Consider the following 72,089-nt stretch of genomic DNA (forward strand, 5'->3'; position numbering starts at 1 on the left):
GTCTGCAATAGCAGTCTGTAATAGCTATCAGTAGTAGCTGTCTATAATAGATGTTTGTAATAGCTGTCTGTAATAGCTGTCTATAATAGCCATCTGTAATAACTGTCTAGCCGATTTGATGACATTCATTGTCTTATGTCTAATTGCTATCATTACCTACTGTCAATAATCTGCATCTGTACGTCTCTGTCTCTCTTTCGCTCTCTATCTTGTCTCTATCTCAATCTCTCTCCCTCTCTCCCTCTCTCTCTCCCTCTCTGTCTCTCTCTCTGTCTCTCTGTCTCTCTCTCTATCTAAAGGGCGTGCCAGTGCTCATCTTTGCCAATAAGCAGGACCTGGTCACTGCTTCGCCCACTGAAGGACTCAACCTGCACACGTATCGGGACCGCCAGTGGCAGATCCAGGCCTGCTCAGCAGTGTCCGGGGAAGGAATACGGGTCAGTGTTAATCACACAGTATAAATGGAATTAGACCGAGTTATTGACTGGTTGATTACAGTGCATTAAGGTGCGCTTAAGCCAGAATCAGGAAATCAATGCATTCTTCAGGAAGGATTGTGTAACACAAATTAGTTTTACATTAGGATGAGGATACATATGTAAGGTAGAACACCTAAAATGCAATATCATTGTGAAGAACTTCCTGGTTGATAATATTTGAATTTGAACCTATTTCCTTTTACTCTCTCTCTTTCTCTCTCTCTCTCTCCCGTCTCTCTCTGTATCTCTCCCTCTCCCATCTCTCACTCTCCCTATGTCTCTCTCTCTCCTCCTCTCCCTGTTCATCACAATAGCATGACATGAACTGGATTTGCAATAACATTGTAAAGAATAAATAAACCAGCCCTACTGTACCAATCCTCTTTTTCACCAGAAAGAAACACACCCACCTCTTTTTACATTGGTTGTTTTATTACTGCACTGTGTGTGAGATACCTTATTTTAAAGAGTGCTCCAATGAAAGATTTTGGCCTTAAAATTTGAACGAATGGTTTGTTTTTATATTTACAAATAGGCCCTATATTTGATTATACTGTAATGAAATTATCTACTTGCCTTAAGTTGGCTTTGTTCTCCATTTACAGTATGTGCATATAATTTCTGTTTTATCCTATATCTGGAAGCTTCCAATGGGGTGTCTGTTTTTTTATTTGTAATGTAACACAAGGAGAGAACTGACATAAAGTCATATTGTTTGAGTCAGTCAGTTTGGTAAACACCAGAGTAGTGTATATGTATAAAGTCTGTATGAAGAGATTTTTTACATTTAAAGCACTAGTTATATTTTCTTCTCAGTCTGTTTGGTTTTAAATCCTCTGCCACGTGGTAAAAGTGTCAATCTTTTTCACTCCTGCTCATGGAACACCTCAGAGTTTTTAATGAAGAATAGCCCGTCTCTCCGATACACTGGTACACAATATCGTGGACGGAGGTCTTCACACCCCACTCTCACGGAGGAATGTGGCTATGTCACACACCTTCTTGTTGACTATACTATACGACTATACACCCCTCGTTTGCCCATCACAGACACCAGGGCCTTGGTCGCCAGGGCAACCATGAGAGATAAACTCTCGCTACGTTTGGTTCTGAGGTCAACGAATATGATCTCTTTCTTAGTGCCTGTCACATGGTCTGGTACCATTGCCACCTTCCGGCCTCCAACGGTGACCCCCTCCTGCAGGAGACTTCCTCTGTCTTTACCCACCACAGCTTTCACTTCATATGGACAGATGGCTGCCAGGATACCCCCAGGCTTGGAGGCCCAAAAGGCCTTGTTGTCATACAGGCCCATGATGGCTATGTCCTGCACAAACTAGACCCACCACTCCCTCCACTCTCTTAATGGATTGTTTAATGATAGTTATTTTGACTGTTCAGCTGTATGTGGCAGTGTTGTGTTGACCAGCTACGCTAAATACAAGGCAAATCTTAATTGCTAGCAAAATGGCTAATTATGTGTTACCATAGCAATATAATATTTGATCAAGGAATTTCCATAGCAACCTGTATGCCGATTTGATAAGCCTACAGCTTATAAAAGATACCCTTCTGTGTCTGACTAATAATATCTATTCTTGCAACATCCTGCTTGGTCACATGATATTGAAGTGAACCTGTGTTACCTACAGATGGCAGTATTGTAGTGGCTGAAAATAAAGTCATGCCATCACAACCTGTGATGTGACCAATTGAAATGCAGAGAGAATGTGGTTATGACACATCACAAACAGAAACATCACAAGATTGGCCTGTTGAATCACACATGAATCTTGGCAAGCCTTCGTGGTGATGACTCAGAGAAAAGCTACATTTCACTTCCTACACAGTCTTCTTAAACCTAATCCCATATCTCACATATAATGACCCCGGAGGAGATGGCTGTCGTTTTACAGGCTCCTAACCAATTGTGCTATTGTGTGTTTTTTTGCATCCTTTGTAACTTTTTTGTACGTAATGTTTCTACCACCGAGACGGTGGCCGATATGAGATGACTCAACTCGTACTGGACGAAAATATTTTCTTTAACGATTCATACGCTAGGATGAACTTCAGATAATGGGCAAGGCCAAAATCCCCGTCATTCGCATGAAGAAGAGACAGAGATTTCGGGGATGTAGACCGGGGTGGGTAATCCACCTCTACCATCAGTCCTATTAGCCAACGTGCAATCATTGTTAAATAAACTGGATGATCTCCGATCAAGACTATCCTACCAACGGGACATTAAAAACTGTAATATCTTATCTTTCACAGTATCGTAGCTGAACAATGCCATGGATAACATATAGGTAGTTGGGTTTTCCATGCATCGGCAAGATAGAACAGCCGCCTCTTGTAAGACAAGAGGTGGCGGTCTGTGTCTATTTGTCAATAACAGCTGGTGCACAAAATTAAATATTAAGGAAGTCGCTAAATTTTGCTTGCCTGAGGTAGAGAATCTCACGATAAGCTGTAGACCACACCGAAGTGGTTATCTATATTTTTCGCAGCTGTCTATTTACCACCAAAAACTGATGCTGGCACTAAGCTGTATAAGGCCATAAGCAAACAAGACAATACTCATCCAGAGGCGGCGCTCATAGTTGCCACAGACTTTAATGCAGGGAAACTTAAATTTGTTTTACCTAATTTCTACCAGAATGTTACATGTGCAACCAGAGGGGGAAAAAACTCTAGACCACCGGTAGGCCACACGTACAAAGCTCTCCCTCGCCCTCCATTTGGCAAATCTGACCATAACTCTATCCTCCTGATTCCAGCTTACAATCAAAAACTAAAGCAGGAAGTACCAGTGACTTGCTCAAAAGGGAAGTGGTCAGATGACGCAGATGCTAAGCTACAGGACTGTTTTTCTAGCACAGACTGGAATAGGATCCAGGATCCTTCCGATGACATTGAGGAGTATACCACATCAGTCACTGGCTTCATCAATAAGTGCATCGAGGACATTGTCCCCACAGTGACCATAAAAACATACCCAAACCAGAAGCCATGGTTTACAGGCAGCATTTGCACTGAGCTAAAGGGTAGAGCTGCCACTTTCAAGGAACGGGACACTAACCCGGACGCTCATAAGAAATCCTCCTATGCTATAGACAGCCTATAGGGAGGAGGTCAGAGGCCTGGCTGTGTGGTGCCAGGGTAACAACCTCTTCCTCAACGTGATCAAAACAAAGGAGATGATCGTTGACTACAGGAAAAGGAGGGCCGAGCACACCACATTCTAATCGACAGGGCTGTGGTGGAGCGGGTTGAGAGCTTCAAGTTCCTTGGTGTCCACATCACCAACAAACTGTCATGGCCCAAACACACCAAGACAGTTGTGAAGAGGGCACGACAACGCATATTCCCCATCTGTAGTTTGAAAAGATTTGGCATGGGTCCTCAGATCCTCAAAAAGTTCTACAGCTCCATCAAGAGCATCCTGACTGGTTGCATCACTGCCTGGTATGGCAACTGCTCGGACTGCAAGAAACTACAGAGGGTGGTGCGTACGACCCAGTTCATCACTGAGGCCAAGCTTCCTGCCATCAAGGACTTCTATACCAGGCGGTGTCAGAGGAAGGCCCTAAAAATTGCCGAAGACTCCAGCCACCCTAGTCATAGTCTGTTCTCTCTGCTACCGCACGACAAGCAGTACCGGAGCGCCAAGTCTAGATCCAAGAGGCGTCTTAACAGCTTCTACCCCCAAGCCATTAGACTCCTGAACAGCTAATCAAATGGCAACCTGGACTATTTGCATTTCACTGTGACACATGTGACAAATACATTTGATTTGATTGAACAGTCCAATCTACATGAATGTAGGTTTGATCAAATTGGAAGGGAAATGAGTTGAACTTTATTTACAATCTGTCTTCTGCAAATGAAGGAGATTTTGTTGTGTGCAGAAGAGAGACTGCTACCTGTAGGTTTTGATTTGAAAGCTTCAGCATAATGTCTCTTGGCTTGATCATTTTCCACAACGTGATTAAGTTGTGATGTCGCGCCTCTCATCGAGAAGGGGGTATCTGCATCCCAATATGGCAAGCGGAGTATTGGCGACAGGTTAGACGGTGTTTGTTTTCTTCCATTCCGTACAGCGAGAGTTTGGACTTCTGTTTTAAAGCGACAGGATAAGTCAGTCATACTTCATTGTTAGTTTTACACAAATAATTATACATTTTCAGTTATAAAACTGACGATTGTTTATTTTTTATTACAGTACTGATGAAGGGGTGTACTGGTGCTTCATGCGTTGCATGCGTGTGCTTACTGTCACCCTTATATTGACTGTTATGTAGTAGTGGGAGGCACTGTAAAGGCACTGTAGCACAGCCCAATCAGCCTTGAGGGGCAACAAATCTGCCCAATTAGTTGATTCACTTTCCATACAGCCACTCCTTTCGATACAACCACTCGCCCATACTCCAGTCACCATATTGGGCTGCAGCTACCCATACTTGGAGAGAGGAAGGGTTGTCATGGTAACCTTCCCATTGGCCCTTCACTTCTACCGCCTCCTTCTTTTTATCCCACCATCCCCACATCTTCTATTTCTCTTTCGCTCCACACAGGAAAACAAAACAGTATTAGCCTCCCACACAAAGAGGCTGGACACCTCTGCAGATGAACATTGAAGTGAAGTGGACATTGCTGGTAAGAACAGAGACAGAGGATGAAAGTGAAAGTGAGGGTGTTTGTGCTTTTTCTCTGTCCACCGACAAAAGTGAACCCCCTGCTAGAGGAGGGGGATGGCAGGGTGCTTCACCTACTGCAGAGATTCTTATCTGCTTCTAGACTTATGGCTCTACTCAGTCTGTAAAATTGAAGCGTTACAGAATCCGCATTGAAATGTAAAGGTAATTTCATATGCAGTGTTTACCTTGAATGCGGTCTCTGCTAAAGCGGGAACGTTGCTTTAAAATTTCCATCACACTGTAGAGCTGAATTTCCGCGACACAGATTGAGTAGAGCCCCTAGTCTACATTAAGTGAGCAGTACAGTAGCATTATTTGCGAGAGTGCTCCTGTTGCTGATTGTGAATTGCATTAGAGATCTTCCTGAAACGGATGGCATTGATATTTGCTCATTGTCATTGTTTGTTGTAACCAATAAAGAGGTAGTCGGGAAGAGTGTAGTTCATCTGAAGTGCAGACTGTCTCACTGTTGAGATGTGTGAAGCCACAAATGCATGTAGAATTACAAACACTCTCTCCTTCAGGGACAGTGGCTGCATTATCATTGACACTGCAACTCTGACAGCCAAGACAGCAAACCAACCAGTCAGCCATGACAGCGGCCCCCTACCTTACCTCCAGCGACCCTCTGTCAGCTGCCATGACTTCTAATCCCGTCTTGACCCTGGTCATCCCCATGACCCCGACCCCTTACCCCTGGATGGAGGAGGAGCACATGCAGGTACACACCATCCTGATTGTCATCATCTTCTGCGTGGTCTGCTTCCTGCTCCTGGTAGCCTTCTTCTACGCTTTCTGCATCCGCTGCACACTGAAGCCATCCCCCAAAGACTCCCGGCCTGCCCACAGCTGCAGTCTGGAGCGTGAGGATGCCACCTTCTGCCGCAGCTCCTCCGACTGCCAGTCGGTTGGGAACGTGGTCTGAATGGAGGCGAGTACGTGAGAGAACTAGAGAGGAAGGCTGAGAAGAGAGGAAGGCTGAGAGGAGAGGAAGGCTGAGAAGAGAGGAAGGCTGAGAGGAGAGGAAGGCTGAGAAGAGAGGAAGGCTGAGAGGAGAGGAAGGCTGAGAAGAGAGGAAGGCTGAGAGGAGAGGAAGGCTGAGAAGAGAGGACGTCTGAGAAGAGAGGAAGGCTGAGAAGAGAGGACGTCTGAGAAGAGACGAAGGCTGAGAAGAGAGGAAGGCTGAGAAGAGAGGAAGGATGAGAAGAGAGGAAGGCTGAGAAGAGAGGAAGGCTGAGTGGAGAGGACGTCTGAGAAGAGAGGAAGGCTGAGAAGAGAGGAAGGCTGAGAAGAGAGGAAGGCTGAGAAGAGAGGAAGGCTGAGAGGAGAGGAAGGCTGAGAGGAGGAAGGCTGAAGGAGAGGAAGGCTGAGAAGAGAGGAAGGCTGAGAGGAGAGGAAGGCTGAGAAGAGAGGAAGGCTGAGAGAGAGGAGGAAGGAGAGGAAGGCTGAGAAGAGAGGAAGGCTGAGAGGAGAGGACGTCTGAGAAGAGAGGAAGGCTGAGAAGAGAGGAAGGCTGAGAAGAGAGGAAGGCTGAGAAGAGAGGAAGGCTGAGAGGAGAGGAAGGCTGAGAAGAGAGGAAGGCTGAGAGGAGTTTGATAGCTTCTATATTCATTAATTAATTAATACACACACACACATACAGATACACAAACACAGATACATAAACACACAAAGATACATAAACACACACAGATACACAAACACACAAACATTAACACACACACAGATACACACGCAGATACAAACACATACTCAGTGTACTGTATGCTCGGCCTTATTGACTTGTCTGTATGCAGTCTCTTCTTGTGTGTGACTGTATTTTAACCCAATTCAGTATGTGTGTATGTCAATGAAAACAAGCTCCATTAGACTCTCTCCAGTTATGCCGTCACCTTGTTTTATTTCCACACAGTGTTGACATGTTGTTCTGTTCAGTTAGTGCAGTAGGCGATGTCGTTCTGTTCAGTAGGCGATGTTGTTCTATGTTGTCTGTCAGTGTTGTGCTGTTCAGTTAGTGCAGTAGACTTGTTGTTTTATAGTTTTCTGTTCAGTTAGTGCAGTAGACGTGTTGTTTTATAGTTTCCTGTTCAGTTAGTGCAGTAGACGTATTGTTTTATAGTTTTCTGTTCAGTTAGTGCAGTAGACGTATTGTTTTACAGTTTTCTGTTCAGTTAGTGCAGTAGCCTATGTTGTTTTATAGTTTTCTGTTCAGTTAGTGCAGTAGACGTATTGTTTTATAGTTTTCTGTTCAGTTAGTGCAGTAGCCTATCTGTTCAGTTAGTGCAGTAGACGTTTGTTTTATAGTTTTCTGTTCAGTTAGTGCAGTAGACGTGTTGTTTTATAGTTTTCTGTTCAGTTAGTGCAGTAGACGTGTTGTTTTATAGTTTTCTGTTCAGTTAGTGCAGTAGACGTATTGTTTTATAGTTTTCTGTTCAGTTAGTGCAGTAGACGTGTTGTTTTATAGTTTTCTGATCAGTTAGTGCAGTAGACTTGTTGTTTTATAGTTCTGTTCAGTTAGTGCAGTAGACGTGTTGTTTTATAGTTTTCTGTTCAGTTAGTGCAGTAGACGTGTTGTTTTATAGTTTTCTGTTCAGTTAGTGCAGTAGACTTGTTGTTTTATAGTTCTGTTCAGTTAGTGCAGTAGACTTGTTGTTTTATAGTTCTGTTCAGTTAGTGCAGTAGACGTGTTGTTTTATAGTTTTCTGTTCAGTTAGTGCAGTAGACGTGTTGTTTTATAGTTTTCTGTTCAGTTAGTGCAGTAGACGTGTTGTTTTATAGTTTTCTGTTCAGTTAGTGCAGTAGACGTGTTGTTTTATAGTTTTCTGTTCAGTTAGTGCAGTAGACTTGTTGTTTTATAGTTCTGTTCAGTTAGTGCAGTAGACTTGTTGTTTTATAGTTTTCTGTTCAGTTAGTGCAGTAGACGTGTTGTTTTATAGTTCTGTTCAGTTAGTGCAGTAGACGTGTTGTTTTATAGTTTTCTGTTCAGTTAGTGCAGTAGACGTGTTGTTTTATAGTTTTCTGTTCAGTTAGTGCAGTAGCCTATGTTGTTTTATAGTTTTCTGTTCAGTTAGTGCAGTAGACTTGTTGTTTTATAGTTCTGTTCAGTTAGTGCAGTAGACGTGTTGTTTTATAGTTTTCTGTTCAGTTAGTGTAGTAGACTTGTTGTTTTATAGTTTTCTGTTCAGTTAGTGCAGTAGACGTGTTGTTTTATAGTTTTCTGTTCAGTTAGTGCAGTAGACGTGTTGTTTTATAGTTCTGTTCAGTTAGTGCAGTAGACGTGTTGTTTTATAGTTTTCTGTTCAGTTAGTGCAGTAGACTTGTTGTTTTATAGTTTTGTTCAGTTAGTGCAGTAGACGTGTTGTTTTATAGTTTTATGTTCAGTTAGTGCAGTAGACTTGTTGTTTTATAGTTTTCTGTTCAGTTAGTGCAGTAGACGTGTTGTTTTATAGTTCTGTTCAGTTAGTGCAGTAGACGTGTTGTTTTATAGTTTTCTGTTCAGTTAGTGCAGTAGACGTATTGTTTTATAGTTCTGTTCAGTTAGTGCAGTAGACGTGTTGTTTTATAGTTCTGTTCAGTTAGTGCAGTAGACGTATTGTTTTATAGTTCTGTTCAGTTAGTGCAGTAGACGTGTTGTTTTATAGTTTTCTGTTCAGTTAGTGCAGCAGACGTATTGTTTTATAGTTCTGTTCAGTTAGTGCAGTAGACGTGTTGTTTTATAGTTTTCTGTTCAGTTAGTGCAGTAGACTTGTTGTTTTATAGTTTTCTGTTCAGTTAGTGCAGTAGACGTGTTGTTTTATAGTTTTCTGTTCAGTTAGTGCAGTAGACTTGTTGTTTTATAGTTTTCTGTTCAGTTAGTGCAGTAGACGTGTTGTTTTATAGTTTTCTGTTCAGTTAGTGCAGTAGACTTGTTGTTTTATAGTTTTCTGTTCAGTTAGGGCAGTAGACGTATTGTTTTATAGTTCTGTTCAGTTAGTGCAGTAGACGTGTTGTTTTATAGTTTTCTGTTCAGTTAGTGCAGTAGACTTGTTGTTTTATAGTTCTGTTCAGTTAGTGCAGTAGACGTATTGTTTTATAGTTCTGTTCAGTTAGTGCAGTAGACGTATTGTTTTATAGTTCTGTTCAGTTAGTGCAGTAGACGTGTTGTTTTATAGTTTTCTGTTCAGTTAGTGCAGTAGACGTGTTGTTTTATAGTTCTGTTCAGTTAGTGCAGTAGACGTGTTGTTTTATAGTTTTCTGTTCAGTTAGTGCAGTAGACTTGTTGTTTTATAGTTCTGTTCAGTTAGTGCAGTAGACGTGTTGTTTTATAGTTTTCTGTTCAGTTAGTGCAGTAGACGTGTTGTTTTATAGTTTTCTGTTCAGTTAGTGCAGTAGACTTGTTGTTTTATAGTTTTCTGTTCAGTTAGTGCAGTAGACGTGTTGTTTTATAGTTCTGTTCAGTTAGTGCAGTAGACGTATTGTTTTATAGTTCTGTTCAGTTAGTGCAGTAGACTTGTTGTTTTATAGTTTTCTGTTCAGTTAGTGCAGTAGACGTATTGTTTTATAGTTCTGTTCAGTTAGTGCAGTAGACGTGTTGTTTTATAGTTTTCTGTTCAGTTAGTGCAGTAGACTTGTTGTTTTATAGTTTTCTGTTCAGTTAGTGCAGTAGACGTGTTGTTTTATAGTTTTCTGTTCAGTTAGTGCAGTAGACGTGTTGTTTTATAGTTCTGTTCAGTTAGTGCAGTAGACTTGTTGTTTTATAGTTTTCTGTTCAGTTAGTGCAGTAGACGTGTTGTTTTATAGTTTTATGTTCAGTTAGTTCAGTAGACTTGTTGTTTTATAGTTTTCTGTTCAGTTAGTGCAGTAGACGTGTTGTTTTATAGTTTTCTGTTCAGTTAGTGCAGTAGACTTGTTGTTTTATAGTTTTCTGTTCAGTTAGTGCAGTAGACGTATTGTTTTATAGTTCTGTTCAGTCAGTGCAGTAGACGTGTTGTTTTATAGTTTTCTGTTCAGTTAGTGCAGTAGACTTGTTGTTTTATAGATCTGTTCAGTTAGTGCAGTAGACGTGTTGTTTTATAGTTTTCTGTTCAGTTAGTGCAGTAGACGTGTTGTTTTATAGTTCTGTTCAGTTAGTGCAGTAGACTTGTTGTTTTATAGTTTTCTGTTCAGTTAGTGTAGTAGACTTGTTGTTTTATAGTTTTCTGTTCAGTTAGAGCAGTAGACGTACTGTTTTATAGTTCTGTTCAGTTAGTGCAGTAGACGTGTTGTTTTATAGTTTTCTGTTCAGTTAGTGCAGTAGACGTATTGTTTTATAGTTCTGTTCAGTTAGTGCAGTAGACGTATTGTTTTATAGTTTTCTGTTCAGTTAGTGCAGTAGACGTGTTGTTTTATAGTTTTCTGTTCAGTTAGTGCAGTAGACGTATTGTTTTATAGTTCTGTTCAGTTAGTGCAGTAGACGTGTTGTTTTATAGTTTTCTGTTCAGTTAGTGCAGTAGACGTGTTGTTTTATAGTTTTCTGTTCAGTTAGTGCAGTAGACGTGTTGTTTTATAGTTCTGTTCAGTTAGTGCAGTAGACTTGTTGTTTTATAGTTCTGTTCAGTTAGTGCAGTAGACGTGTTGTTTTATAGTTTTCTGTTCAGTTAGTGCAGTAGACTTGTTGTTTTATAGTTCTGTTCAGTTAGTGCAGTAGACGTGTTGTTTTATAGTTTTCTGTTCAGTTAGTGCAGTAGACGTATTGTTTTATAGTTCTGTTCAGTTAGTGCAGTAGACTTGTTGTTTTATAGTTCTGTTCAGTTAGTGCAGTAGACGTGTTGTTTTATAGTTTTCTGTTCAGTTAGTGCAGTAGACGTGTTGTTTTATAGTTTTCTGTTCAGTTAGTGCAGTAGACGTGTTGTTTTATAGTTCTGTTCAGTTAGTGTAGTAGACTTGTTGTTTTATAGTTTTCTGTTCAGTTAGTGCAGTAGACGTGTTGTTTTATAGTTTTCTGTTCAGTTAGTTCAGTAGACTTGTTGTTTTATAGTTTTCTGTTCAGTTAGTGCAGTAGACGTGTTGTTTTATAGTTTTCTGTTCAGTTAGTGCAGTAGACTTGTTGTTTTATAGTTTTCTGTTCAGTTAGTGCAGTAGACGTATTGTTTATAGTTCTGTTCAGTTAGTGCAGTAGACGTGTTGTTTTATAGTTTTCTGTTCAGTTAGTGCAGTAGACTTGTTGTTTTATAGTTCTGTTCAGTTAGTGCAGTAGACGTGTTGTTTTATAGTTTTCTGTTCAGTTAGTGCAGTAGACGTGTTGTTTTATAGTTCTGTTCAGTTAGTGCAGTAGACGTGTTGTTTTATAGTTTTCTGTTCAGTTAGTGCAGTAGACGTATTGTTTTATAGTTCTGTTCAGTTAGTGCAGTAGACGTGTTGTTTTATAGTTTTCTGTTCAGTTAGTGCAGTAGACGTGTTGTTTTATAGTTTTCTGTTCAGTTAGTGCAGTAGACTTGTTGTTTTATAGTTCTGTTCAGTTAGTGCAGTAGACGTGTTGTTTTATAGTTTTCTGTTCAGTTAGTGCAGTAGACTTGTTGTTTTATAGTTCTGTTCAGTTAGTGCAGTAGACGTGTTGTTTTATAGTTTTCTGTTCAGTTAGTGCAGTAGACGTGTTGTTTTATAGTTTTCTGTTCAGTTAGTGCAGTAGACGTGTTGTTTTATAGTTTTCTGTTCAGTTAGTGCAGTAGACTTGTTGTTTTATAGTTTTCTGTTCAGTTAGTGCAGTAGACGTATTGTTTATAGTTCTGTTCAGTTAGTGCAGTAGACGTGTTGTTTTATAGTTTTCTGTTCAGTTAGTGCAGTAGACTTGTTGTTTTATAGTTCTGTTCAGTTAGTGCAGTAGACGTGTTGTTTTATAGTTTTCTGTTCAGTTAGTGCAGTAGACGTGTTGTTTTATAGTTCTGTTCAGTTAGTGCAGTAGACGTGTTGTTTTATAGTTTTCTGTTCAGTTAGTGCAGTAGACGTATTGTTTTATAGTTCTGTTCAGTTAGTGCAGTAGACGTGTTGTTTTATAGTTTTCTGTTCAGTTAGTGCAGTAGACGTGTTGTTTTATAGTTTTCTGTTCAGTTAGTGCAGTAGACTTGTTGTTTTATAGTTCTGTTCAGTTAGTGCAGTAGACGTGTTGTTTTATAGTTTTCTGTTCAGTTAGTGCAGTAGACTTGTTGTTTTATAGTTCTGTTCAGTTAGTGCAGTAGACGTGTTGTTTTATAGTTTTCTGTTCAGTTAGTGCAGTAGACGTGTTGTTTTATAGTTTTCTGTTCAGTTAGTGCAGTAGACTTGTTGTTTTATAGTTTTCTGTTCAGTTAGTGCAGTAGACGTATTGTTTTATAGTTTTCTGTTCAGTTAGTGCAGTAGTCGTGTTGTTTTATAGTTTTCTGTTCAGTTAGTGCAGTAGACTTGTTGTTTTCTAATTCTCTGTTCAGTTAGTGCAGTCGGCTCTGCGTGAGGAAGAAGACTCAGTCATGTAGCAGAAGCTAACATTGAAAGGCAGAATACGGTTAGAGTTCAAAATGAACTAGCTACTGTGCATTCGGAAATAATTCAGACCCCTTTACTTTTTCCACATTTTGTTACATAACAGCCTTATTCTTAAACGGATTAAATAAAAAATGTTCCTACTCAATCTACACACAATACCACATAAAGACAAAGCAAAAATAGGTTTTTAGAAATAAAAAAAACTGAAATACCTTATTTCCATACTTTTTCAGACACTTTGCTATGAGACTTGAAATTAAGCTCAGGTGCATCCTGTTTCCATTGATCATACTTGAAATGTTTCTAAAACACTCCACAAATGTCTTGTTAACCAACTATAGTTTCTACTTTGTGCATGACACAAGTAATTCTTTCCAACAATTGTTTACAGGCAGATTGACATTTTGAGTTAATTGGAGGTGTACCTGTGGATGTATTTCAAGGCCGACGTTCAAACTCAGTGCCTCTTTGCTTGACATTATGGGAAAATCAAAAGAAATAAACCAAGACCTCAGAAAGTTGCAGGCCTCTACAAGTCTGGTTCATCCTTGGGAGAAATTTCCAAATGCCTGAAGGTACCATGTTCATCTGTACAAACAATAGTACGCAAGTATAAACACCATGGGACCACACAGCCATCATACTGCTCAGGAAGGAGACGTGTTCTGTCTCCAAGAGATGAACGTACTTTGGTGTAAAAAGTGCTAATCAATCCCAGAACAACAGCAAAGGACCTTGTGAAGATGCTGGATTCAACAGGTACTAAAGTATCTATATCCACAGTAAAACAAGTCCTATATCAACATAACCTGAAATGCCACTAAGTAAGGAAGAAGCCACTGCTCCAAAATCGCCATAAAAAGGCCAGACTACGGTTTGCAACTGCACATGGGGACAAAGATTGTACTTTTTGGAGAAACATCCTCTGGTCCAATAAAAAAAATAGAGCTGTTTGGCCATAATGACCATCGTTATGTTTGGAGGAAAAAGGGGTAGGCTTGCAAGCTGAAGAACACCATCAAAACCATGAAGCACGGGGGTGGCAGCATCATGTTGTGGGGGTGCTTTGCTGCAGGAGGGATTGGTGCACTTCACAAAATAGATTGCATCATGAGAAAGGAAAATGATGTGTAGATATTGAAGCAACATCTCAAGACATCAGTCAGGAAGTTAAAGCTTGGTCTCAAAATGGTCTTCCAAATGGACAATGACCACAATCATACTTCCAAAGTTGTGTCAAAATGGTTTAAGGACAACAAAGTCAAGGTATTGGAGTGGCCATCACAAAGCCCTGACCTCAATCCTATAGAAGATGTGTGGGCAGAACTGAAAAAGTGTATGCGAGCAAGGAGGCATACAAACCTGACTCAGTTACACCAGCTCTGTCAGGAGGAATGGGCCAAAATTCACCCAATTTATTGTGGGAAGCTTGTGGAAGGCTACCCGAAACATTTGACCCAAGTTAAACAATTTAAAGGCAATGCTACCAAATACTAATTGAGTGTATGTAAACTTCTGACCCACTGGGAATGTGATGAAAGAAATAAAAGCTGAAATATAAAATTCTCTCTAATATTATTCTGACATTTCACATTCTTAAAATAAAGTGGTGATCCTAACTGACCTAAAAGAGGGAATTTTTACTAGGATTAAATGCCAGGAATGATGAAAAACGGAGTTTAAATGTATTTGGCAACGGTGTATGTAAACTTCTGACTTCAACTGTGTATATATAGACAGCCTTCATTTCTCAGAACAAGAATAGACTGACGAGTTTCAGAAGAAAGTGCTTTGTTTCTTGCCATTTTGAGCCTGTAATCGAACCCACAAATGCTGAAGCGCCAGATAATCAACAAGTCTAAATAAGGCCAGTTTTATTGCTTCTTTAATCAGCAAAACTGTTTTCAGCTGTACTAACATAATTGCCGAAGGGTTTTCTAATGATCAATTAGCCTTTTGAAATGATCAACTTGGATTAGCTAACACAACGTGCCACTGGAACACAGGAGTGATGGTTGCTGATAATGGGCCTCTGTACACCTATGTAGATATTCCATTAAAAATCTGCCGCTTCCAGCTACAATAGTCATTTACAACATTAACAATGTCTACACAGTATTTCTGATGAATTTGAAGTTATTTTAATGGACAAAAAAATATGATTTTCTTTCAATAACAAGGACATTTCTATGTGACCCCAAACTTTTGAACGGTAGTGTATACATTTACACAATAAATATATGGGGGATTGGAAATTATATATTTTCCTTTATTATGTTCCCCTAAGCCTACCACACCTCCCCTAATTGGAGTAAACTTCAGCTCAAATAATGTCCACAATTGATTTAAAGAAATTTTGCGTAATGTGGTTGCATCATATTTCTTTGCATACTTTCAGTCGAAGCTTGCATTGATGCATTGAGTAGTGCCCTCCGTGCTCCATTTCGCAAACTTCAATTTGGACACATACTCCGACCCTCCCGTGCTCGGAGCACAGTAGTATTCATTTTGAGAAACCCCCCCCCCCCCCCCACACACACACACACACACACACACACACACACACACACACACACACACACACACACACACTGTGTGAGTAAGTGATAAGAAGTGTTGGTTTAAATGGACAGCTGGGATGTTGATCATTAAAGTTGCAGAGAGCAGACGGTCAGACAGCCTTTGGTGAGAAGGTGAGTCACTGTTGCCACCTGATGATCGGCTAGCTGACTCACAAACCTTTAGCAGTCATTGACTTTAGCACTTCATTTAATGCACAGACTCATAGACAGACCAGTGATGACAGTTAAAACCCCAACTCCAAGCTAGCGTTTGTGAATGACAGTTTAGGGGGATGTTGATTAAAATGGTTCACACAATAATATATTTGTTCTCTCGTTCTCAGATTCTCTCAGAAACCTTTGCAACAAATTGGTTCAATTGGTACAAAAACATCTGATTACAGAATATAATAATGTTTTGATGGCAGTGATTTGGAAATAATTTCAGTTATGATGGCCTTCGTCCTCCAGCTGTGTTGTAAGTGAGATGGCCATAAACAGAATATCTTTCTCTCTGATGCAGTGTGCACTGTGTCGCCATGGAGACTGTAGCATGGCTTTTTATGACCCAATACCCCAGCCGCCACCATGTCACAGATGTTGTGGGCGTGGTCTTCTCTGGAGCCCCTGCCACCACCATGCATGCATCACCTATGGTCTCAAACTAGGAGGAGAGCAAAGGGTTAACCTATTACACACACACACACACACACACACACACACACACACGTAGTCCTGACCTCACAGGTGTTGACAGCAGGCTCTTCCTTGCGCAGTCTCTTGGCCACGAGTTTGGGGATCATCCCGTATAGCAGATCCTCTGTCTTCTTTGTTTTTCAAGTCCAGCATCTTCATACTGTCCTCCACTTCTTCTGTTCCTCCAATCACCACAGGGGGCAACAGAGAGGAGTAACAGCACTAAGTCAATCTGACCATAGACATACCGTTGGCCCTTTATAGTGCCAGTACCAGGGCTCTACTGGACTCATGCATACTCAGGTCGTTGATATAGAGACCGGTTTTAAACATGGCACTCAGACTCTCCATTCTGTAGAAGTACACACACAGATCCCAGAGCTATTACCTTTAGTTCAGTGAGCTAACACTGTCTAGAGATAAACATGAACATGCCTATGTTATTACCGGTATGCAGAAATGAACACCTGTAAACAGAGAGAGAGAGGAAAAACCATTGTAAAGGATTGTGCATCTGCATTGCTCTGTGGAGTTTTAGGCTGGGAATCTGTAAAACACTTTGTGATGTTAAAAGGGCTTTATAAAATAAATGTGATTGATTGAGTGTGGGTGTATTAAGGTAACTTGATTAAGTAATGTTGTATCTTGTAATGTCACAGGAGGCTGCTGAGGGGAGGACGGCTCATAACAATGTCTGGAAAGGAGTAAATGGAATGGTATCAAACACACTGAAGCCATGTGTTTGATGTGTTCGATACCGTTCTATTGATTCCGTTTCAGACATTACTATGAGCCCATCCACCCCAATTAAGGTGCCACCGGCCACCTGTGAATGTACTCCAGAGAAGCACAATCACTGGCCAATTAGATGTAAAAGAACCAGACTGCCTGAATAAAACCTCATTGGCAGCTAATGATGTGCATAGTAAATGATGTGTGGTCCCTCTCCGGCCTCTAGGTCACCAGGCTGCTCGTTAGGGCGCACACCTGTCATCAGCGGTACACACATAATGACACTCACCTGGAGTCCATCACCTCCTTGATTACCTGCCCTTTATAAGTCACTACCTTTGGTGTCTTCCCCAGTCATCATTGTTCCTGTTTCATGTCGGTGCGCTGTTTGTGTGTCTTGTTTTGGTCATATATTTATTAAGTATTCACTCCCTGAACTTTCTTCCCGACTCTCAGTGTACATCATTACAGTGTGCTATGTTGAGGTACTAATTTTGAAGCGCTGCCAAGTTTGAAGAGCATCAGAAACAGAGATAATTGGTGTTGTATAAAAATGATGATTATGATTAACTAACGCTATTCAAGAGAAAAGGGGTAACCAACAAGATATTGGAATAAATGCATGGAAGTAACTCAATATGATTAGATTTTTGATGTGTGTAATAATACTAATAATTAGGTGGGTGATTATACAGTATGTGTCCTATAGTGTGTATTTATACATGAGTGAACTGGAATTGTGTTTTTTTTTCATATCACAACTCCTCCTGAGACACCCTCAGAGAGTGGGGTCACGGCCAGGGTCTGCCATTAACAAAGGCTCAATGGCACATTGACAGAATTTTCACCCTGTCGGCTCGGGGATTCGAACTAGCTACCTTTTTGGTTACTACCCCAGCGCTCTAACTGCTAGGCTACCCGCCGCCCGGTGTGTGTGTCTCTTATACAGGGGTTCCCAGGAAGATGATGGACTCCGACTCAGTCATGTATCTCATCTGACCCTTTAGTTTCAGACAGCGGCTGCTATCACTGTGTCAAAAACACACACACGAACACACATTAAGGCAGCCCCCACTCACCTCTCTTATTCAGAGGGGCTGGGTTAAATGTGGAAGACACATTTCAGTTGAAGGCATTCAGTTGTAGAACTGACTAGGTATCCCTCTTTCCCCGGGGTTAGGTTAGTGTTGGTGTGAGAGTGTTTCTCAATCCTGGAGCTGGGGACTCAAAGGTGTGCACATTTTTGTTTTTGCCCTAGCACTAACACAGTCAGGAAGGCATCATTGATCCTCCTCCCATCCAGGTCAGGGAAGGTCACTACCATGACCTACATAGAGCACACAGAGTTCAATGAAATACGCTAGCTTTTGACATGGATAGCTAAGCTTTTAGCATGGATAGCTAAGCTTATAGACTGGATATCTTTTAGCATGGATAGCTAAGCTTATAGAATGGATAGCTTTTAGCATAGATAGCTAAGCTTTTAACATGGATAGCTTTTAGCATGGATAGTTAAGCTTTTAGCATGGATAGCTAAGCTTTTAGCATGGATAGCTAAGCTTTTAGCATGGATAGCTAAGCTTTTAACATGGATAGCTTTAAGCATGGATAGTTAAGCTTTTAGCATGGATAGCTAAGCTTTTAACATGGATAGCTTTAGTGTGGCTTTAGCACACTGATACAGTACAGTAATTGTGTGTTAATAAATATTAATTTGTTACTCAAATTACTAACAAAGTACTTTGTTCCTTTACAACGAGGCAATGCTGATGATAGCAAATATCCAGATGATATCAGAGTGGTCTTCAGGGGAGGAGAAGACTGATGGTTTACCTGTCTTAAGGCAATGTTGAAGGGGAAGACTTCGATGAAGCTGGTGATAGGCAGAGTCTCCAGCTCCTCCTCATCCTCCTTCGTGATGTAACAGCAAGGGGTTGTTAAAATTAAACCAGGAAGAAAATACAAACATCACAGGCCATTTAGAAAACCCCACATCACTTCCTCATGCACTCTACACATGACATGTCATGTCAAATATAACCAGGTTTCCATCCAAGCTTTTACACAGATTACAGTACACGTTGGCAAAAGAATGTAATGACAAATCAAAATGACCTCGCTCTTTTGTCCATAATAATCTCATCATGTAGGCTATACCCGCACGGTATCTGCCAGCTGTTGGCTAAGGCACACTTGCAAAACCATAGCGGGCACATTTGCTATATAACACAACATTTTTAGTGACAAAACATCAGTAGAGTTGAAAATGCAACGGAAACCCATTTAACTTGTATTTTTTATCCTGTTCATAGGAATTTAAGTGCAAAAGTTATTTTTCTGTTTTATGTTGTTCATGTTGTCACGCACAGACTTTAATCCATAACAAGTCGATTTGATGGAAACACATATCTGGTTGGAAAATTTGCATATTGTTTTATTTAAAAAAATCTGTCGCCAACTGTATGGTAACCTATCTCTAGCTAGTGAAACTTTTTGAAAAGCTCTACATACAGTTGAAGTCTGAAGTTTACATACACATTAGCCAAATACATTTAAACTCAGTTTTTCACAATTCATGACATTTAATCCTAGTAAAAATTCCTTGTTTTAGGTCAGTTAGGATTACCACCTTCTTTTAAGAATGTGAAATGTCAGAATAATAGTATAGAAAATGATTTATTTCAGCTTTTATTTCTTTCATCATAACCCTAGTGGGTCAGAAGTTTATATACACTCAGTTAGTATTTGGTAGCATTGCCTTTAAATTGTTTAACTTGGATCAAACGTTTTGGGTAGCCTTCCACAAGCTTCCCACAATAAGTTTGGTGAACTATTCCTCCTGACATAGCTGGTGTAACTGAGTCAGGTTTGTAGCTTCCTTGCTCTCACACGCGTTTTCAGTTCTGCCCACACATTTTCTATGGGATTGAGGTCAGGGCTTTGTGATGGCCACTCCAATAGCTATGCTTGGGGTCATTGTCCATTTGTAAGACCCAAGCTTTAACTTCCTGGCTGATGTCTTGAGATGTTCCTTCAATATATCCACATCATTTTCCTTTCTCATGTTGTCATCTATTTTGTGAAGTGCACCAGTCCCTCCTGCAGCAAAGCACCCCCACAACATGATGCTGCCACACCTGTGCTTCACAGTTGGGATGGTGTTCTTCGGCACAATCCGTCCTGGCTGAATGCCCACCCTAGCACGGCCACTGCGGGGAGCTTGCACAGAGCGCACAGGGCTGTGGCTACGCACCGGAGGCATGGTGCACAGAACCGGATAACACGGTGCTTGACCAGTCATTCTCTCCCTACATAAGCACAGGGAGTTGGCTCAGGTCTACAACCTGACTCCGCCAATCTCCCCGTGTGCCCCCAATTTTTTTTCGGGGGGTGGGGCTGCCTCGTGCTTGCTTCGTTGCCGTGACTCCCTCGCTGCTTCCACCTGTTCCCATGGGAGGCGATTCCTTCCGGCCAGGATCTCCTCCCACATCCAGGATCCTTTGCCGTCCAGGATGTCCTCCCATGACCAGTCCTCCTGACCACGCTGCTTGGTCCGTTTGTGGTGGGATCTTCTGTAACGTCTGTCATCGGAAGGAGACCAAGGTGCAGCATGGTAAGTGTTCATGATTCTTTATTTAATCAGAACACCAAACCAAAACAACATAAGAATAACGAACGTCACGTTCTGTAGGCTTCACAGAGCTAACAAAAAAACAAGATCCCACATTCACCAAAAGGAGAATGACAACTTATATGTGATCCCCAATCAGAGGCAACGATAAACAGCTGATTGGGAACCACACTCGGCAAAAAACAAAGAAACAGAAAACATAGAAATAAAGAAACTAGAATGCCCACCCTAGTCACACCCTGGCCTAACCAAAATAGAGAATAAAAGCCTCTCTATGGCCAGGGCGTGACAACGTCCATCTCTAGGAGACAGTACGCGTCTCCTTCCTGAGCGGGTATGACGGCTGCGTGGTCCCATGGTGTTTATACTTGCGTACTATTGTTTGTACAGATGAACGTGGTACCTTCAGGCATTTGGAAATTGCTCGCAAGGCTGAACCAGACTTGTGGAGGTCCACATTTTTTTCCTGAGGTCTTGGCTGATTTCTTTTGATTTCCCCATAATGTCAAGCAAAGATGCACTGAGTTTGAAGGTAGGCCTTGAAATACATCCACAGGTACACCTCCTAATGCCTCAAATTATGTCAATTATCCTATCAGAAGCTTCTAAAGCCATGACATAATTTTCTTGAATTTTCCAAGCTGTTTAAATGCACAGTAGTGCATAGTAGTAGTGTATGTAAACTTCTGACCCACTGGAATTGTGATACTGTGAATTATGAGTGAAATAATCTGTCTGTAAACAATTGTTGGAAAAATGACTTATGTCAGTGGATGTCCTAACTCACTTGCAAAAACTGTAGTTTGTTAATAAGAAATGTGTGGAGTGGTTGAAAAACGAGTTTTAATGACTCCAACCTAAGTGTATGTATGTATTTTTTACTTCAACTGTGGATGAAATTCATGATTATCAATTTTATGACTTCAGAGTTACAAATCTGACATTTATGAATATAATGCAGGTTGATTTGTTTAAAAAGTGTTTCTGACCTCATGGTGACGTTGTGAGTAGTCCCCTGTTCAGACAGCACCTCCACGTGGATGTCTGTGTCGTAGAACTGTTTCTCCATCTGCCTCAACTGGCCTATGGTGTAGTGCAGGTAGCCTGTATGCTTACTCCTACAGGACAGAGGGAAGGGGAGGGGTGAGAGTGTCGTTGGTGAATGGTTGGTGGAGTAATACTGTTATCTCTCTCATCTCTCTCTCTCTTTCTCCTTTCTCTCTGTCTCCTCTCTTCTCTCGCTCTCTATTTTTTCTTCTCTCTGTCTCCTCTCTCCCATCTCTCTCTCTTCTCTCTTTCTCTTCTCTCTTCTCTCTGTCTCCTCTCTCTTTCTCTCAGTGTTGGGGGGGGGGGGGAGGGTGACTATCCTCATCTGCAGGACAGTTTGAAGAGGTGTGTTCAGTGTTTGGGGGGGGGGGTGACTATCCTCGTCTGCAGGACAGTTTGAAGAGGTGTGTTCAGTGTTGGGGGGGTGACTATCCTCGTCTGCAGGACAGTTTGAAGAGGTGTGTTCAGCACTGGGTGGGTGACTATCCTCGTCTGCAGGACAGTTTGAAGAGGTGGGTTCAGTGTTGGGGGGGGGGGGGGGGTAAATAACCTTGTCTGCAGGACAGTTTGAAGAGGTGTGTTCAGCTCTGGGTGGGTGACTATCCTCGTCTGCAGGACAGTTTGAAGAGGTGTGTTCAGCTCTGGGTGGGTGACTATCCTCGTCTGCAGAACAGTTTGAAGAGGTGTGTTCAGCTCTGGGTGGGTGACTATCCTCGTCTGCAGAACAGTTTGAAGAGGTGTGTTCAGCTCTGGGTGGGTGACTATCCTCGTCTGCAGAACAGTTTGAAGAGGTGTGTTCAGCTCTGGGTGGGTGACTATCCTCGTCTGCAAGACAGTTTGAAGAGGTGTTCAGCTCTGGGGGGGTGACTATCCTCGTCTGCAGAACAGTTTGAAGAGGTGTGTTCAGCACTGGGGGGGTGACTATCCTCGTCTGCAGAACAGTTTGAAGAGGTGTGTTCAGCACTGGGGGGGTGACTATCCTCGTCTGCAGGACAGTTTGAAGAGGTGTGTTCAGCTCTGGGTGGGTGACTATCCTCGTCTGCAGAACAGTTTGAAGAGGTGTGTTCAGCTCTGGGTGGGTGACTATCCTCGTCTGCAGGACAGTTTGAAGAGGTGTGTTCTGCTCTGGGTGGGTGACTATCCTCGTCTGCAGGACAGTTTGAAGAGGTGTGTTCAGCTCTGGGTGGGAGACTATCCTCGTCTGCAGGACAGTTTGAAGAGGTGTGATCAGACTCACTCAGGATGGGGGAGTCGTCACAGAGAGAGAGCTTTTCCTGCTGTGCTCTCTCTTTGATCCCATAAAAGTCCTGCTGGAACTGCATGAGGAGGCCCTGCACCATTACTGTACCAGACACAACAGAACACAACCGGTCACCACAGACACAATACAGAGATATCTAAAACCCTTCTCAACACAACAGAACACAACCACTCATCACAGACACAATACAGAGATATGTAAAAACCCTTCTCAACACAACCAGTCATCACAGACACAATACAGAGATATCTAAAACCCTTCTCAACACAACAGAACACAACCACTCATCACAGACACAATACAGAGATATCTAAAACCCTTCTCAACACAACAGAACACAACCACTCATCACAGACACAATACAGAGATATCTAAAACCCTTCTCAACACAACAGAACACAACCAGTCATCACAGACACAATACAGAGATATCTAAAACCCTTCTCAACACAACAGAATACAACCAGTCATCACAGACACAATACAGATATATCTAAAACCCTTCTCAACACAACAGAACACAACCAGTCATCACAGACACAATACAGAGATATCTAAAACCCTTCTCAACACAACAGAACACAACCAGTCATCACAGACACAATACATAGATATTATTCTGAAGAACAATCAAACCATCAATTAAAAATATATATTTTGGACAGTTTCAGTTTCAGCGCTGGGCCCACCTTGAGGATCCTGTCGTAACCGAACTTCCCAGAACCAGCTCAGAGAAACATAGTCCAGGAGGGAGAGTTTCAATAGGCCAACAGTCTTCTGACATGCACCTGCAACAGAAGATTAAATTAAGGTTAACCCAAGCTCAAAGACTGGGTTCCTTATACAGTTTGGTCCATTTGATTGATGAGTTGTTCAAAATCAAATCGTTTCCTTGTTACCAAGGTCTAAAAGCAATGTGACGTTGCTCTGTATGACTTTACACTGCATTTACAAACACTTTCCTAGGGCACTGTCTAGTTTTCTTTTGTTGTCTATAGCACTACCTTCTGAAGACTTCCTCTTTCCTTCCTTTCCTCCTTGCAGCCACTGTTTCATCGACAGATCCTCTAGACAATCCGTTTAAAAGGAACCTTCATAACACAAACCTTTGAGCTTCAATGAGTATTGTACTGTTGTCAGCTGTCACTTCCTGGTGGTCCTGCAGCTGACAGCAACACCCTGCACTCAAATCAAATCAAATTTGATTTGTCACATACACATGGTTAGCAGATGTTAATGCGACTGTAGAGAAATGCTACTAGCAGAAGACACAAGTCAAGTGGGTTTCCGCCCCTCTATGTTTTTTGCAAAAGAGTTTGATAATGTATCACTGTCTACTGTTTCAAGAAAGATTATATTTATCTATTCAAAAACATACACTAACCAAAAGGTGTCACATTTTACGTTCAGTGGTGCTAAATTAACAGGTAGTGTAATTACATGGTTTTACATTGTTCCATAAACTCTAGACTATATGATTTATTTGGGCAATTTTCAGTAGTTTATGTAGTTGTCAAATTCTGTCTGAGGACTATGAGTCAGGATGACTGGGCTGTTTTCTGTCAGGACAGAGAGGGGACTGTAGAGCCTTTCTAATGGTGAGACAATCCATAAGCAATCTCATGCCTGTTATGGAGAAAACATCCAGAAAAACTCTGCCATTAATCAATGTCCCAAAACAACATTTGGATTACATTGGTTACGGCTTTAGAAAAGTAGATATTCTAAAATAATGAGTAAAAAGGTTTACATGAAAACAACAGGTAATTAATTATTTGACGACCACCTCAAGTGATGGTGATCAGCTACGCTAGAGAAAATGAATGTCTGAGCACTTGTTGCTGACAGCAGTGAGTGGAAAAACACTACCTGTAAGTAAATTCAATATGGAAGCACAAGCTCCACAATGCATCAACGGTCTTCTGTGTGTCAGGGAAAATCGCACAGTTGTTAAAATAGAACTCTGCCAGGCACTTTGACCTTTAACCCTATGGCCTTTCCACCCCAATGATCTCATTACTTTGACTGGCACTTCACAGATTCTGCCGTCTATTACTGTGAACCACAGGTGGGCATCTTCCTGATGTCATCCTGCGTGTGTGTGTGTGTGTGTGTGTGTGTGTCTGTGTGTCGACATGTTTAACTATTCTTGTGGGGACCAGAAGTCCCCACAAGGATAGTAAACAAACAAAAATTTGACCAACTGGGGACATTTTGTTAGTCCCCACAAGGTCAAATGCTATTTCAAGGGGGTTTAGGTTTAACCTTAGAATTAGTGTTAGGGTTAGAATTATGTTAAGGGTTAGGGTGAGGAGCTAGGATTAGTTTTAGGGTTAGGAGCTAGGGTTAGGTTTTGGATTAAGGTTAGGGTTAAGGTTAGTGTAAGAGTATGGGTTAGGATTAAGGGTTAGGGGTTAGGGAAAATAGGATTTTGAATGGGACTGAATTGCGTCCCCACAAGGTTAGCTGTACAAGATTGTGTGTGGTTTGGTATGTGTGTGTATCTATCTGTTTGTCATGTCAAGGAGCAGCTGAATGTTTGGTCTCTGTCTCTGAGGGCTCAGTGTCACTGTCTGCACTGAGTCAGCAGCTGTTCTCTCAGCACACACACACACACACACACACACACACACACACACACACACACACACACACACACACAGAGGGGATCAGATTTTTATTATCAGGGACATAGGAGGGCAGAGATGTAGATCCTTAACCTTACCCCCTACTCCCCCCTCTCATCCCCCTACAACCCCATCTCCTTACACACCCCTCCCATCTAGCCCCCTCGCCCCTTGGCTCTCTCACCCCTCGCCTCTGCTAAAATAACCCAGTGAGGTAAGCACCGAGGGATCACTGGTATACAAACTGTTGCCTCGCAGATCAGAAGCGTCAGAGTGGGATAGGGAAGCATCCCGGATTCAGGAGGATAAACCACACAGCGATATACTAATCTCATATCACTTCACCTTTACTGCTGAATCTGTGAGAGGAGCCAGGCGAGACAGGTAAGACTGAATCACAGCCAGCAGGATCTGGTGTTGAGCTATGAATCCTACAAGGTTTTACTCCAACTTGGCTGTTGGCCAGCACATTGTGGGGTGAAGATCTACATACCAGGTTTTACTACTGTGTTCACACATCTCATTGGTTTTCTAGCTAGCAGCCAAGCTGAGGGGGAGCAGGCGTGGGGTTATGTCTGGAACACTCATCTCAATGTGATGTTCAGGATCCCAGAAAACAAGCTCATCTCAATGTGATGTTCAGGATCCCAGAAAACAAACTCATCTCAATGTGATGTTCAGGATCCCAGAAAACAAGCTCATCTCAATGTGATGTTCAGGATCCCAAAAAACAAACTCATCTCAATGTGATGTTCAGAGTTCAAGATCCCAGAAAAAAAGCTCATCTCAATGTGATGTTCAGAGTTCAGGATCCCAGAAAACAAGCTCATCTCAATGTGATGTACAGGATCCCAGAAAACAAGCTCATCTCAATGTAATGTACAGGATCCCAGAAAATAAGCTCATCTCAATGTGATGTACAGGATCCCAGAAAACAAGCTCATCTCAATGTGATGTACAGGATCCCAGAAAATAAGCTCATCTCAATGTGATGTACAGGGTCCCAGAAAACAAGCTCATCTCAATGTGATGTACAGGATCCCAGAAAATAAGCTCATCTCCATGTGATGTACAGGATCCCAGAAAATAAGCTCATCTCAATGTGATGTACAGGATCCCAGAAAACAAGCTCATCTCAATGTGATGTACAGGATCCCAGAAAACAAGCTCATCTCAATGTGATGTACAGGATCCCAGAAAATAAGCTCATCTCAATGTGATGTACAGGATCCCAGAAAATAAGCACATCTCAATGTGATGTACAGGATCCCAGAAAACAAGCTCATCTCAATGTGATGTACAGGATCCCAGAAAATAAGCTCATCTCAATGTGATGTACAGGATCCCAGAAAACAAGCTCATCTCAATGTGATGTACAGGATCCCAGAAAATAAGCTCATCTCCAAGGGACTTTCTAAATAAGATGGAGAGAATATAATACGCTCAAACAACATATTAATGAGTTCTATTCATGTTTACATACTTGACAGATTGTTCTTTTTTTATCTGTTAAAATGATACTATGATTCATTCATGTGTATGTGCATGTTTTTGTGTTTGAGTGACAAACTGTTGCCTAATCTATAGTAGCCTACTGATCTTGTAAAATATTTAAAGGGTGTATTTGAGCGAGTGTGTTTCTGAACCAGTACCTAACCTCTCTTAATCCATCCACATCACCACCTGTCCCCCCACCAGAGGAAGATAATGCAATCAGCTTATGATGACCTGGCCAAGCAGAGGATGCAGCAGTCCAGGGCTTTGTGTTCAGAGGCCGGGCGAGGTAAGAACTTAGAGATACAGTGGGGTCCAAAATGATTGACTCCTTGATAAAAATGGCCATGATAAAGAGTGACAAAGTTACATAGGGTCAAATATCATACCCCCAAGACATGCTAACCTCTCTCCATTACCAATAACAGGGGACGTTATGCATCCAACAAGTGTGTAGTCATTGCATGCTAGGAATATGGAACCAAATGCTAGACTTTTGACTACTTTATTCATAAAAATCTTTAGGGGTGTCAATAATTGTGACCCATGCCGTTTTGAGATTAATTTTGTATTTCTTGTAATAGTAAATCTCTGTCTTTGAGCAATTATATTAGCATAAAATTATATAATTTCCCAATTTTTTCAGCATACAATATAGCTAAATATTTGAATTATTTATTTTATACAGTCATTATTACTCACCTTTATCAAGGGAGTCAATAATTTGGGACCCCACTGCATATTAAATTACTATTCTGTTTAATTCTATGGGACATTCAACTGATTATACTTCATTGTCCTCCGGGGAGGGAAATAAACTGTGAGAACAGCGAAGTTTGAATGTCTGTCAGCCTAGAGATGGAATTGAATACATTTGATTGAATTCTAGAGGTGGGACATTAGGTTTGACACCAGTAGCAAACCGTTCAGACACACAGGCATAGGATATACTGTCGAATGGAAATGAATCACACGTTTTAACACTCACTTAGATATATGTTAAGAAATGATTACTCACTTAGCTACATATTTTCACATGTTATTACTCACACTTATGAGTATAGATTAATATAGGCTGGATTGACTCTTTCATCACAACTCTGGTCTTCATCGGTAGTATAGTAAAGCATCAAAGCATTCTCCTCAGCTAAGAGCATGTGGGGGAGTAAACCCCTGAACTCAAGGAGTATACTGTAGAACTCTGGAGTTAGAAGTCTCAGAGGGCTGAACATTCCACAGGGGGCATTCCGCCTGGGTCTGTTGGTTTTCCGATGGTCTTAGCCAGTTACAGGCATTGGCATCAGACCCATCGGACTCAGCATAATGTGATCGATCCCCGGCTGGTGGGTTTTATACAGGCCCGTCAAAAGGCAACTCCTGTCGACAACGCAACTGGCATAAGGCAGGAATTCACATAACCCTTTACTGAGAGAGTGAGAGGAAAGAGAGGGAGAGACAGAGTTCCTATAAGAGCTGCTTCTTCCAAACATCCTATTTATATACCCGACACTGCACCACAACAAACATTACACACCCTTCTACTCTCAGGGGTATTCCAAAGTTGCAATAGAGTAGTACTGTGATACATTTGGCCCATAGTAGTAAACTCAACACTAGGCTTGTGGATTAGTGATGATATGACAGTTGGAGTTATGATTTTGGTCGGGTCAGTTGATCCTCAATGAATTGTTTGGAGCTGAGAGTAAGAATAGACCTTAATATCCCACATACAGAACACTACAGGGAGCATGAGTCCTGAGGCAACCCTTGTTGCTGGGGGAAGCCGGGTTCTCTCTCTGTTGCGTCATCCACTGGGTTTCTCTGACTGACACGGGCCAGCGGGTGGAGGTGCCATTGTACCAGTCAAACGGATAAATCAGATTCTATTCTCAGATCTGAGTCTATGTCGCTTTCAGTGTCTTAGTTTCTGTGAGCATCTGTCTGTTTGTGTCTGTCAGTTCATGTCTTCCCCTGATTAATTATTTAGTGGCAAATGGGATGAGTTACCATACAATGGAAAGCACTTTGAGACCTAGTGAAAGTCATATATAATACTCTTTATTCTGTGCTTTGTGTGTGTACCAGAAGGTCTGAACTTGGGGAAGAAGATCAGCATACCCAAGGATGTGATGATGGAAGAGTTGAACCTTCAGTCCAACCGTGGCTCCCGCATGTTCCAGGAGAGACTGAAGAGGGTGGAGAGGTTCACTCTGGAGAACCAAGTCAACGACTTATACAGCAATGTAAGAACACACACTTAGCCCTGCATCTATCCGCTAGATGACATGCCATTTCAATGCAGAACAGAATGTTCAATCAATGTTCAAAGACGTTCTATTTCTATGGAAAAACAACAAGGCCATACTGTAGAGACCAGTGGAGGCTGCTGAGGGAAGAAGGGCTCATAATAATGGCAGGAACGGAGCCAATGGAATGGCCTTAAACCATGTGTTTGATGTATTTGATGCCATTCCACCTACTCCGCTCAAGCCATTACCACAAGCCAGTCCTCCCCTAACTAAGGTGCCACCAACTTCCTGTGGTAGAGACATATCCAGTGAGATATCCTGTTAGACCCGCAGACCTGTCTCCCTGATGTGCAGTACAGCAGCTTGTTAGCCTGTTAGACCTGTCTCCCTGACGTGCAGTACAGCAGCTTGTTAGCCTGTTAGACCTGTCTGCCTGATGTACAGTACAGCAGCTTGTTAGCCTGTTAGACCCGCAGACCTGTCTCCCTGACGTGCAGTACAGCAGCTTGTTAGCCTGTTAGACCTGTCTCCCTGACGTGCAGTACAGCAGCTTGTTAGCCTGTTAGACCCGCCGACCTGTCTCCCTGACGTGCAGTACAGCAGCTTGTTAGCCTGTTAGACCTGTCTGCCTGACGTGCAGTACAGCAGCTTGTTAGCCTGTTAGACCTGTCTCCCTGACGTGCAGTACAGCAGCTTGATAGCCTGTTAGACCTGTCTCCCTGACGTGCAGTACAGCAGCTTGTTAGCCTGTTAGACCTGTCTGCCTGACGTGCAGTACAGCAGCTTGTTAGCCTGTTAGACCTGTCTCCCTGACGTGCAGTACAGCAGCTTGTTAGCCTGTTAGACCTGTCTCCCTGATGAACAGTACAGCAGCTTGTCAGCCTGTTAGACCTGTCTCCCTGGCGTACAGTACAGCAGCTTGTTAGCCTGTTAGACCTGTCTCCCTGATGAACAGTACAGCAGCTTGTTAGCCTGTTAGACCTGTCTGCCTGACATGCAGTACAGCAGCTTGTTAGCCTGTTAGACCTGTCTGCCTGACATGCAGTACAGCAGCTTGTTAGCCTGTTTGACCTGTCTCCCTGACATGCAGTACAGCAGCTTGTTAGCCTGTTAGACCTGTCTCCCTGATGAACAGTACAGCAGCTTGTTAGCCTGTTAGACCTGTCTGCCCGACGTGCAGTACAGCAGCTTGTTAGCCTGTTTGACCTGTCTGCCTGACATGCAGTACAGCAGCTTGTTAGCCTGTTAGACCTGTCTGCCTGACGTGCAGTACAGCAGCTTGTTAGCCTGTTAGACCTGTCTCCCTGACGTACAGTACAGCAGCTTGTTAGCCTGTTAGACCTGTCTGCCTGACGTACAGCAGCTTGTTAGCCTGTTAGACCTGTCTGCCTGACGTACAGCAGCTTGTTAGCCTGTTAGACCTGTCTCCCTGACGTACAGTACAGCAGCTTGTTAGCCTGTTAGACCTGTCTCCCTGACGTACAGTACAGCAGCTTGTTAGCCTGTTAGACCTGTCTGCCTGACGTACAGTACAGCAGCTTGTTAGCCTGTTGGATTTATGGCTCAGCTGTGTTTGATGAGGCAGGGACACCTTGGCCTGTCCCCGCTCACAGTTCCTTAGAGGATGACAACTTGGACAAGGTTATTGGAACATTAAGAAACATTGGTCAAATGACCATTGGACAAACATTCCCATGACAATGCATCTAGTAGGTCAGCTGCTAGGCATAGACCAATAAGAGCAAGATAACTGCACAGTGTTACACCTGCCATCCATGTACAGCTTTCACACAACGTACACAACAGGAAATAGTAGAGATACAGAGTTGACTTGGCACTAACACAGAAAATGATTATGTCCCTGTCCAGGGCCTTCCAGAGCCCATGCCTTCCCAGACAGTAGAAGAGCCCCAGGGGGGGAAGGAGAACCAGGCATATATGATGCCTGGCAAACACAGCCTGATCACCACCCTACAGAAAACTGTGGCCAAGAAGGGCAGCCCCAATGTCATCGCCCCAGGTAGCTGGCAACACTGGAGGGGAGAGGTTGGCAGAGGTTGACAGGAAGGATTAGTTACTAGGACTAGGTCACCCCTAATTCAGAGGTTGACAGGAAGGATTAGTTACCAGGACTAGGTCACCCCTAATTCAGAGGTTGACAGGAAGGATTAGTTAACAGGACTGGGTCACCTCTAATTCAGAAGTTGACAGGAAGGATTAGTTAACAGGACTAGGTCATCTCTAATTCAGAGGTTGACAGGAAGGATTAGTTACCAGGACTAGGTCACCCCTAATTCAGAGGTTGACAGGAAGGATTAGTTACCAGGACTAGGTCACCCCTAATTCAGAGGTTGACAGGAAGGATTAGTTAACAGGACTAGGTCACCTCTAATTCAGAAGTTGACAGGAAGGATTAGTTAACAGGTCTAGGTCACCTCTAATTCAGAGGTTGACAGGAAGGATTAGTTACTAGGACTAGGTCACCTCTAATTCAGAACTTGACAGGAAGGATTAGTTAACAGGACTAGGTCACCTCTAATTCAGAGGTTGACAGGAAGGATTAGTTACCAGGACTAGGTCACCCCTAATTCAGAGGTTGACAGGAAAGATTAGTTAACAGGACTAGGTCACCTCTAATTCAGAAGTTGACAGGAAGGATTAGTTAACAGGACTAGGTCACCTCTAATTCAGAGGTTGACAGGAAGGATTAGTTACTAGGACTAGGTCACCTCTAATTCAGAGATTGGCAGGAGAGATTAGTAAACAGGACTAGGTCACCTCTAATTCAGAGGTTGACAGGAAGGATTAGTTAACAGGACTAGGTCACCTCTAATTCAGAAGTTGACAGGAAGGATTAGTTAACAGGACTAGGTCACCTCTAATTCAGAGGTTGACAGGAAGGATTAGTTAACATGACTAGGTCACCTCTAATTCAGAAGTTGACAGGAAGGATTAGTTAACAGGACTAGGTCACCTCTAATTCAGAGGTTGACAGGAAGGATTAGATACTAGGACTAGGTCACCTCGAATTCAGAAGTTGACAGGAAGGATTAGTTAACAGGACTAGGTCACCTCTAATTCAGAGGTTGACAGGAAGGATTAGTTACTAGGACTAGGTCACCTCTAATTCAGAGGTTGACAGGAAGGATTAGTTACCAGGACTAGGTCACCCCTAATTCAGAGGTTGACAGGAAGGATTAGTTAACAGGACTGGGTCACCTCTAATTCAGAAGTTGACAGGAAGGATTAGTTAACAGGACTAGGTCACCTCTAATTCAGAGGTTGACAGGAAGGATTAGTTACTGGGACTAGGTCACCTCTAATTCAGAGATTGGCAGGAGAGATTAGTAAACAGGACTAGGTCACCTCTAATTCAGAGGTTGACAGGAAGGATTAGTTACCAGGACTAGGTCACCCCTAATTCAGAGGTTGACAGGAAGGATTAGTTAACAGGACTGGGTCACCTCTAATTCAGAAGTTGACAGGAAGGATTAGTTAACAGGACTAGGTCATCTCTAATTCAGAGGTTGACAGGAAGGATTAGTTACTAGGACTAGGTCACCTCTAATTCAGAGATTGGCAGGAGAGATTAGTAAACAGGACTAGGTCACCTCTAATTCAGAGGTTGACAGTAGGGATTAGTTACCAGGACTAGGTCACTCTAATTCAGAGTTTGGAATATGGGGTCAGTTTTACTTCAGATAACTTTTGAGGTAGGGAAATTATAAACTTTGACTTCGGGGTGAAATATCCTTTTGATTTTCCGTTTTACCACCCATGTGGGTATATAAGAACAACTACTATAGGAGTAGGCAGGAAGGACAATGTGAGGCAACTCTTTTGATTGACAGTTTGTTTATAAAGCAGTGGTTGCGAATATCTGATAACATTCTGGCTGATAGTGTTCAGCACATCAGGGTATCCATGTCCTGACCTGACACTAGGTTAGTCAGGGTAACCATGTCCTGACACTAGGTTAGTCAGGGTAACCATGTCCTGAAACTAGGTTAGTCAGGGTAACCATGTCCTGAAACTAGGTTAGTCAGGGTACCCATGTCCTGAAACTAGATTAGTCAGGGTAACCATGTCCTGACACTAGGTTAGTCAGGGTAACCATGTCCTGAAAATAGGTTAGTCAGGGTAATCATGTCCTGAAACTAGGTTAGTCAGGGTAACCATGTCCTGACACTAGGTTAGTCAGGGTAACCATGTCCTGACCTGACACTAGGTTAGTCAGGGTACCCATGTCCTGTCCTGACACTAGGTTAGTCAGGGTAACCATGTCCTGACACTAGGTTAGTCAGGGTAACCATGTTCTGTCCTGACACTAGGTTAGTCAGGGTAACCATGTCCTGTCCTGACACTAGGTTAGTCAGGGTAACCATGTCCTGACCTGACATTAGGTTAGTCAGGGTAACCATGTCCTGCCCTGACACTAGGTTAGTCAGGGTAACCATGTCTTGACCTGACACTAGGTAAGTCAGGGTAACCATGACCTGACACCAGGTTAGTTAGAGTAACCATGTCCTGACACTAGGTTAGTCAGGGTAACCACGTCCTGACTTGACACTAGGTTAGTCAGGGTAACCATGTCCTGACACTAGGTTAGTCAGGGTAACCATGTTCTGTCCTGACAAGAGGTTAGTCAGGGTAACCATTTCCTGTCCTGACACTAGGTTAGTCAGGGTAACCATGTCCTGAAACTAGGTTAGTCAGGGTAACCATGTCCTGAAACTAGGTTAGTCAGGGTAACCATGTCCTGAAACTAGGTTAGTCAGGGTAACCATGTCCTGACAATAGGTTAGTCAGGGTAACCATGTCCTGACCTGACACTAGGTTAGTCAGCGTAACCATGTCCTGTCACTAGGTTAGTCAGGGTAACCATGTCCTGTCCTGACACTAGGTTAGTCAGGGTAACCATGTCCTGACCTGACACTAGGTTAGTCAGGGTAACCATGTCCTGACCTGACACTAGGTTAGTCAGGGTAACCATGTCAATTCCTGACCATAGGTTGGTCAGGGTAACCATGTCCTGTCCTGACCATGGGTTAGTCAGGGTAACCATGTCCTAACCTGACACTAGGTTAGTCAGGGTAACCTTGTCCTGTCCTAACACTAGGTTAGTCAGGGTAACCATGTCCTGACCTGACACAAGGATAGTTAGAGTAACCATGTCCTGACACTAGGTTAGTCAGGGTAACCACGTCCTGACTTGACACTAGGTTAGTCAGGGTAACCATGTCCTGACCTGACACTAGGTTAGTCAGGGTAACCATTTCCTGTCCTGACACTAGGTTAGTCAGGGTAACCATGTCCTGTCCTAACACTAGGTTAGTCAGGGTAACCACGTCCTGTCCTGACACTAGGTTAGTCAGGCTAACCACGTCCTGACCTGACACTAGGTTAGTCAGGGTAACCATGTCCTGACCTGACACTAGGTTAGTCAGGGTACCCATGTCCTGTCCTGACACTAGGTTAGTCAGGGTAACCATGTCCTGACACTAGGTTAGTCAGGGTAACCATGTCCTGACACTAGGTTAGTCAGGGTAACCATGTTCTGTCCTGACACTAGGTTAGTCAGGGTAACCATGTCCTGTCCTGACACTAGGTTAGTCAGGGTAACCATGTCCTGACCTGACATTAGGTTAGTCAGGGTAACCATGTCCTGCCCTGACACTAGGTTAGTCAGGGTAACCATGTCTTGACCTGACACTAGGTTAGTCAGGGTAACCATGTCTTGACCTGACACTAGGTAAGTCAGGGTAACCATGACCTGACACCAGGTTAGTTAGAGTAACCATGTCCTGACACTAGGTTAGTCAGGGTAACCACGTCCTGACTTGACACTAGGTTAGTCAGGATAACCATGTCCTGACACTAGGTTAGTCAGGGTAACCATGTTCTGTCCTGACAAGAGGTTAGTCAGGGTAACCATTTCCTGTCCTGACACTAGGTTAGTCAGGGTAACCATGTCCTGAAACTAGGTTAGTCAGGGTAACCATGTCCTGAAACTAGGTTAGTCAGGGTAACCATGTCCTGAAACTAGGTTAGTCAGGGTAACCATGTCCTGACAATAGGTTAGTCAGGGTAACCATGTCCTGACCTGACACTAGGTTAGTCAGCGTAACCATGTCCTGTCACTAGGTTAGTCAGGGTAACCATGTCCTGTCCTGACACTAGGTTAGTCAGGGTAACCATGTCCTGACCTGACACTAGGTTAGTCAGGGTAACCATGTCCTGACCTGACACTAGGTTAGTCAGGGTAACCATGTCCTGTCACTAGGTTAGTCAGGGTAACCATGTCCTGTCCTGACACTAGGTTAGTCAGGGTAACCATGTCCTGACCTGACACTAGGTTAGTCAGGGTAACCATGTCCTGACCTGACACTAGGTTAGTCAGGGTAACCATGTCAATTCCTGACCATAGGTTGGTCAGGGTAACCATGTCCTGTCCTGACCATGGGTTAGTCAGGGTAACCATGTCCTAACCTGACACTAGGTTAGTCAGGGTAACCTTGTCCTGTCCTAACACTAGGTTAGTCAGGGTAACCATGTCCTGACCTGACACAAGGATAGTTAGAGTAACCATGTCCTGACACTAGGTTAGTCAGGGTAACCACGTCCTGACTTGACACTAGGTTAGTCAGGGTAACCATGTCCTGACCTGACACTAGGTTAGTCAGGGTAACCATTTCCTGTCCTGACACTAGGTTAGTCAGGGTAACCATGTCCTGTCCTAACACTAGGTTAGTCAGGGTAACCACGTCCTGTCCTGACACTAGGTTAGTCAGGCTAACCACGTCCTGACCTGACACTAGGTTAGTCAGGGTAACCATGTCCTGACCTGACACTAGGTTAGTCAGGGTACCCATGTCCTGTCCTGACACTAGGTTAGTCAGGGTAACCATGTCCTGACACTAGGTTAGTCAGGGTAACCATGTCCTGACACTAGGTTAGTCAGGGTAACCATGTTCTGTCCTGACACTAGGTTAGTCAGGGTAACCATGTCCTGTCCTGACACTAGGTTAGTCAGGGTAACCATGTCCTGACCTGACATTAGGTTAGTCAGGGTAACCATGTCCTGCCCTGACACTAGGTTAGTCAGGGTAACCATGTCTTGACCTGACACTAGGTTAGTCAGGGTAACCATGTCTTGACCTGACACTAGGTAAGTCAGGGTAACCATGACCTGACACCAGGTTAGTTAGAGTAACCATGTCCTGACACTAGGTTAGTCAGGGTAACCACGTCCTGACTTGACACTAGGTTAGTCAGGATAACCATGTCCTGACACTAGGTTAGTCAGGGTAACCATGTTCTGTCCTGACAAGAGGTTAGTCAGGGTAACCATTTCCTGTCCTGACACTAGGTTAGTCAGGGTAACCATGTCCTGAAACTAGGTTAGTCAGGGTAACCATGTCCTGAAACTAGGTTAGTCAGGGTAACCATGTCCTGAAACTAGGTTAGTCAGGGTAACCATGTCCTGACAATAGGTTAGTCAGGGTAACCATGTCCTGACCTGACACTAGGTTAGTCAGCGTAACCATGTCCTGTCACTAGGTTAGTCAGGGTAACCATGTCCTGTCCTGACACTAGGTTAGTCAGGGTAACCATGTCCTGACCTGACACTAGGTTAGTCAGGGTAACCATGTCCTGACCTGACACTAGGTTAGTCAGGGTAACCATGTCAATTCCTGACCATAGGTTGGTCAGGGTAACCATGTCCTGTCCTGACCATGGGTTAGTCAGGGTAACCATGTCCTAACCTGACACTAGGTTAGTCAGGGTAACCTTGTCCTGTCCTAACACTAGGTTAGTCAGGGTAACCATGTCCTGACCTGACAAGAGGTTAGTCAGGGTAACCATTTCCTGTCCTGACACTAGGTTAGTCAGGGTAACCATGTCCTGAAACTAGGTTAGTCAGGGTAACCATGTCCTGAAACTAGGTTAGTCAGGGTAACCATGTCCTGAAACTAGGTTAGTCAGGGTAACCATGTCCTGACAATAGGTTAGTCAGGGTAACCATGTCCTGACCTGACACTAGGTTAGTCAGCGTAACCATGTCCTGTCACTAGGTTAGTCAGGGTAACCATGTCCTGTCCTGACACTAGGTTAGTCAGGGTAACCATGTCCTGACCTGACACTAGGTTAGTCAGGGTAACCATGTCCTGACCTGACACTAGGTTAGTCAGCGTAACCATGTCCTGTCACTAGGTTAGTCAGGGTAACCATGTCCTGTCCTGACACTAGGTTAGTCAGGGTAACCATGTCCTGACCTGACACTAGGTTAGTCAGGGTAACCATGTCCTGACCTGACACTAGGTTAGTCAGGGTAACCATGTCCTGTCACTAGGTTAGTCAGGGTAACCATGTCCTGTCCTGACACTAGGTTAGTCAGGGTAACCATGTCCTGACCTGACACTAGGTTAGTCAGGGTAACCATGTCCTGACCTGACACTAGGTTAGTCAGGGTAACCATGTCAATTCCTGACCATAGGTTGGTCAGGGTAACCATGTCCTGTCCTGACCATGGGTTAGTCAGGGTAACCATGTCCTAACCTGACACTAGGTTAGTCAGGGTAACCTTGTCCTGTCCTAACACTAGGTTAGTCAGGGTAACCATGTCCTGACCTGACACAAGGATAGTTAGAGTAACCATGTCCTGACACTAGGTTAGTCAGGGTAACCACGTCCTGACTTGACACTAGGTTAGTCAGGGTAACCATGTCCTGACCTGACACTAGGTTAGTCAGGGTAACCATTTCCTGTCCTGACACTAGGTTAGTCAGGGTAACCATGTCCTGTCCTAACACTAGGTTAGTCAGGGTAACCACGTCCTGTCCTGACACTAGGTTAGTCAGGCTAACCACGTCCTGACCTGACACTAGGTTAGTCAGGGTAACCATGTCCTGACCTGACACTAGGTTAGTCAGGGTACCCATGTCCTGTCCTGACACTAGGTTAGTCAGGGTAACCATGTCCTGACACTAGGTTAGTCAGGGTAACCATGTCCTGACACTAGGTTAGTCAGGGTAACCATGTTCTGTCCTGACACTAGGTTAGTCAGGGTAACCATGTCCTGTCCTGACACTAGGTTAGTCAGGGTAACCATGTCCTGACCTGACATTAGGTTAGTCAGGGTAACCATGTCCTGCCCTGACACTAGGTTAGTCAGGGTAACCATGTCTTGACCTGACACTAGGTTAGTCAGGGTAACCATGTCTTGACCTGACACTAGGTAAGTCAGGGTAACCATGACCTGACACCAGGTTAGTTAGAGTAACCATGTCCTGACACTAGGTTAGTCAGGGTAACCACGTCCTGACTTGACACTAGGTTAGTCAGGATAACCATGTCCTGACACTAGGTTAGTCAGGGTAACCATGTTCTGTCCTGACAAGAGGTTAGTCAGGGTAACCATTTCCTGTCCTGACACTAGGTTAGTCAGGGTAACCATGTCCTGAAACTAGGTTAGTCAGGGTAACCATGTCCTGAAACTAGGTTAGTCAGGGTAACCATGTCCTGAAACTAGGTTAGTCAGGGTAACCATGTCCTGACAATAGGTTAGTCAGGGTAACCATGTCCTGACCTGACACTAGGTTAGTCAGCGTAACCATGTCCTGTCACTAGGTTAGTCAGGGTAACCATGTCCTGTCCTGACACTAGGTTAGTCAGGGTAACCATGTCCTGACCTGACACTAGGTTAGTCAGGGTAACCATGTCCTGACCTGACACTAGGTTAGTCAGGGTAACCATGTCAATTCCTGACCATAGGTTGGTCAGGGTAACCATGTCCTGTCCTGACCATGGGTTAGTCAGGGTAACCATGTCCTAACCTGACACTAGGTTAGTCAGGGTAACCTTGTCCTGTCCTAACACTAGGTTAGTCAGGGTAACCATGTCCTGACCTGACACAAGGATAGTTAGAGTAACCATGTCCTGACACTAGGTTAGTCAGGGTAACCACGTCCTGACTTGACACTAGGTTAGTCAGGGTAACCATGTCCTGACCTGACACTAGGTTAGTCAGGGTAACCATTTCCTGTCCTGACACTAGGTTAGGCAGGGTAACCATGTCCTGAAACTAGGTTAGTCAGGGTAACCATGTCCTGACCTGACACTAGGTTAGTCAGGGTACCCATGTCCTGTCCTGACACTAGGTTAGTCAGGGTAACCATGTCCTGTCCTGACACTAGGTTAGTCAGGGTAACCATGTCCTGACACTAGGTTAGTCAGGGTAACCATGTCCTGACCTGACACTAGGTTAGTCAGGGTAATCATGTCCTGAAACTAGGTTAGTCAGGGTAACCATGTCCTGACACTAGGTTAGTCAGGGTAACCATGTCCTGACCTGACACTAGGTTAGTCAGGGTACCCATGTCCTGTCCTGACACTAGGTTAGTCAGGGTAACCATGTCCTGACACTAGGTTAGTCAGGGTAACCATGTCCTTACACTAGGTTAGTCAGGGTAACCATGTTCTGTCCTGACACTAGGTTAGTCAGGGTAACCATGTCCTGTCCTGACACTAGGTTAGTCAGGGTAACCATGTCCTGACCTGACATTAGGTTAGTCAGGGTAACCATGTCCTGCCCTGACACTAGGTTAGTCAGGGTAACCATGTCTTGACCTGACACTAGGTTAGTCAGGGTAACCATGTCTTGACCTGACACTAGGTAAGTCAGGGTAACCATGACCTGACACCAGGTTAGTTAGAGTAACCATGTCCTGACACTAGGTTAGTCAGGGTAACCACGTCCTGACTTGACACTAGGTTAGTCAGGGTAACCATGTCCTGACACTAGGTTAGTCAGGGTAACCATGTTCTGTCCTGACAAGAGGTTAGTCAGGGTAACCATTTCCTGTCCTGACACTAGGTTAGTCAGGGTAACCATGTCCTGAAACTAGGTTAGTCAGGGTAACCATGTCCTGAAACTAGGTTAGTCAGGGTAACCATGTCCTGAAACTAGGTTAGTCAGGGTAACCATGTCCTGACAATAGGTTAGTCAGGGTAACCATGTCCTGACCTGACACTAGGTTAGTCAGCGTAACCATGTCCTGTCACTAGGTTAGTCAGGGTAACCATGTCCTGTCCTGACACTAGGTTAGTCAGGGTAACCTTGTCCTGTCCTAACACTAGGTTAGTCAGGGTAACCATGTCCTGTCCTAACACTAGGTTAGTCAGGGTAACCACGTCCTGTCCTGACACTAGGTTAGTCAGGCTAACCACGTCCTGACCTGACACTAGGTTAGTCAGGGTAACCATGTCCTGACCTGACACTAGGTTAGTCAGGGTACCCATGTCCTGTCCTGACACTAGGTTAGTCAGGGTAACCATGTCCTGACACTAGGTTAGTCAGGGTAACCATGTCCTGACACTAGGTTAGTCAGGGTAACCATGTTCTGTCCTGACACTAGGTTAGTCAGGGTAACCATGTCCTGTCCTGACACTAGGTTAGTCAGGGTAACCATGTCCTGACCTGACATTAGGTTAGTCAGGGTAACCATGTCCTGCCCTGACACTAGGTTAGTCAGGGTAACCATGTCTTGACCTGACACTAGGTTAGTCAGGGTAACCATGTCTTGACCTGACACTAGGTAAGTCAGGGTAACCATGACCTGACACCAGGTTAGTTAGAGTAACCATGTCCTGACACTAGGTTAGTCAGGGTAACCACGTCCTGACTTGACACTAGGTTAGTCAGGGTAACCATGTCCTGACACTAGGTTAGTCAGGGTAACCATGTTCTGTCCTGACAAGAGGTTAGTCAGGGTAACCATTTCCTGTCCTGACACTAGGTTAGTCAGGGTAACCATGTCCTGAAACTAGGTTAGTCAGGGTAACCATGTCCTGAAACTAGGTTAGTCAGGGTAACCATGTCCTGAAACTAGGTTAGTCAGGGTAACCATGTCCTGACAATAGGTTAGTCAGGGTAACCATGTCCTGACCTGACACTAGGTTAGTCAGCGTAACCATGTCCTGTCACTAGGTTAGTCAGGGTAACCATGTCCTGTCCTGACACTAGGTTAGTCAGGGTAACCATGTCCTGACCTGACACTAGGTTAGTCAGGGTAACCATGTCAATTCCTGACCATAGGTTGGTCAGGGTAACCATGTCCTGTCCTGACCATGGGTTTGTCAGGGTAACCATGTCCTAACCTGACACTAGGTTAGTCAGGGTTTCCTTGTCCTGTCCTAACACTAGGTTAGTCAGGGTAACCATGTCCTGACCTGACACAAGGATAGTTAGAGTAACCATGACCTGACACCAGGTTAGTTAGAGTAACCATGTCCTGACACTAGGTTAGTCAGGGTAACCACGTCCTGACTTGACACTAGGTTAGTCAGGGTAACCATGTCCTGACACTAGGTTAGTCAGGGTAACCATGTTCTGTCCTGACAAGAGGTTAGTCAGGGTAACCATTTCCTGTCCTGACACTAGGTTAGTCAGGGTAACCATGTCCTGAAACTAGGTTAGTCAGGGTAACCATGTCCTGAAACTAGGTTAGTCAGGGTAACCATGTCCTGAAACTAGGTTAGTCAGGGTAACCATGTCCTGACAATAGGTTAGTCAGGGTAACCATGTCCTGACCTGACACTAGGTTAGTCAGCGTAACCATGTCCTGTCACTAGGTTAGTCAGGGTAACCATGTCCTGTCCTGACACTAGGTTAGTCAGGGTAACCATGTCCTGACCTGACACTAGGTTAGTCAGGGTAACCATGTCCTGACCTGACACTAGGTTAGTCAGGGTAACCATGTCAATTCCTGACCATAGGTTGGTCAGGGTAACCATGTCCTGTCCTGACCATGGGTTAGTCAGGGTAACCATGTCCTAACCTGACACTAGGTTAGTCAGGGTTTCCTTGTCCTGTCCTAACACTAGGTTAGTCAGGGTAACCATGTCCTGACCTGACACAAGGATAGTTAGAGTAACCATGTCCTGACACTAGGTTAGTCAGGGTAACCACGTCCTGACTTGACACTAGGTTAGTCAGGGTAACCATTTCCTGTCCTGACACTAGGTTAGTCAGGGTAACCATGTCCTGTCCTAACACTAGGTTAGTCAGGGTAACCACGTCCTGTCCTGACACTAGGTTAGTCAGGCTAACCACGTCCTGACCTGACACTAGGTTAGTCAGGGTAACCATGTCCTGACCTGACACTAGGTTAGTCAGGGTAACCATGTCCTGTCCTGACACTAGGTTTGTCAGGGTAACCATCCTGAGACAAGGCTGAGTATAGCCCACAAAGACCTCCGCCACGGCACAACCCAAGGGGGGGGGGGGGGGGGGGGGGGGGGGGGGCGCCAACCCAGACAGGATGACCACATCAGTGAATTAACCCACTCAGGTGACGCACCCCCTCCAGGGACGGCATGAGAGAGCCCCAGTAAGCCAGTGACTCAGCCCCTGTAATAGGGTTAGAGGCAGAGAATCCCAGTGGAAAGAGGGGAACCGGCCAGGCAGAGACAGCAAGGGCGGTTCGTTGCTCCAGAGCCTTTCCGTTCACCCTCCCACTCCTGGGCCAGACTACACTCAATCATATGACCCACTGAAGAGATGAGTCTTCAGTAGAGACTTAAAGGTTGAGACGGAGTTTGCGTCTCTGACATGGGTAGGCAGACCGTTCCATAAAAATGGAGCTCTATAGGAGAAAGCCCTGCCTCCAGCTGTTTGCTTAGAAATTCTAGGGACAATTAGGAGGCCTGCGTCTTGAGACCGTAGCGTACGTGTAGGTATGTACGGCAGGACCAAATCAGAGAGATAGGTAGGAGCAAGCCCATGTAATGCTTTGTAGGTTAGCAGTAAAACCTTGAAATCAGCCCTTGCTTTGACAGGAAGCCAGTGTAGAGAGGCTAGCACTGGAGTAATATGATCAGATTTTTTGGTTCTAGTCAGGATTCTAGCAGCCGTATTTAGCACTAACTGAAGTTTATTTAGTGCTTTATCCGGGTAGCCGGAAAGTAGAGCATTGCAGTAGTCTAACCTAGAAGTGACAAAAGCATGGATTAATTTTTCTGCATCATTTTTGGACAGAAAGTTTCAGATTTTTGCAATGTTACGTAGATGGAAAAAAGCTGTCCTTGAAATGGTCTTGATATGTTCTTCAAAAGAGAGATCAGGGTCCAGAGTAACGCCGAGGTCCTTCACAGTTTTATTTGAGACAACCATTAAGATTAATTGTCAGATTCAACAGAAGATCTCTTTGTTTCTTGGGACCTAGAACAAGCATCTCTGTTTTGTCCGAGTTTAAAAGTAGAAAGTTTGCAGCCATCCACTTCCTTATGTCTGAAACACATTCTTCTAGCAAGGGCAATTTTGGGGCTTCACCATGTTTCATTGAAATGTACAGCTGTGTGTCATCCGCATAGCAGTGAAAGTTAACATTATGTTTTCGAATAACATCCCCAAGAGGTAAAATATATAGTGAAAACAATAGTGGTCCTAAAACGGAACCTTGAGGAACACCGAAATTTGCAGTTGATTTGTCAGAGGACAAACCATTCACAGAGACAAACTGATATCTTTCCGACAGATAAGATCTAAACCAGGCCAGAACTTGTCCGTGTAGACCAATTTGGGTTTCCAATCTCTCCAAAAGAATGTGGTGATCGATGGTATCAAAAGCAGCACTAAGGTCTAGGAGCAAGAGGACAGATGCAGAGCCTCGGTCCGATGCCATTAAAATGTCATTTACCACCTTCACAAGTGCCGTCTCAGTGCTATGATGGGGTCTAAAACCAGACTGAAGCATTTTGAATACATTGTTTGTCTTCAGGAAGGCAGTGAGTTGTTGCGCAACAGCCTTTTCTAAAATTTTTGAGAGGAATGGAAGATTCGATATAGGCCGATAGTTTTTTATATTTTCTGGGTCAAGGTTTGGCTTTTTCAAGAGAGGCTTTATTACTGCCACTTTTAGTGAGTTTGGTACACATCCGGTGGATAGAGAGCCGTTTATTATGTTCAACATAGGAGTGCCAAGCACAGGAAGCAGCTCTTTCAGTAGTTTAGTTGGAATATGGTCCAGTATGCAGCTTGAAGGTTTAGAGGCCATGATTATTTTCATCATTGTGTCAAGAGATATAGTACTAAAACACTTGAGCGTCTCTCTTGATCCTAGGTCCTGGCAGAGTTGTGCAGACTCAGGACAACTGAGCTTTGAAGGAATACGCAGATTTAAGGAGGAGTCCGTAATTTGCTTTCTAATAATCATAATATTTTCCTCAAAGAAGTTCATGAATTTATCACTGCTAAAGTGAAAGTCATCCTCTCTTGGGGAATGCTGCTTTTTAGTTAGCTTTGCGACAGTATCAAAAAGGAATTTCGGATTGTTCTTATTTTCCTCAATTAAGTTAGAAAAATAGGATGATCGAGCAGCAGTAAGGGCTCTTCGGTACTGCACAGTACTGTCTTTCCAAGCTAGTCGGAAGACTTCCAGTTTGGTGTGGCGCCATTTCCGTTCCAATTTTCTGGAAGCTTGCTTCAGAGCTCGGTATTTTCTGTGTACCAGGGAGCTAGTTTCTTATGAGAAATGTTTTTAGTTTTTAGGGGTGCAACTGCATCTAGGGTATTGCGCAAGGTTAAATTGAGTTCCTCAGTTAGGTGGTTAACTGATTTTTGTCCTCTGGCGTCCTTGGGTAGACAGAGGGAATCTGGAAGGACATCAAGGAATCTTTCTGTTGTCTGTGAATTTATATCACGACTTTTGATGATCCTTGGTTGGGGTCTGAGCAGATTATTTGTTGCAATTGCAAACGTAATAAAATGGTGGTCCGATAGTCCAGGATTATGTGGAAAAACATTAAGATCCACAACATTTATTCCATGGGACAAAACTAGGTCCAGCGTATGACTGTGACAGTGAGTGGGTCTAGAGACATGTTGGACAAAACCCACTGAGTCGATGATGGCTCCGAAAGCCTTTTGGAGTGGGTCTGTGGACTTTTCCATGTGAATATTAAAGTCACCAAAGATTAGAATATTATCCGCTATGACTACAAGGTCCGATAGGAATTCAGGGAACTCAGTGAGGAACGCTGTATATGGCCCAGGAGGCCTGTAAACAGTAGCTATAAAAAGTGATTGAGTAGGCTGCATAGATTTCATGACTAGAAGCTCAAAAGACGAAAACGTCATTTTTTTTTTTTGTAAATTGAAATTTGCTATCGTAAATGTTAGCAACACCTCCGCCTTTGCGGGATGCACGGGGGATATGGTCACTAGTGTAGCCAGGAGGTGAGGCCTCATTTAACACAGTAAATTCATCAGGCTTAAGCCATGTTTCAGTCAGGCCAATCACATCAAGATTATGATCAGTGATTAGTTCATTGACTATAACTGCCTTTGAAGTAAGGGATCTAACATTAAGTAGCCCTATTTTGAGATGTGAGGTATCATGATCTCTTTCAATAATGACAGGAATGGAGGTGGTCTTTATCCTAGTGAGATTGCTAAGGCGAACACCGCCATGTTTAGTTTTGCCCAACCTAGGTCGAGGCACAGACACGGTCTCAATGGTGATAGCTGAGCTGACTACACTGACTGTGCTAGTGGCAGACTCCACTATGCTGGCAGGCTGGCTAACAGCCTGCTGCCTGGCCTGAACCCTATTTCATTGTGGAGCTAGAGGAGTTAGAGCCCTGTCTATGTTGGTAGATAAAATGAGAGCACCCCTCCAGCTAGGATGGAGTCCGTCACTCCTCAGCAGGTCAGGCTTGGTCCTGTTTGTGGGTGAGTCCCAGAAAGAGGGCCAATTATCTACAAATTCTATCTTTTGGGAGGGGCAGAAAACAGTTTTCAACCAGCGATTGAGTTGTGAGACTCTGCTGTAGAGCTCATCACTCCCCCTAACTGGGAGGGGGCCAGAGACAATTACTCGATGCCGACACATCTTTCTAGCTGATTTACACGCAGAAGCTATGTTGCGCTTGGTGATCTCTGACTGTTTCATCCTCACATCGTTGGTGCCGACGTGGATAACAATATCTCTATACTCTCTACACTCGCCAGTTTTAGCTTTAGCCAGCACCATCTTCAGATTAGCCTTAACGTCGGTAGCCCTGCCCCCCGGTAAACAGTGTATGATCGCTGGATGATTCGTTTTAAGTCTAATACTGCGGGTACTGGAGTCGCCAATGACTAGAGTTTTCAATTTGTCAGAGCTAATGGTGGGAAGCTTCGGCGTCTCAGACCCCGTAACGGGAGGAGTAGAGACCAGAGAAGACTCGGCCTCTGACTCCAACCCGCTGCTTAATGGGGAAAACCGGTTGAAAGTTTCTGTCGGCTGAATGAGCGACACCGGTTGAGCGTTCCTACAGCATTTCCTTCCAGAAACCGTGAGAAAGTTGTCCGGCTGCGGGGACTGTGCCAGGGGATTTATACTACTATCTGTACTTACTGGTGGCACAGACGCTGTTTCATCCTTTCCTACACTGAAATTACCCTTGCCTAGCGATTGCGTCTGAAGCTGGGCTTGTAGCACAGCTATCCTCGCCGTAAGGCGAGTACAGCGACTGCAATTAGAAGGCATCATGTTAATGTTACTACTTAGCTTCGGCTGTTGGAGGTCCTGACGAATCGTGTCCAGATAAAGCGTCTGGAGTGAAAAAGTTGAGGAGGAAAAAAACATGTCCTGACTTGACATTAGGTTAGTCAGGGTAACCATGTCCTGACCTGACACTAGATTAGGCAGGGTAACCATGTCCTGTCCTGACACTAGCTTAGGCAGGGTAACCATGTCCTGTCCTGACACTAGGTTAGGCAGGGTAACCATGTCCTGACCTGACACTAGCTTAGGCAGGGTAACCATGTCCTGTCCTGACACTAGGTTAGGCAGGGTAACCATGTCCTTTCCTGACACTAGGTTAGGCAGGGTAACCATGTCCTGTCCTGACACTAGCTTAGGCAGGGTAACCATGTCCTGACCTGACACTAGGTTAGGCAGGGTAACCATGTCCTGTCCTGACACTAGGTTAGGCAGGGTAACCATGTCCTGTCCTGACACTAGGTTAGTCAGGGTAACCATGTCCTGACTTGACATTAGGTTAGTCAGGGTAACCATGTCCTGACCTGACACTAGATTAGGCAGGGTAACCATGTCCTGTCCTGACACTAGCTTAGGCAGGGTAACCATGTCCTGTCCTGACACTAGAATAGGCAGGGTAACCATGTCCTGTCCTGACACTAGGTTAGGCAGGGTAACCATGTCCTGTCCTGACACTAGCTTAGGCAGGGTAACCATGTCCTGTCCTGACACTAGGTTAGTCAGGGTAACCATGTCCTGTCCTGACACTAGGTTAGGCAGGGTAACCATGTCCTGTCCTGACACTAGGTTAGTCAGGGTAACCATGTCCTGTCCTGACACTAGATTAGGCAGGGTAACCATGTCCTGTCCTGACACTAGCTTAGGCAGGGTAACCATGTCCTGTCCTGACACTAGGTTAGTCAGGGTAACCATGTCCTGTCCTGACACTAGGTTAGGCAGGGTAACCATGTCCTTTCCTGACACTAGATTAGTCAGGGTAACCATGTCCTGACACTAGGTTAGTCAGGCTAACCACGTCCTGACCTGACACTAGGTTAGTCAGGGTAACCATGTCCTGACACTAGGTTAGTCAGGGTAACCATGTCCTGTCCTGACACTAGGTTAGTCAGGGTAACCATGTCCTGACACTAGGTTAGTCAGGCTAACCACGTCCTGACCTGACACTAGGTTAGTCAGGGTAACCATGTCCTGTCCTGACACTAGGTTAGTCAGGGTAACCATGTCCTGACACTAGGTTAGTCAGGGTAACCATGTCCTGTCCTGACACTAGGTTAGTCAGGGTAACCATGTCCTGACCTGACACTAGGTTAGTCAGGGTAACCATGTCCTGTCCTGACACTAGGTTAGTCAGGGTAAACTTGTCCCGACACATAGGTTAGTCAGGGTAACCATATCCTGACACTAGGTTAGTCAGGTTAACCGTGTCCTGATACTAGGTTAGTCAGGGTAACCTCAACTTGACACCAGGTTAGTAAGGGTAACCATGTCCTGTCCTGACACTAGGTTAGTCAGGGTAACCATGTCCTGATACTAGGTTAGTCAGGGTAACCACAACTTGACACCAGGTTAGTAAGGGTAACCATGTCCTGTCCTGACACTAGGTTAGTCAGGGTAACCATGACCTGTCCTGACACTAGGTTAGTCAGGGTAACCATGACCTGTCCTGACACTAGGTTAGTCAGGGTAACCATGTCCTGACACTAGGTTAGTCAGGGTAACCTTGTCCCGACACATAGGTTAGTCAGGGTAACCATATCCTGACACTAGGTTAGTCAGGTTAACCATGTCCTGATACTAGGTTAGTCAGGGTAACCATAACTTGACACCAGGTTAGTGAGGGTAACCATGTCCTGTCCTGACACTAGGTTAATCTTTGACAGCCAGCTTGTTTATTGTGCTGGATTGATAGCAAGTTTAACACTTGTTATTGAAGTCAGGACCAATATCAGATCAGACAAGTTTATGTAGATGTCTAAGTTTCAGGGACTGTCTTGAGTCTTGTCTGACCTTTTACCTCTCACCTCAGGCTACGGGAGCCCCCTGAAGGAGATCCCCCGTGAGAAGTTCAACCTGACAACCAGGTCCTACTGTTCCCCCTGGAGGGAAGCCCTGGGTGACAGTGACAGGCTCCTGTTGACTCTCAGCACCCAGCTCCCACGGGGGGCCACACTACAGCCGGCCAACTACAGGTGCTTCAACAGGTCAGTCTCACCACCTCACTAACCCACAGGGGGCCACACTACAGCCCGCCAACTAGAGATGTAACCCTGACAACAAAAGGTGCAGCCAGATCAAACGTAGAGACCCGACCCACTAACTTGAGGTGTAACCCTGACAACAACTAGGCTAGACTAAAAGACCTCTGACGACTTCACACTTCAAAGGCAGGACAATATTATGCATTGTTTTCTTTGGAAAGACAACCAATCTTAATAAACCCCCGTCTTCAAATAAAGCCGCAGATGACCGAAGCATGCCATCAAATCAATAACACAATTATCTCGAATTAGCTTCTCTCGGCGCCCGTCCATGTTTCCACTCCCTTTGAAAAGTAATCCCGTCTCTGGCTCGCACCTCCTTGGACTGTGACTGTCCGGCATTTGGCTATTTTAAAGCAGGCTCCAGAAAGAAGGGGAAGAGTCAGTCCCTTAAAGACCGATGGTGCACGAAGGGGCTCCTCTTACCCTGGCACACGCAGTGTGAGGCAACTCCCAGAATAAAGGCTAAACGTCACACTTCATTAGTGCACTGCCACTCATGTGGTGCCAGTCACTCAGTAACTGAAGCACACATGGATGGATTGGTTTACTCCTTTAATTAACGAGGTATGTGAGTTTAATTGAGTATAATCTAAAGTAAGTCTGAGTCACACAAACTGTGTGGGCCACAGCGCTCCATCTATAGTCATCTATGATTCCATCTATAGTCATCTATGATTCCTGAATTATTTCAGACCTAAAATGTCACTAGTCCAGGCCAGGCAGGGTCATTAGAGCTGTGTGGATGACTGGGCATCACATAACAATCTAAAAGCTTCCACTTTAGATCTGACAGTTGAGTGAGAAAGATCTGGTACCCAGCGAATGTATTTGAGGTTATGTAAGGCTGGATATACTGAGTCATTCCCTTCCTCAAAGATACACTCAAACACTTACAACACATTCATCCCTCTTTCTCTCAGAGCGGCCACACCTTTTGGAGGCCCACAGCAGCAGAGTAAGAGGGTGATCCCAGTGATGGGGTTCGAGCTGTTGGACTCACAGCACCTCCCTGGTACGACCCTGGACCGCATGTGTAAACGGCCCAACTTCAACAGAGCACCACGGGGATGGGGTCACGACTACTCCCCTGAATCCACCGACCTGTGATTGGCCCACTGCTCACCTACGTCCTTCAAACTTCTGGTGACATCACAGGCTAAAAGACTGAAGCATTAATCTGCTCTTATTACCCATCCTCATCCCTCTGGATTCAAAGATGACCTATCCGGATTAGGAAGAAATTGCCCCAAAAATACAGATATTTTAATCTGTTTAATAGTTAGGATAAGAGTAGATCTGTGGTTAGGGGCAACTTGTAACTCGAGTGATCCCTGTTATTGAGTGACTCCTCCTTTCTTTCATCTTAATGCCCTCTTACCCATCCTCACTCCCCCATTCACCTCACCACTTGCCTCCCTTCCCATCCCCTGTTCACTCATCCCTCCCTCTTTCAGACCCCCCCTGTTTATAAAGGACTGACAGTGTGATCTTGATTAATGTAAATGATAGAGTACTTGTTTTAATGGCATAAGCGGACAACATACGTGAAACATTACAATAATAAAATTGTATCAAAGTGAGAAACAAATCCATAATATGAATGAGAATCTAAAAATGTTCCTCTCAAGAGATCGACTCTGCAGGATGCTTGGCACATTTCAACAACTCTTATGATGTACACTAAATACACCGATCCATGACGGGTGGGTATACAGATTACATTATGCACCACCACGCACAAAACACAGTAGCCCTTAAAACTTAAAAGAATGCACTTATGATACCAAATTCCAAGATTGAGTTGGATTTGATTTCACGCCTTTAGTTGTTTGCTGTTAACTCAAATCCACTGCTGAGATATGGTTAATCTGAGTGAGTGGGTAGACATTTTGTAACACCCTTGTTAACCTCAAGAAGTAGGATGAGGACGTTGCGCCTGGAAGCAGATCCGAGGTCGGTTCTGTGTTTTTCCCCCTAATAACTATGGCGAGGATTGGGGGAAGGTAAGCTGATCCTAGATCTGTGCCTAAGAGAAACGTCTACCCAGAGCAATTCTCTCGACCACAGAGCTGTTTGGCAAAACGAAGTACCGACATGGCAACTAGTCGCCGTGGCGGGCAGCGTGGTCTCCCATGCGCTGGAGATCCTGGGAAGGGTAGTGGATGTGTCCTGGGGATCTCATACCCATGAAGGGGGAAGAGGGGGACCCATGGAACCCATGTGAAACATAGGACCACCAAAACCTGAAGGGGAGAAGAGATACGCACAACAGAAGCAAAGCAGGGTCAACACAGAGGTAGCTCAGTGACATAGCACAACAGACACACAGCAGGGTCAACACAGAGGTAGCTCAGTGACATAGCACAACAGACACACAGCAGGGTCAACACAGAGGTAGCTCAGTGACATAGCACAACAGACACACAGCAGGGTCAACACACAGGTAGCTCAGTGACATAGCACAACAGACACACAGCAGGGTCAACACAGAGGTAGCTCAGTGACATAGCACAACAGACACACAGCAGGGTCAACACAGAGGTAGCTCAGTGACATAGCACAACAGACACACAGCAGGGTCAACACACAGGTAGCTCAGTGACATAGCACAACAGACACACAGCAGGGTCAACACACAGGTAGCTCAGTGACATAGCACAACAGACACACAGCAGGGTCAACACAGAGGTAGCTCAGTGATATAGCACAAGTATAGCCAGCAGTTTCCCCTATCCATCACAGGACAAAGGAGAGACTGGTACCTGGAGGTAGTGGGGGGCAAGGAGTTGTTCACGACATTAGGAGAGGTACTGGGGGGCAAGGAGATGTTAATGACATTAAGAGAGGTACCGGGAGGTAGGGAGAGATTCATGACATTAGGAGAGGTACCGGGAGGTAGGGAGAGATTCATGACATTAGGAGAGGTACCGGGAGGTAGGGAGAGGTTCATGACATTAGGAGAGGTACCGGGAGGTAGGGAGAGATTCATGACATTAGGAAAGGTACCGGGAGGTAGGGAGAGATTCATGACATTAGGAGAGGTACCGGGAGGTAGGGAGAGGTTCATGACATTAGGAGAGGTACCGGGAGGTAGGCAGAGATTCATGACATTAGGAGAGGTACCGGGAGGTAGGGAGAGATTCATGACATTAGGAGAGGTACCGGGAGGTAGGGAGAGGTTCATGACATTAGGAGAGATACCGGGAGGTAGGGAGAGATTCATGACATTAGGAGAGGTACCGGGAGGTAGGGAGAGATTCATGACATTAGGAGAGGTACCGGGAGGTAGGGAGAGGTTCATGACATTAGGAGAGGTACTGGGGGGCAAGGAGATGTTAATGACATTAGGAGAGGTACCGGGAGGTAGGGAGAGATTCATGACATTAGGAGAGGTACCGGGAGATAGGGAGAGGTTCATAACATTAGGAGAGGTACCGGGAGGTAGGGAGAGGTTCATGACTTTAGGAGAGGTACCGGGAGGTAGGGAGAGGTTTATGACATTAGGAAAGGTACAGGGAGAGTTTCATGACATTAGGAGAGGTACCAGGCTCCAGGTTGAAGTAGTTAGTAGAGCAGGTGGGAGAGAGAAGACAGTCAGACTTAGGCTTGCATGCACATACACAGGCTCGCACATACACAGGCTCACACATACACAGGCTCACACATACACAGGCTCACACATACACAGGCTCACACACACACACACAGGCTCACACACACACACACACACACACCCTCTCAATGCATCCCAGACATCAGACATTCACCTCCAGGCAGTCCTGTTACAGGGTCCAGTTTGGTTCCCATCTCACTGACCCTGTCCTTGATGGCCTCCTTCCCTCTGGCTGCCTGGGACCTGGCCAGTCACAACTCATTGCAGTACAGGATTACTAGGTAGACTGTCACATGGAGCCCAAATACCCAATAAGTCAGCAAGTCTTACACTCTGCCCCATCTACAGGGTTGTCCCCATCTGGTTAGAAAGGAGGGACATGCAGTACTTTCTGTTCCTCTCCTCTTGATCTCTTACCTGCCCCACTTGACGGTAAGCCTGCGTCCATGGTTGATAATGAGCTTGTTGAAGGACTTCTAAGCGGCGAGCTCAGCCGCCTGCCATGTGGCAAATTGGATGAAGGCACACTGCTGCTTCTGGACGATGGTGGTGGTCCAGATCTCCACAAACTGGTAGAAGCGATTCCTGTAGGAGCACACCACAACCATCTGTCACAGATCGTTGAAACTGCCCCAAATATCCTTGTTGGATATTTTGGAAGCCCCCCTACATCGAGTATGGTATCCTCGGCTTGTCAGCCACAGGGTCGTTGGAACCATAGTAAAATTCCATAATGTTCTAGTCTGCCAGGGGATCGTCTGGGTCTGTGGGCCTCTCGTGCCTGGGGTTGAAGAGAGAGCGGGAAGGAGGAGAGTTGTCCTCAGTCAATGCAGGTTGATTTATTCCTCAACAGCACCACCAAGTGAAATTTCAGCATCATTACAAGTCATTCAGACAGGAGGTAGCCAGGGCTGTATTTAGTCATTGGACTGTATAAACAAGACCCAACTGTAGCGCTTGAAAAGAGATAGAGCTATCGTTTAATGGCATTCTCACCTGTAGGGACACTCCTCTCTTGCACTCTCCATTCACTCAGAAGGAGCAGATGTGGGGTCTATTCCTCTTGTAATAGGGCCAGCTTCAGCAGCATCTCACTGGAGCAGGGGGCCTTACCGAGGAGACCCTCCGGCCGTGTCCTGTCAGAGTTCCCTATCTGGGGGCAAAGGGAGTCGGGAGATGAGGGAGGTAACATTGGAAAACACTGGCTGTTGAATATGTGATCACAGAAATAACAGGGCTGCAGCCTCCTCTCCCCCTCCATACGTCTCTCTCCATATTGTTTGTAGTACTCCTTGTTTACGTCTGACTTCGGCACGTCATCAATGATGTCCAGCCCGGTGTCTTAAAACCTTTGATTTGGTACTTCTACAGGCAGCTCTAGTCAAGACAAAGTAGCCGTGGCTTAAACAGGTAGTAAGGTGGTACAGGTAAGACATCAGTGACATACCATACTCCAGGTAAGACATCAGTAACGTACCATACTCCAGGTAAGACATCAGTGACGTACCATACTCCAGGTGAGACATCAGTGACATACCATACTCCAGATGAGACATCAGTGACGTACCATACTCCAGGTAAGACATCAGTGACATACCATACTCCAGATGAGACATCAGTAACGTACCATACTCCAGGTGAGACATCAGTGACATACCATACTCCAGATGAGACATCAGTGACGTACCATACTCCAGGTGAGACATCAGTAACGTACCATACTCCAGGTGAGACATCAGTGACATACCATACTCCAGGTGAGACATCAGTGACATACCATACTCCAGGTAAGACATCAGTAACGTACCATACTCCAGGTAAGACATCAGTGACGTACCATACTCCAGGTAAGACATCAGTGACGTACCATACTCCAGGTGAGACATCAGTGACATACCATACTCCAGATGAGACATCAGTGACGTACCATACTCCAGGTAAGACATCAGTGACATACCATACTCCAGATGAGACATCAGTGACGTACCATACTCCAGGTAAGACATCAGTGACATACCATACTCCAGATGAGACATCAGTGACGTACCATACTCCAGGTAAGACATCAGTGACGTACCATACTCCAGGTGAGACATCAGTGACGTACCATACTCCAGGTAAGACATCAGTGACGTACCATACTCCAGGTGAGACATTAGTGACATACCATACTCCAGGTGAGACATCAGTGACATACCATACTCCAGATGAGACATCAGTGACGTACCATACTCCAGGTAAGACATCAGTGACGTACCATACTCCAGGTAAGACATCAGTGACGTACCATACTCCAGGTAAGACATCATTGACGTACCATACTCCAGGTGAGACATCAGTGACGTACCATACTCCAGGTAAGACATCAGTGACGTACCATACTCCAGGTAAGACATCAGTGACGTACCATACTCCAGGTAAGACATCAGTGACATACCATACTCCAGGTAAGACATCAGTGACGTACCATACTCCAGGTGAGACATCAGTGACATACCATACTCCAGGTAAGACATCAGTGACGTACCATACTCCAGGTAAGACATCAGTGACGTACCATACTCCAGGTGAGACATCAGTGACGTACCATACTCCAGGTAAGACATCAGTGACGTACCATACTCCAGGTAAGACATCAGTGACGTACCATACTCCAGGTGAGACATCAGTGACGTACCATACTCCAGGTAAGACATCAGTGACGTACCATACTCCAGGTAAGACATCAGTGACGTACCATACTCCAGGTAAGACATCAGTGACGTACCATACTCCAGGCTTCTGAAGCTTGATATAAACCAAACAGAATCCAAGTGAAGCACACTCCTAATACCAGGCCAGTCACTTCTCTTGAATCATACACTGAACAAAAATATAAAGAGAACAATTTCAAAGATTTTACTGATTTAGAGTTCATATAAGAAAACCAGTCAATTGAAATAAATAAATTAGGCCCAAATCTATGTATTCCACATGACTGGGATACAGATGCACCTCTTGGTCACAGATACCTTAACAAATAAAAAGTCACATACACATGGTTAGCAGATGTTAATGCGAGTGTAGCGAAATGCTTGTGCTTCTCGTTCCGACAATGCAGTAATATCTAACAAAAATTCACAACAACTCCCTTATACACACACACAATGTAAGGGGATGGAATAAGAATATGTACATATAAATATATGGATGCGCGATGGCTATGCGGCATAGGCAAGATGCAATAGATGGTTTAAAATACAGTATATACAGAGGGAGGGACAGAGGGAAAAAAGTATTTGATCACCTGCTGATTTTGTACGTTTGCCCACTGACAAAGAAATTATGAGTCTATAATTTTAATGGTATGTTAACTTGAACAGTGAGAGACAGAATAACAACAACAAAATCCAGAAAAACACATCAAAAATATTATAAATTGATTTGCTTTTTAATGAGGGAAATAAGTATTTGACCCCTCTGCAAAACATGACTTAGATCTTGGTGGCAAAACCCTTGTTGGCAATCACAGAGGTCAGACGTTTCTTGTAGTTGGCCACCAGGTTTGCACACATCTCAGGAGGGATTTTGTCCAACTCCTCTTTGCAGATCTTCTCCAAGTCATTAAGGTTTCAAGGCTGACATTTGGCAACTCAAACCTTCAGCTCCCTCCACAGATTTTCTATGGGATTAAGGTCTGGAGACTGGCTAGGCCACTCCAGGACCTTAATGTGCTTCTTCTTGAGCCACACCTTTGTTGCCTTGGGCTGATTCCTCACCGTTCTCATGATCATTGCAACTCCACGAGGTGAGATCTTGCATGGAGCCCCAGGCCGAGGGAGATTGACAGTTCTTTTGTGTTTCTTCCATTTGCGAATAATCGCACCAACTGTTGTCACCTTCTCACCAAGCTGCTTGGCGATGGTCTTGTAGCCCATTCCAGCCTTGTAGCCCATTCCAGCCTTGTGTAAGTCTACAATCTTGTCCCTGACATCCTTGGAGAGCTCTTTGGTCTTGGCCATGGTGGAGAGCTTGTAATTTGATTGATTGATTGCTTTTTCTGGATGTTTTTGTTGTTATTCAGTCTCTCACTGTTCAAATAAACCTACCATTAAAATTATAGACGGATCATTTCTTTATCAGTGGGAAAACGTACAAAATCAGCAGGGGACCAAAAACTTTTTTCCCTCACTGTACATGAGATGAGCAAGGTAGGAAATGTAAACATTATTAAAGTGACATTATTTGTGTACAGATCCTTGCGATTTGGAGTTGTGCATTATCATGCTGAAACATGAAGTGTTGGCGGCAGATGCACGGCACGGCAATGGGCCTCAGGATCTTGCCATGGTATCTCTGTGCATTCAAATTGCCATCGATAAAATGCAATTGTGTTCGTTGTCTGTAACGTATGCCTGTCCATACCATAACCCCACAGACACCACGGGGCACTCTGTTCACAACATTGACATTAGCAAAACGCTCGCCCACACAACGCCATACATGCTGTCTGCCATCTGCCGGTACAGTTGAAACCATGATTAATCTATGAAGAGCACACTCAAGCGTGCCAGTGGCCATGGAAGCCGAGCATTTACCCACTGAAGTCAGTCACGACGTCAAACTGCAGTCAGGTCAAGACCCTGGTGAGGACGACGAACACGCAGATGAGCTTCCCTGAGACAATTTCTGACAGTTTGTACAGAAATTCTTAGGTTGTGCAAACCCAGTTTCATCAGCTGTCCGGTTGGCTGGTCTCAGAAGATCCTGCAGGTGAAGAAACTCGATGTGGAGGTCCTGGGCTGGCATGGTTTCACATTGTCTGCAGTTGGTGAGGCCGGTTGGACGTACTGCAAAATTCTCAATAACGGCGTTGGAGGCAGATTATGGTAGATAAATTAACATTAAATTCTCTGGCAAAAGCTCTGATGGACATTCCTGCAGTCAGCATGCCAATTGCACGCTCCCTCAAAAGTTAAGGCATCTGTGGCATTGTGTTGTGACAAAACTGCACATTTTAGAGTGGTCATTTACTGTCCCCAGCACAAGGTGCACTGTGTAGCGATCATGCTGTTTAATCTGTCACTTGGATGGATTATCTTGGCAAAGGAGATATTCTCACTAACAGGGATGTAAACAAATTTGCACACAAAATTTGAGAGAAAAGCTTTTTGTGAGTATGGAATATTTCTGTGATCTTTTATTTCAGCTCGTGAAACATGGGACCAACACTTCACATGTTGCGTTTATATTTTAGTTTAGTATAAATGACAGACGCAAACTAGCAGCTAAATTATTTTGCCAAATCAAGACAAAGTTAAACTACTTACTATGCGGATGTATGGATTTTCCCCCAAACATGTCCGACACAGAATTGAGAAATCCTGGAGAAGGAAGATATGCAGGTTGAGTAAAACATAAATGCAACCAGCACGCAGCAATACCATTTTATCATTATAACATCCTCTGGTGGTTTCTCTGGTCACAAGCCACACCTCTCTTTACGTAACCCTTACCGTGTGTACTCTGGCCCTGTGATTGGTGAAGCGACTTAATAGCGCCTACTCTACCATTTGTAGGAAGTTGGTTTCAGTCCAACTACTAACCTTCAGGTTTTCAATATCAACCACCTCACCAGAAAGCCTAAATGTGCCATCCCATCTGGTTTGGCTACTTAGAAGAATCTCAGACATAAAATCTATTTTGATTTGTTTAACACTTTTTTGGTTATTACATGACTCCATATGTGTTATTTCATCATTTTGATGTCTTCACTATTATTCTACAATGTAGGAAATAGTCAAAATAAAGAAAAATCCTGGAATGAGTAGGTGTGTCCAAACTTTTGAGTGGTACTGAATCTAAATGTGATATTTTATTCGTTTTTTCATAAATGTGCAAAATAAAAAATATTTTTGGTTTGTCATTATGGGGTATTGTGAATAGATTGATGAGGGGAAAAAAACAATCTAATCCATTTTAGTATAAGCCTGTAATGTAACAAAATGTGGAAAAAGTGAAGGGGTCTGAATACTTTACAAATGCATTGTGTGCGGGCCAGACAGGGCCCATATGGGAACTGGAGGCACAGGGACAAGTAGTAGGGAAAAGAGAGGAACATCCTCCTAAATCAACACAGAATACTATCTGTGCAACCTGACAAGAGCATGTTGTGTGTCAACCAATGGTGGCACAACACAAAAACCTCAGACTAGGGTCTAAGCTACAACATACGCAAATATGAGGGAAAACTAGTTACCACCGTCACAGTCAAAATTATGGCTAACCCCCAACTAGTTTATTATTATTTATTTTTTTACAATTTATCTTCTTAAAATCTGATTTTAAACCTAACCCTAAGTACAATGCAAACATTATGCCTAACCTTAAATTAAGACCAAAAATCGAATTGTTATGAATTTTTACATTATAGACAATTATTACTTTGTGGCAACCACAATAGCGGGGGGGGTACGCCGTACCGGTAAAACATGAGCCCATCACAATAAATACAACAAAATATCAAGAAAACTGTAGGCTATAACTCCATTATTTATCTTTATTGCATGTGAGACATGAGGAATGTGCGAATGGACTTGAAAACGGGTGGTATAGCCTACAATGTGGTTCGACGAGAATACTGACATTTTGCCAAGGAGGAGATAAGGGCCCGATACCTTGAGGCGCACGGACAGCAGAGGTCACATTAATTCTTGCCTGATGACAACCACCAAATGTCATGGCACTTTTTGGTGTTTTGTGTCACAGATGTCTCTTTCCAGTCACCAGTGTTTGGAGGCTGGAAATATGTTGCAAGTGGATGAAGGTGTGCAGGTAGCCTAGTAAAGGAGTCCGTTGAAGTGAGTTTGACAATCAGATGAAAACATCATGACTGGTTGTGTTTATGCCACAATAAAAGGTCAAACATTTTAAAAGTTAAATGACCAATGTTTACGACCAGGCCCACAGAGATCTTATTGAATTAATATGGATTATATAACATCATTCTATGATTAGGCTCAGAAACATTTTTGGTGCATGCACACATAGGAGGTCCTGTAGCAGGAAGAAATTAAAATCCACTTTCACCCCTGGTGGTAACTCGTGACAACCATCAATGAGAGAAGATTTGAAGTAGACAATATGGAGTTGTACACATTGTTGGATTACTTCATTGAGTAAAAAATGAATGTCATAACAGAGCATTTTCTAATTAAGCAATAAGGCCCGAGGAGGTGTGGTATACTCTGTTGTGTCACGCCATTAGCCATGGTAAATTGGCCATATACCACAAACCCCTGAGGTGCCAAACAGGTTACCAAAGTAATTAGAACAGTAAACAATTAGTTTTGTATCATACCTGTGGTAGATTGTCTGATATACCACAGCTTTCAGCATCCAGGACCCAAACTAGCCAGTTTATATATTCAATTATAAACTGGGTGGTTCGAGCCCTGAATGCTGATTGGCTGAAAGCCATGGCATATCAGACCATATACCATAGTATGAAAAAAAATATTTAGATTTTGTGTTAAGGGTGTGCACTGGAGGCGAAGTCAGGTGTAGGAGAGCAGAGTTCAGGACAGCAGGCGCACTTTTTATTCCGGTCCAAACAAAAGCACATAAGTACATAACATGTGCCCAAAACGCATAACATAAACAAAAGTCTGACGCGTAACAATACCCACATAACATCAAAACAATTTCACACAAAGACATGGAGGGGAACAGAGGACTAAATCAATTCAGTGTGATTAAGGAATAAAAACCAGGGGTGTATGGAACAAGACAAAATAAATGGGAATATGAAAAATGGAGCGGCGATGGCTAGAAATCCGGTGACGTCGATCGTCGCCCGAACAAGGAGAGGAGCCGACTTCGGTAGAAGTCGTGACATTTTGACTCTTGTAATTACGTTGGTAACCAGTTTATAATAGCAATAAGGCACCTTTGGGGTTTGTGGTATATGGCCAATATACCACGGCTAAGGGCTGTACCCAGGTACTCAGAGTTGCGTCCTGCTTAATAACAGCCCTTAGCCGTGGTATATTGGCCATATTCCACATCCCCCCGTCCCTTATTCCTTAAACGAACCCCCTGAAACTAGACATGGACATTGCTTGTCTTCCAAATTGGGAATTGAGGAAGTATCACCAAGTTAAGGTTGATAAAAAATTATCTTTGCTAAGCCAAACATACCCCATTCATAAAAGCTAATTGCTTTGGGAAAAATAAGGAACTTATCTTTCATAAGAGCAATAAATATATATATATATTTTTTAAACGTTAAATTACTACATCTTTATAGGGCTAGGGTTCCCACACGGCCATATCTCCACCTTACATCGTTGTTTAATAGGGCATGGACCTCACCATACGATGTTCTCACGATACTTTGCCAATCAGCACCTATGTATTGCAATTCTCACAGTTGTTTATGAGATTCGATACTGTGATTTTATTGCGATTTGATGTTCCAAACATATTTCTCATTGTATGTATGCTGCAGAGGGTCAAGAGAGAGCCATGAGAAACCAGCTTCGATCAGTCATAGAAATAAAAGGTGCAGAAAACAAATTGGCTCCCTATTTAAAAAGAAGATGTATAACAATCTATGGAGGGTGGAAAAAATACTGGAGTTTTGGTGCAGGTACAGTCAACTAGCACTAAAATAATATTGCGATATTAATCAAACGATACAATACGATAAGGAACTGTACCGATTGTTCCTGCATCCCTAAAGTTTACAGAAGCAAGACTGGCTGACACCTGTGCTAATTTGCCATCTATGCGTGCATAAGCTTAACTAAAAGGTTACATAAAAATCAAAACATTTAAAAGCTTAACTGTGGAGGTAACTTAGTTAGTCAACTGCATGCACACAACTGATGGATCTGTGCAAAACTTATACATTAAGTGTATATTTTTTGTTGTTGAAATACTAACGTTTGCTAGCTAGCTTTTGCTAACAAATCATCATCCACATATCGAAGTACTGGCATACTGAAATTAATTACGCCTTTAGTTTATACATTCATGTACCATAATTTTCCAGGTTAACATACTCAACGATTTAAAACGTACCGCGTTTTCCCTATTATGTTAGCTCTTAAGGATGTCACCATTTTTACTTGTTGTAGGGGAAAAAACAACCCCACTGCGCATGCAACGTCACGAAAATAAAGTCACATCCCACAATGCAACACAAAGCCTTGTCCGACACTCATTAATCATTATGCAACTTTATTAATGGACATCTGGAATGAATTGAAGAAGTGCCTGTGAGCTTGCATGTGTATGTATTTATTCTGATCAAACCTCTTGCCTTAACTAGTATGTGACGGTTTACTCTGCATCATGCTATTTGCAGCAGGGTCTTGTGAGCCCCGGGGGTGGAAAACCTTAATTAGCACATTGGAGAGGTGGTTGGAGGATGTTTCAGATTAGGGATCAACACTAATGGAAGCCTAATCCCCTAATATGTATTTAAAGTCGTGGAGGAGGCTCTCTGCTGAGAAACCACAGACAGGGATTAGAATAGGGCTGGAGCCGTGTGCTTGACAGTGCCACACTTACCTCGACAGAGGCAGGAGGTTGGGCTGAGACAGACCTGGGGGTCAACTCCATTACAGTCCCAGCCAGAAATACACTACCGTTCAAAAGTTTGGGGTCACTTAGAAATGTCCTTGTTTTTTAAAGAAAAGCACATTTTTTGTCCATTAAAATAACATCAAATTGATCCGAAATACAGTGTAAACATTGTTAATGTTGTAAATGACGATTGTAGCTGAAAATGGCTGATTTTTAATGGAGTATCTACATAGGCGTACCGTTATCAGCAACCATCACTCTTGTGTTCGAATGGCACGTTGTGTTAGCTAATCCAAGTTTATCATCTTAAAAGGCTAATTGATCATTAGAAAACGCTTTTGCAATTATGTTAGCACAGCTGAACTGTTGTTCTGATTAATGAAGCAATACAACTTTAGACTAGTTGAGTATCTGGAGCATCAGCATTTGTGGGTTCGAGTACACGTTAAAAATGGCCAGTCTATTCTTGTTCTGAGAAATGAAGGCTATTCCAGATGAGAAATTGCCAAGAAACTGAAGATCTCGTACAACGCTGTGTATTACTCACAGAACAGAGCAAACTGGCTTTAACCAGAATAAAAAGAGTGGGAGGCCCCGGTGCACAGTTGAGCAAGAGGGCAAGTACATTATTGTCTAGTTTGAGAAACAGACACCTCACAAGTCCTCAACTTGCAGCCTCATTAAATAGTACCCGCAAAAAAACAGTCTCAACTCCAACAGTGAAGAGGCGACTCCGGGATGCTGGCCTTCTAGGCAGAGTTCCTCTATCCAGTGTCTGTGTTCTTTTGCCCATCTTAATCTTTTCTTTTTATTGTCCAGTCTGAGATATGGCTTTTTCTTTGCAACTCTGCCAATAAGGCCAGCATCCCAGAGCCACCTCTTCACTGTTGATGTTGAGACTGGTGTTTTGCGGGTACTATTTAATGAAGCTGCCAGTTAAGGACTTGGGAGGCGTCTGTTTCTCAAACTAGACGCTAATGTACTCGCCCTTTTATCTCAGTTGTGTACTGGGGCCTCCCACTCTTTCTATTCTGGTTAAAGCCAGTTTGCACTGTTCTGTTCTGTGAGTAGTACACAGCATTGTATGAGATCTTGAATTTCTTGCATTGAATAGTCTTCATTTCTCAGAACAAGTATAGCCTGACGAGTTTTAGAAGAAAGTGCTTTGTTTCTAGCCATTTTGAGGCTGTAATCGAACCCAAAAATGCTGATGCTCCAGATACTCAACTAGTCTAAATAACGGCAGTTTTATTGCTTCTTTAATCAGAACAACTGTTTTCAGCTGTGCTAACATAATTGCAAAAGGGTTTTCTAATGATCAATTAGCCTTTTAAAATTATAAACTTGGATTAGCTAACACAACGTGCCATTGGAACACAGGAGTGATGGTTTCTGATAATGGGCCTTTGTACGCCTATGTAGATATTCCATTAAAAATCTGCCGTTTCCAGCCACACTCGTCATTTACAACATTAACAATGTCTACACTGTATTTCTGATCAATTTGATGTTATTTTAATGACCCCAAACTTTTGAACGGAAGTGTAGGTTGTTTGAAGTTCATGAAATTGTGAACTTTCTCATAGAGAGTATAGGCCTTTTTTTATTTGTTGAAATAAATTTTCTGAACCGATTTGAGGTGGTAACCTCTATGTTGAAGACCTTGTTTGATCTAACCTGGATATGGTAGATACAAAGGCAGTCATGTCCTCTCCTGCCGTGAACCCGCTCACCCATGTCATTTGGTGCAGCAATCTTCTGTGTTTTCACATGGCACAGTACTCTCCACATCCATGTGAATTCGAGGTCATCTGTCCAGACTCATGCCAGACAGCCACAGTCCCCCCCGTCAGAACATCAATAAAGTTTTTAATTATGTGCTCATCAGACTACATCAGTTTATTGATCGAGTAGCCACAGGCTGTGGCCAGGGCTGATGAGGAGAAGGGGGGATGAGTTTAAATGCCTGATTCTCGCCCATTAGGCCGCAGGACACACAGCATATTGAGTGAGTACTGTGTCTGCTTCATCGGGGCAAGACAAGGACAGAAAAGGTAACTCTCTCAGAGTTGGCTTCATTGTCTTTCCTGGGCTGAGTTGTGTGGTGTTACCCCCCTTGCCCCCTGTCATGTGCCCTGGGTGAGACAGGCAAAACTGTGTTGACCCCTGTCATGATCTGGGTGAGACAGGCAAAGCTGTGTTTCCCCCTTTCATGTGATCTGGGGTGAGACAGGCAAAACTGTGTTGACCCCAGTCATGATCTGGGGTGAGACAGGCAAAGCTGTGTTTCCCCCTTTCATGTGATCTGGGTGAGACAGGCAAAGCTGTGTTGCCCCCTTTCATGTGATCTGGGTGAGACAGGCAAAGCTGTGTTTCCCCCTTTCATGTGATCTGGGTGAGACAGGCAAAGCTGTGTTTCTCCCTTTCATGTGATCTGGGTGAGACAGGCAAAGCTGTGTTGCCCCCTGTGTCAAACAGGAAAAGCTTTTTGAAGGACGACTTTGTCCCAGGTTTAGGTCCTCTGTAATCAAATCACAGACCGCGTGTGTCACAAGGTCAGAGGACAGATGTGTGTGGTGACTTCATTCCCCTAACAACTGATCCTGGGTCGTATTAGTATTTGCTCACGGTGGTTGTGGTATGGACTGAGGAATTAAGAGCTGATCCTAGATCAGTTGCTGAGGGGGAGAAAGTAAACAGGGTTTGGAATAAGACATCGACTTTGACACAGACACTTGTTGTTTGCCCCTCTCTGTTTTAGAAAGAAAAAAGGTGAAGCCATGGAAACGGCCAATGTTTCCAGCTATATATTTGCATAGCCTTCAACTGCAAGTCTCCATTTGAAGTGGCCCACAGTAAATCTTGTATACACGCAGTATGTTTGTTTTTGGTTTAGTCTGTCAGTGGGGTGTTGTCCATAGCAACCTTGACAAAGATAAGCAATACAAGTCCACATGAAGTGTGGTTAAAATGACAGTCTACTTGTAGTTATTATTACAGATGACATGTTCATAGGTCTGCCTAGCCCTTGACCATGACTCTCAGTCCCATTACATTACACATAAGAGTCATCGGACGAAGGCTTCTTCTGTACAGGGGAGTTTCTCTAATAGCCATGACGCTCTGTCTGAACATTAACACGCATCGCTCGTGGTACGATTTTGGAACCTTATCTTTCACAACAGCAAGAAATAATTTTAAAGAAACAAAAGGATAAATTGATACACACCTTTGTAGGGTTAGTCTTCTCTCCCGGCATATCGCCATGTTACAGCACGTGTTTACAGATTACAGATGGAAGACAGAGGGACCACCTGTGCTAAACAGCTATCTAGCATGCTACGAACTCCTGTGTGTAAGGGAAAAAGCCAGCCAGAAATGTGTTGTCACTGAAAAATACTGTCGGCTGCAACTGGGATGAAGCTGATTAAAACACACATATCACATGATTTTGATGTGATATGAAAGTAGAGGGATTTATGTTTCTAGGACCCTATTGTAATTGATTCTCAATTCAAGTTTAGATGGTGTATTAGTCTGTTTTGGCTGCCAGAGACAGGCTATCTCTGAAAATAACATATCAAGTCATTTCACCTTGAGAAGTAACGCTCCTGAAGAGCACACCTTAGGCTAAAGTCGGATGCCTATTGAGTTGTTTTTGGATGAATGCCTCCTGGGTTGGGGTCTTCACTGGTCTGGAGAGCCTCTTGAAAGTAGTGAGGGGGGACAATGGTCTGAATTGTGTGATTGGTATTTAAATGTGGCCATAATCTCAGTACTTGGCAAGCAGTACTTTTATGAATGAATATCACACATTTTCAACCAATGTATTATTAACAGTTAGAAACTATTTATGAACTATTTTTCATCTTTAGTACTAAATCAACTAATTGAAATATTGCGTGGACTGGCTGTCAAGAAGATGAGTTTCATATGTAATTTGGTTGAACTAACTATCCATTAAAGACTTTATAGTCTCTTCATGGACAATGCTGTGCTGGCGCCCTCTGTTGACCATTGTTGGGCAGAGCTGCATAGCTCTGCAAAAAGAGAGACATTCTCAAATTTCTCTCCCATCAGACAAGTCTGTAAGAAGTAGAACGGCAGACCGGAGCCGCTGGTAAAGCAAGACGTAAGCACCGGGTGAGCTTGGGTTGAATCCAAACATTCATTCTACCAGATCGTCTCTAGGCGTTCACTCGGACCTTGAAGGTGAGTGTGGCGAAGTAAAACCTTTACTGGTGCAAATGTTTTGGTCAAGACGAGCTGAACGCTGCTCAGTCGTTCAATTACTAGCCTCGACTGGCTTGTATCTTGGCGCAGATTGAAAATGCAGCCACAGTTTTGGCCTGAATTTCCCCTGGATCGAAAATGAAGCCCGGGGAAAGAGTTGAATCCCAGAGCTGCGTTTGGCTAATCAATAGGAAGGCCACCGTTTTGGTGAATTCTTGTCGAAGTTTTTTGCCTGGAATTATGTGTAGGGGTGTTGGAATGTCTGCATCAAGCAAGCGAAACCCCGTGATACAATTTAGCACGAACAAGAAAGAAAGTAACTTGTTATTGTAACTTTATGGCATGGCAGTATCGTTAGCAGGCTAGTTATTGATTGTTGCTGTTTCTGACGCAGTAGGATACAATGTAACGTTAACTGTACAGTATTTTTTATTGTTATGTAGCCTGAGGAGTGTGCTTAAAAACATTCTGAAAACACTGCTGACGTGGGAAAACAACTTGCTGTGTTATGCCTCCATTTATTGCAATGTGTAGTGGAATTACGCGAGAACATTTATATATTCTTGTCCCTAAAGATGGATAAAAAAAAGGTTTGCTTGGAAAACACGTTTTTCCCCCTCCCGATTGCATCCAGCAATTCATTTGTGATTCAATAACGTTTCACATGATAGTGGAAAGACGCTTATGTTCCGCTAGGACTGGCTGATGTGAATAGAATAGGCAGTACGGTATTTCTTTGCTTTTTAGGCTTCTTGCATAGTAAACGAAATTATCCACACTAAATTATATATTTGATTAGCTGTACGCTATATAACCTCCTTCATGGGGTGGTGGCGATGCACATATGTTTCTACACGTTGTTACGCACACATTTTCCTATTGAGTCAGCCAGACCGCTTTCACATAGAGACGTGCTATATCAGATACTGTATATAAACATTTGACTCCTCGGCGGGAACAGGGGCAGTCTAGACCTGCCTGAAATTTGTAGCCTGGGGTCTTGTTTTATATTGTGTGTGAGAGAAAGTTAGGGAGACTATTAATTTAGCTGTGTCTTTGTGTTCGGCAATCTATCCATTCTCTCAATCTCAGCCTTTGCTTAAGAAAGCAGGACCAGGGCCCTTATCCACAAAGCGTCTCAGAGTAGGAATGCTGATCTTGCATCAGTTTGGACTTTTAAATGAGAATGAATATTATTGTATGTACTGATCCTAGATCAGCTCACATACTCTGAGACGTGTTGTGGATAACGACCCTGGAACATGTTTTGGGAGAAAGCTTGTCACCAAAAAGCCTGTGTTGGGAAACAGGAGGGCTATTTTATTGGATAAAAACTCAAGTCAAAATTGCATTAATTTGATTAAATCCATTGTGAAATGTTGAGACTTGCTTTTGTGTTCTGTCTAGCTGTGCCAACTGTTTGTCTGGTTATGCTATGTGTTCCATCTGATAGTTCTGACTACCAAGCCCTCTGTGATCAGGTGTTCTGAATGTTGGATGCCTGCTGCTGCTCCTTCATCCCAATGGGATGTTATATTGGCTATGTAAGGTTGTTATAAACATGTTATAAACATGCTGCTGTCTAACCTATAGCATGTCATGTTATTCATGGATAGTTTATGCTGATGGGAACCACAGAGTCCCAACAACATGCCAGTTCTTGTATTTTTCAATGTCAGTGCCCTTCAAAGCCATGCTCAGTGTGTGTGGGGGGCCAATCCAGAACCCTGTCTATAGAATGAGAGTGGAACCAGGCAAACTTCCAATGAATTAGGGCCCCTGACCCTATCCTTCTACCCAGTACAGGACTGCCTGCCCCCATAGTCCATCCATTGGCTGTTCCATTTAGTCCGTCACGCTATGACTTCTCCCCCTACTAGAGCTGGTCCTCTGTACACTCTGGCCAATTGAATGTAAGGAATGCATTTATTTAGATGTTTATATAGAATATTTATTCAGATTAGAATAATGCTGACTTTGTCCAATATGTTGAAATTGGACGTCTTTGAAAAGACATTCTTGAAATTTAGTTTTCTACTCTCTTGTCTAATTCAATTCTGATTGGCTTTCAGTAGGCCACTGACTGGGAGAGTGTTGTAGAAGTAAACACATTGGACAGTGGTACTACTACAGTAGAAATCAGTATTAGAGTAACACTACTACTATAGTAGAAACCTGTATTAGAGCAGTTACTTCTACAGTAGAAACCAGTATTAGAGTAATACTACTGCAGTAGAAACCAGTATTAGTGTACTACTACTACTACAGTAGAAACAAGTATTAGAGTTCGACTCTACTATTACTACTACTACTACTACTACAGTGAAACCAATATTATTGTACTACAACTAATACTACAGTAGAAACCAGTATTACATTACTACTACTACTACTACTACAGTAAAAACAGTATTAGTGTACTACCTCTACTCTTACTACTACAGTAGAAACCAGTATTAGTGTACTGCTACTACCGCTAGTACTACAGTAGAAACCAGTATCAGTATACTACTACTACAGTATAAACTAGTATTGGAGTACTACTACTACAGTAGGAACCAGTATTAGAGTACTACTACTACAGTAGGAACCAGTTTTAGACTACTATTACTGCAGTAGGAACCAGTTTTAGAGTACTACTACTGCAGTAGGAACCAGTATTAGAGTACTACTACCACAGTAGGAACCATTATTAGAGTACTACTACTACAGTAGGAACCAGTATTAGAGTACTACTACTACTACTACAGTAGGAACCAGTATTAGAGTACTACTACTACAGTAGGAACCAGTATTTGATTGCTACTACTACTACCGTAGGAACTAGTATTGGAGTACTACTACTACAGTAGAAACAAGTATTCGAGTACGACTCTACTATTGCTACTATTACTACTACAGTGAAACCAATATTATTGTACTACAACTAATACTACAGTAGAAACCAGTATTAGATTACTACTACTACAGTAAAAACAGTATTAGTGTACTACCTCTACTCTTACTTCTACAGAAGAAACCAGTATTAGTGTACTGCTACTACCACTACTACTACAGTAGAAACCAGTATCAGTATACTACTACTACTACAGTAGAATCTAGTATTGGAGTACTACTACTACAGTAGAAACCAGTATTAGAGTACTACTACTACTACAGTAGGAACCAGTATTAGAGTACTACTACTACTACAGTAGGAACCAGTATTAGAGTACTACTACTACTACAGTAGGAACCAGTATTAGAGTACTACTACTACTACAGTAGGAACCAGTATTAGATTACTACTACTACTACAGTAGGAACCAGTATTAGAGTACTACTACTACTACTACAGTAGGAACCAGTATTAGATTACTACTACTACTACAGCAGGAACCAGTATTAGAGTACTACTACTACTATAGTAGGAACCAGTATTAGATTACTACTACTACTACAGTAGGAACCAGTATTAGAGTACTACTACTACTACAGTAGGAACCAGTATTAGATTACTACTACTACTACAGTAGGAACCAGTATTAGATTACTACTACTACTATAGTAGGAACCAGTATTAGATTACTACTACTACTGCAGTAGAAACCAGTATTAGTGTACTACTACTACTACAGTAGAAACAAGTATTAGAGTTCGACTCTACTATTACTACTACTACTACTACTACAGTGAAACCAATATTATTGTACTACAACTAATACTACAGTAGAAACCAGTATTACATTACTACTACTACTACTACTACTACTACTACAGTAAAAACAGTATTAATGTACTACCTCTACTCTTACTACTACAGTAGAAACCAGTATTAGTGTACTGCTACTACCGCTAGTACTACAGTAGAAACCAGTATCAGTATACTACTACTACAGTATAAACTAGTATTGGAGTACTACTACTACAGTAGGAACCAGTATTAGAGTACTACTACTACAGTAGGAACCAGTTTTAGACTACTATTACTGCAGTAGGAACCAGTTTTAGAGTACTACTACTGCAGTAGGAACCAGTATTAGAGTACTACTACCACAGTAGGAACCATTATTAGAGTACTACTACTACAGTAGGAACCAGTATTAGAGTACTACTACTACTACTACAGTAGGAACCAGTATTAGAGTACTACTACTACAGTAGGAACCAGTATTAGAGTACTACTACTACAGTAGGAACCAGTATTTGATTGCTACTACTACTACCGTAGGAACTAGTATTGGAGTACTACTACTACAGTAGAAACAAGTATTCGAGTACGACTCTACTATTGCTACTATTACTACTACAGTGAAACCAATATTATTGTACTACAACTAATACTACAGTAGAAACCAGTATTAGATTACTACTACTACTACTACAGTAAAAACAGTATTAGTGTACTACCTCTACTCTTACTTCTACAGAAGAAACCAGTATTAGTGTACTGCTACTACCACTACTACTACAGTAGAAACCAGTATCAGTATACTACTACTACAGTAGAATCTAGTATTGGAGTACTACTACTACAGTAGAAACCAGTATTAGAGTACTACTACTACTACAGTAGGAACCAGTATTAGAGTACTACTACAGTAGAAACCAGTATTAGAGTACTACTACTACTACAGTAGGAACCAGTATTAGAGTACTACTACTACTACAGTAGGAACCAGTATTAGAGTACTACTACTACTACAGTAGGAACCAGTATTAGAGTACTACTACTACTACAGTAGGAACCAGCATTAGATTACTACTACTACTACAGCAGGAACCAGTATTAGATTACTACTACTACTACAGTAGGAACCAGTATTAGAGTACTACTACTACTACAGTAGGAACCAGTATTAGAGTACTACTACTACTACAGTAGGAACCAGTATTAGAGTACTACTACTACTACTACAGTAGGAACCAGTATTAGATTACTACTACTACTACAGCAGGAACCAGTATTAGAGTACTACTACTACTATAGTAGGAACCAGTATTAGATTACTACTACTACTACAGCAGGAACCAGTATTAGAGTACTACTACTACTACAGTAGGAACCAGTATTAGATTACTACTACTACTACAGTAGGAACCAGTATTAGATTACTACTACTACTATAGTAGGAACCAGTATTAGATTACTACTACTACTACAGTAGGAACCAGTATTAGATTACTACTACTACTACAGTAGGAACCAGTATTAGAGTACTACTACTACTACAGTAGGAACCAGTATTAGATTACTACTACTACTACAGCAGGAACCAGTATTAGAGTACTACTACTACTACAGTAGGAACCAGTATTAGAGTACTACTACTACTACAGTAGGAACCAGTATTAGATTACTACTACTACTACAGTAGGAACCAGTATTAGAGTACTACTACTACTATAGTAGGAACCAGTATTAGATTACTACTACTACTACTACAGCAGGAACCAGTATTAGAGTACTACTACTACTACAGTAGGAACCAGTATTAGAGTACTACTACTACTACAGTAGGAACCAGTATTAGAGTACTACTACTACTACAGTAGGAACCAGTATTAGATTACTACTACTACTACTACAGCAGGAACCAGTATTAGAGTACTACTACTACTACAGTAGGAACCAGTATTAGAGTGCTACTACTACTACAGCAGGAACCAGTATTAGAGTACTACTACTACTACAGTAGGAACCAGTATTAGATTACTACTACTACTACAGCAGGAACCAGTATTAGATTACTACTACTACTACAGTAGGGACCAGTATTAGTGAATCACCAGATAGTAACCTTGAGTTATTTTGAATATAAAAAATAATAAGGTATTCATATTTTTGGCAGTCACGAGGGTGTCCACTTGTATGTGTAAGTTTGCGTGTGTGTGTGTAGCAGTGTGGCAGTGTGTTTATGTGTAGCCTTG

The 72,089-nt window shown here is 43.4% G+C and overlaps 2 protein-coding genes across 3 annotated transcripts in view; both read left to right on the top strand.

The window, feature by feature from the left end:
- Nucleotides 1–25,410: 25,410 nt before the first annotated feature.
- Nucleotides 25,411–50,351, top strand: LOC139391107 (myozenin-2-like). Of its 2 annotated transcripts, none has more exons than XM_071138629.1 (6): nt 25,411–25,597; nt 26,912–26,996; nt 28,793–28,950; nt 30,826–30,976; nt 48,529–48,703; nt 49,684–50,351. In XM_071138629.1, the coding sequence occupies exons 2-6, from the start codon at nt 26,921–26,923 to the stop codon at nt 49,868–49,870; spliced, it is 747 nt and encodes a 248-aa protein (XP_070994730.1). In that variant the 5' UTR covers nt 25,411–25,597; nt 26,912–26,920; the 3' UTR covers nt 49,871–50,351. The 2 variants fall into 2 exon arrangements, with proteins under 2 accessions (XP_070994730.1, XP_070994731.1); XM_071138630.1 differs by having other exon boundaries at nt 28,796–28,950.
- Nucleotides 50,352–66,002: 15,651 nt separating this feature from the next.
- LOC139390776 (bifunctional heparan sulfate N-deacetylase/N-sulfotransferase 1-like) overlaps nt 66,003–72,089 on the top strand; it is an 83,151-nt gene continuing 77,064 nt past the window's right edge. The window contains exon 1 of the mRNA XM_071138139.1: nt 66,003–66,158. The gene's annotated coding sequence lies outside the window, so the exon portion shown is untranslated. The remainder of the gene's footprint in view (nt 66,159–72,089) is intronic.

The sequence above is a fragment of the Oncorhynchus clarkii genome, chromosome 31 (genome assembly GCF_045791955.1).
Source record: "Oncorhynchus clarkii lewisi isolate Uvic-CL-2024 chromosome 31, UVic_Ocla_1.0, whole genome shotgun sequence".
NCBI classification, from domain to species: Eukaryota; Metazoa; Chordata; class Actinopteri; order Salmoniformes; family Salmonidae; genus Oncorhynchus; species Oncorhynchus clarkii.

Bases quoted from the DNA above. Each gene is read 5' to 3' on its own strand.
- LOC139391107 (XM_071138629.1), top strand. From the start codon at position 26,921: ATGCAATCAGCTTATGATGACCTGGCCAAGCAGAGGATGCAGCAGTCC. The intron at 26,997-28,792 runs GTAAGAACTTAG...TGTGTGTACCAG, and splicing joins GTGTTCAGAGGCCGGGCGAG to AAGGTCTGAACTTGGGGAAG. The intron at 30,977-48,528 runs GTAGCTGGCAAC...CTCTCACCTCAG, and splicing joins CCCCAATGTCATCGCCCCAG to GCTACGGGAGCCCCCTGAAG.